Source organism: Microtus oregoni, unplaced genomic scaffold (genome assembly GCF_018167655.1).
Source record: "Microtus oregoni isolate MIOR12 unplaced genomic scaffold, Mior012 000006F_ref0000085, whole genome shotgun sequence".
Classification (NCBI taxonomy): Eukaryota; Metazoa; Chordata; class Mammalia; order Rodentia; family Cricetidae; genus Microtus; species Microtus oregoni.
Genome location: NW_024543065.1, coordinates 42,798,290 through 42,870,378, shown reverse-complemented (window position 1 = coordinate 42,870,378; position 72,089 = coordinate 42,798,290). Strand labels below are relative to the sequence as shown.

The 72,089-nt window shown below is 41.7% G+C and overlaps 1 protein-coding gene and 1 long non-coding RNA gene across 2 annotated transcripts; both read left to right on the top strand.

Annotated features, from left to right (window-relative positions):
• Positions 1–53,683: 53,683 nt before the first annotated feature.
• Positions 53,684–55,148, top strand: LOC121449057. The gene is made up of 3 exons (XR_005974475.1): positions 53,684–53,768; positions 54,012–54,047; positions 55,013–55,148. It is a non-coding gene; the product is annotated as an uncharacterized LOC121449057 (long non-coding RNA).
• Positions 55,149–55,179: 31 nt separating this feature from the next.
• Positions 55,180–66,319, top strand: LOC121449834 (immunoglobulin alpha Fc receptor-like). The gene is made up of 3 exons (XM_041654506.1): positions 55,180–55,297; positions 61,075–61,362; positions 66,154–66,319. The coding sequence occupies exons 1-3, from the start codon at positions 55,180–55,182 to the stop codon at positions 66,261–66,263; spliced, it is 516 nt and encodes a 171-aa protein (XP_041510440.1). The 3' UTR covers positions 66,264–66,319.
• Positions 66,320–72,089: the final 5,770 nt, after the last annotated feature.

Sequence of the window (72,089 nt, the reverse complement as noted above, 5' to 3'; positions counted from 1 at the left end):
AAGTGATATTAATGACCAGTGGTTGTTAACTCCAGTCAAGTCTTGTCGTAGAGTTTGTGTGTTTCCTTTCTTTGATTTGTGTTGGTGAAGGGTCTCTAGATGTCTGAGTCATTGTGGGCATTGTTGGACTACTTGGTTAGTGATTTTCCTTCTATTACTTTCTGCAATGGTAGATTTGTGGCTGTGTGTTGTTTAAATTTGTTTTTATCCTGGAAAATTTTATTTTCTCCATTTATAGTGAATGTAAGCTTGGCTGGGTATAGTAATCTGGGCTTGCATCCATGGTCCTTCAGTTTCTGCAGTACATCTATCCAGGACCTTCTGGCTTTCATGGTTTCTATGGAGAAGTCAGGTGTAAGTCTGATAGGTTTACCTTTATAAGTAATTTGGCCTTTTTCCTTTGCAGCTCTTAATATTCTTTCCTTATTATGTATGCTTTGTGTTTTGATAAGTATATGGCGAGGGGATGTTTTTTTTTTTTGATCCAGCCTATTCGGTGTTCTATATGCTTCTTGAACCTTCATAGGTATATCTTTCATTAGGTTGGGAAAGTTTTCTTCTATAATTTTATTAAATATATTTTCTGGACCATTGAGCTTCACTTCTCCATCTTCTACTCCTATTTTTCCTTAGGTTTGGTCTTTTTATTGTGTCCCAGATTTCTTGAATATTTTGTGATGAGAGTTTGTTGGACTTGCTGTTTTCTTTGATCAGTGTGTTTCTTTTCTCTATGGTATCTTCAAAATCTGAGATTCTTTCTTCTAATTCTTGTATTCTGTTGGTTATGCTTGTTTCTGTAGATTCTGTTTGTTTACTTAAATTTCCATGTCCAGCCTGCCCTCTGTTTGTGTTTTCTTCTTTGCCTCCATTTCAGTTTTCAAGCCTTGCACTGTTTCCATTATCTGTTTCATTGTTTTTCCTTGGTTTTCTAGGGTATCATTCACTGATTTATTCAATTCTTCATACTTTCTGATATATCTCTTCCATTTCTATAAGGGCGTTTTTTACATGTTGTTTAAGGGCCTCAATCACTTTCATGAAGTCAATCTTTTCTACTTCTTCTTGATTAAGGTGTTCATGTCCTTCTGTTGTGAGGTCGCTGGTTTCTGGTGGCTTCATGTTGCTTTTCACCTTTTCGGGCTAATTCTTGCCTTGGCGTCTGCCCATCTCTTCTTCCAAATGCTCCCTTATGTATTTCTTTACTTGATCAGGTCTCCTTGTCTACCCAACGCTGGCTCTCCCCAAAGGTGTCTCTCCTGGTGCCGAGAGATCAGGTCTCCGTGCTGGTGGGCAGCTTGCAAACAAAGCGCCTACCCTGCTTGGTGCAGGCAGGCCATAGAAACAAAGGAACTCCCGCCTGCTTGGGTGCCCCGAGGAATCGGACCCAGTGCCCAGACAGGCTGGGCTGGATGATGTTATGTGCCTAAAGAGGGCGGTGGGGCCGTAGTGGGGTGGGTTCTGGATGGAAGCTGGGTGGGTTAGGAAGAAAGAGGCGGTATGCAGGGAGTGTAAGCCCTGCAGAGAGCTCAAGAAGGATAGGGGTCCAAGGAACCTCTGAGCTCCCCTTCCCAGGCTGGTGCCACGGGGCCCAATACTCACCCCAATGCTGGGTCTCCTGGTGCCGAGAGATCAGGCCTCCATGCTGGTGGGCAGGTCGCAAACAATGCGCCTACCCTGCTTGGTGCAGGCAGGCCATAGAAACAAGGGGACTTCCGCCCGCTTGGGTGCCCCGAGGAATCGGACCCAGTGCCCAGACAGGCTGGGCTGGGTGATGTTATGTGCCAAAAGAGGGCAGTGGGGCCAAAGTGGGGAGGATTCTGGATGGAAGCTGGGTGGGCTAGGAAGAAAGAGGCGGTGTGCAGGGAGTGGAAGCCCTGCAGAGAGCTCAAGAAGCATAGGGGTCCAAGGAACCTCTGAGCTCCGTGTCCCAGGCTGGTGCCGGGCGGGGCCAGAAACTCACTCCAACGCTGGGTCTCCTGGCGCCGAGGGATCAGGCCACTGTGCTGGTGGGCAGGTCGCAAACAAAGAGCCTACCCTGCTTTGTGCAGGCAGGCCATAGAAACAAAAGCTCTGTATGCTTCTTGCACCTTCATAGGTATATCTTTCTTTATGTTGGGATAGTATTCTTCTGTAATTTTATTAAATATATTTTCTGGACCATTGAGCTGCACTTCTTCTCCTTCTTCTACTCCTATTATTCTTAGGTTTGGTCTTTTTATTGTGTCCCAGATTTCCTGAATGTTTTGTGATGAGAGTTTGTTGGACTTGCTGTTTTCTTTGATCAGTGTGTTTATTTTCTCTATGGTATCTTCAGAATCTGAGATTCTTTCTTCTCACTCTTGTATTCTGTTGGTTATGCTTGTTTCTGTAGATTCTGTTTGTTTACTTAAATTTTCCATGTCCAGCCGGCCCTCTGTTTGTGTTTTCTTCTTTGCCTCCATTTCAATTTTCAAGTCTTGAACTGTTTCCATTATCTGTTTGATTGTTTTTCCTTGGTTTTCTAGGGTATCATTCACTGATTTATTCAATTCTTCAAACTTTCTGTTATATTTCTCATCTATTTCTATAAGGGCGTTTTTTACATGCTGTTTAAGGGCGTCAATCACTTTCATGAAGTCAATCTTTTCTCCTTCCTCTTGATTAAGGGGTTCTTGTCCTCCCGTTGTGAGGTCGCTTGTTTCTGGTGGCTTCACGTTGCTTTTCAGCTTGTTGGGCGAATTCTTGCCTTGACGTCTGTCCATCTCTTCTTCCAAATGCTCCCTTATGGATCTTCTTTGTCTCCTTGCCTACCCAACGCTGGCTCTCCCCAATGTTGGCTCTCCCCAAGCTGGGTCTCCTGGCGCTGAGAGATCAGGCCTCCGTGCTGGTTGGGCAGCTCGCAAACAAAGCGCCTACCCTGCTTGGTGCAGGCAGTCCATAGAAACAAAGGAACTCCCGCCCGCTTGGGTGCCCTGAGCATTCGGACCCAGTGTCCAGACAGGCTGGGCTGGGTGATGTTATGTGCCAAAAGAGGGCGGTGGGGCCGAAGTGGGGAGTGCATGGATGGAAGCTGGGTGGGCTTGGAAGAAAGAGGTGGTATGCAGGGAGTAGAGGCCCTGCAGAGAGCCCAGCGGGATAGGGGGCCAAGGAACCTCTGAGCTCTCCGTCCCAGCCTGGCGCCGCGGGGCCAGATACTCACTATCCCTCATTTCTTATTTCTTTTCATATGATTGACTTCTTCTTCTTTGTTCCCTGCTATCCTGTGGACATGCTACTTTGGAACGTGAGTGAATTGCATTGTTGACATGAGTATATCCATGTCATGGATTCCAAACCCCCTCCCCTAGACACTTGGGAATGCCAAATCCTTCCCCTGGTCCTTATGTAGATGTTGATAGTGAGTGTAGTAAGTGCCATTTGCAGCTTTTTCATCCATGCTGACTGAAGCCTTAGACGTTCTCCTATGGAGAAGCCCTATGACGGGAGCTAACCTATCTCCCCATTCCTGACATATATAACATCAGCAGCTCAATGAGTCCCCAATTTGCTTGTGCATCTCCATAAGAGAGAGTACTTACTATCCACATGACCCCAGCCTTACTTCTTTTTTGATGTCTTTCCCCTCAAGCCAGATTCTCAAACTCAGCTGATTATGTTGCATCTCTACCCCAGCTCATGCTAGGAATTCCCCACTCTGTCTTGTTCTCTCACTATGCTCCTTCACCTCTGACCCTGTGAGCAGCATCCATCCTTCAGTGTGAGTTTTTTTTTTTTGTCAAGAACAGCACTTCTTTCTTTGATTTATCTTTTGAGCAGCAATTGTATTAATTGAGATATTTTATTACATTTGTGGCATTAGACTTTATACTCATCACTTTTCTAGTGCTTTCCTGTACTTTCTCGCTCCTCTATCTCTTTTTTTTCTACCCACACTGATGTCTTAGTTTTTACACTCTGTCATCATTTCTTTTTCTCCCTCTTCTAAGATCTTTGAGAATCATCCAGTGACTTTTGATTGCATATAATTCCTTCTAGAGGAGACTAACTCCAGTTACATACTTTTATATGGATATATATATCCATATATTTTATATGGATAAATATATCTATATATACATCTATATATACATGAACTATTTAGGAAACTTATCAATGTATGGATTTCCATATGGCTTTTTCAAACATCCTTTTTTTTTTAAGACAGGGTTTCTCTGTAGCTTTGGGGCCTTTTCTGGAGCTAGATCTTGGAGACCAGGTTGGCTTCGAATTCACAGAGATCTGCTGAGATTAAAAGCATGTACCACCACTGCCTGGCTCAAACATCATTTTTAAAGCTAAACATTCTGTACTCTCCTTCTGCCCAATGTTACCAATCCTCTTACTGATTAACTCTCCCTCCCCATCTTTTATATTTCCCTTCACCATCATCTGTGTTGTGCTATGCCGCCTCCCTTAGGATTGTCTTTCTTCACCCTACTGAAGGTCCCGAAAGACTTTTCTGGATACTTCAGCAGGTACGTCAAATTAAACACAGCAACACATGTAAATACACCACATTGAGATACACATATAAGTGAGAACATGAAACATTTGTCTTTTTAGGTCTGAATTAATTCACTCAGTATAATGATTTCCACCTCCGCCTGCATACGTGCAAATTGCAACTTTCTTTACAGCTGAGTAAAATCCCATTGTGTATAGACATCTGTCTTAGTCACTATTCTGTTGCTGTGAAGATACCCCATGTCCAAGGTAACTCTTTTGAAGGGAAATATTTACCTGGGGGCTTAATTAGAGTCTCAGAGGTTTAGTCCATTGTCATCATGGCATAGAAGTATGGTGGTACACAGGGAGACATTGGGACAGTAGCTGAGAACTACATCCTCATCCTTATTCAGAGAGGGAGATTCTTGACTTGCCATAGGCTTTTGAAATCTCAAAGCTTACCCCATAGTTCCTTATTCTTTCAGATAGTGTCCCTCCCTGGTGACCAATCTTACAAACCTATGAGCCTCTGAGGACCATCCTTATTCAAACCTGCATGCTTCATTCCCTTGACTTGGCATTTGTACACATGGCCATCACAGCTGCTTCTGTGCACCTGGCCATCACAGCTGCTTCTGTGCACCTGGCCATGACAGCTGCTTTTGTGCACATGGCCATGACAGCTGCTTTTGTGCACATGGCCATCACTGCTGCTTTTGTGCACCTGGCCATCACTGCTGCTTTTGTGCACATGGCCATCACAGCTGCTTTTGTGCACATGGCCATCTCAGCTGCTTCTGTACACCTGGCCATCACAGCTGCTTCTGTGCACATGGCCATCACTGCTACTTTTGTGCACATGGCCATCACTGCTGCTTTTGTGCACATGGCCATCACAGCTGCTTTTGTGCACCTGGTCATCACAGCTGCTTTTCACTGCCACAACTCAACACTGTGATCACCTCTCCCCAGCATCTTTCCCTTCACTGTCAGTGCTCCTCACTGTGTGCTAGGGAGTTCCTATGCCTTTGGAGAATTTTGTGCAGGCTTTGAAGGTTGAAAATGTCTGAAACTGCAGACTCTTCAAAACAATTATTAACTAATTTTATTAATTTATTTTACATCCCAACCAAAGTCTCCCCTTGCTCTCTCCTTATTGTATGGAGACTGCTTGTTTGTTCCCAACTGCCCAGAACCTAAATAACCACATAGAAACTATATTATTTAAATCACTGATTGGCCAATTATTTAAATGTACTATTAGCTAGCTCTTACCTTTAGAATTAACCCATTTTCATGATTTTATATTTTATCACAAGGCTTGTGGCCTACTGACAGAGTTCAAACTGGCACCTCGCATCTTTCCCCTCTTTTGGCTACATGGTGTCTCACTCGCTCTGCCTTCTTTCTCCCAGCACTGAGTTTAGTTTTCCCCACCTGACTGTACTCAACCCTTTCACAAACCAAGGCAGTTTCTTTATTAAGCAATGGTATTCATGGCACACAGAGGGGAATCTCATATCACTCTCCTCTAGTCCTCTCCACCTCCCACTACACCCCCATACACTCTGCTTCAGTCTCTATTCATAAGGAGGCAGGCCTCCCATGGGTGTCAGCAAAGCATGGCACATCGATTTGAGGGAGGATCAAGCTCTTCCCCCTGCATCAAACTGGGAAAGGCAGCTCAGCATGGGGAATAGAATCCTAAAAACCAGCTGAAGCTCCAGGGATATGTACTGGTCCCACAGGTAGGAGCCTCACGAATAGACTAATTTACACAACTGTCACACATATACAGAGGGCATAGGTTGGTCCCATGCTGGCTTCCTAGCTGTTGGTCTAGAGTTCCTGTACTCCCATGAGCTCAGATCAGCCATCTGTGTGGGTTACTCTGTCATGACCTTGAGACCACTAGCTGGTACAATCCTTCTCCCTCTTTTCAACAAAACACTAGGAGCTCTGCCCAATTCTTGGCAATAGATCTCTGCATCTGATTCCATCAGATATTTGATAAAAGCTTTCTGATGACAATTAGGGTAGTCACCAGTCTAACCAGAGGAGATGCCCAGTTCAGGCACCCTCTCCATTATTGCTAGGCATATTAGTTGGGGTTATCCTTGTGGATTCATGGGAATTCCCCTGGCATCATTCTCCCTAACCCTGAAATGCTCCTCCCACATCATGACATCTTTTTCATTACTCTCCCCCTCCGTCTCACCCCCAACTAGATCACCCCAATCCCTCATGTTCCCATCCTCCCCATATTCACTGCTCTCATTCCTCATCCCCCCAATTTACCCAGAAGATCTTTTCTTTTTCCCCTTCCCAGGGAAATCCATTTGCCCCTCCTTTTTTCCCTAGGTTCCCTGGGCTGTAGATTGCAGCCAACTTATCCTTTACTTTACACCTAATATTCATTTTTTTTTGAGACAGGATTTCTTTGTGTAGCCTTCCCTGTTCTGGAACTAAATTTTTAGACCAGGCTGGCCTCAAACTCAGAGATAAGCCTGCCTCTGCCTCCCAAGTGCTGGGATTAAAGGCGTGCACCACCACCGCCCAGCAATATCCACTTATAAGTGAGTACATACCATGCTTGTCTTTCTGAACTTGGGTTATGTAATGATCTGTTCTATCTCTTTAAGAGACAAGCCATGCCTACTCCCTCCCCCATCTGCTGAGGCCTGAGACCCTTCCTTTTCCATCTCCCTCATGAAGAGGCAATTTCTGTCTGTCCCTTCTCTCCCTTCTCTGTCTCTCTCTCTGCTCTTCTATCTTCTCCCCTTCCCTTCCACAACCTCCTAAATAAATATCCAACCTCACCCTGCATGGTGTGCCTATCTGTCTGTCTCTCACCCGCCTTGTGGTTCCCTGCCTAGGACCACCTTAGAAGACCTGTGGCATGGTCTTGTGCGCCATCCCTGTCTGGGACTGGCTGCTCTTAGGACCTAATGCCCAGTGCCGCTGGTTGGGGACCTGCAGCGTTTCTGCTGCTGCAGCCACTTGGGGAATCCATAGCATTTTATTTAACTCAGTACATTGGTTCAAGTACTCAGTTGGCTCTCCCACCCCTTTCTCAACTCCTGGAGTCGGGATCCAGAACTGGGTATTTTTCCACAAGAGCCATGTGTTCCATATGCCTGAGCATGATTTCTACAGTGTGATTTCTACGCACACCACCAGCTTCAGTTGGTGAGTTTCCCCCATTCTGGTCAATTTAACAATGTCTTCAAACCCGAGGAATTGACCAGTGAGCTTCCAGCAATATTCTGGTGTTTCTCGAAACGGGGAGGCAGCCCCCAACTAGGGACGGTTGAGCCCTTTACTGACATTCATCTCTGGATTGCTCTCCTTAGCTAAAATCGTGACCAGACTGACCCAGGATCAGTCCTTGCCCACTAGTACTGCATACACTGTGAAGTACATTCTACTGGGGGCCCAGGGTCCCTCAGATTTTTCTTTCTCTTTTTTCTTTTTCTTTTCTCTCCTTCTCTCCCCCTCCCCCACTGTGTATGGCTATTTGGAGTGGCTTCTGGCCTCTCTGCCTTCTGAGTCACCCTGACCAAATCCAGTCAGGATGTTATACCCCACCTGGGGGCAGAGGATGCTTTCCTATGGGTCCTGTGGTGTTCTTGCTGCTTTACACCCCAGCTATAGGGGAAGACGTCCCATTATAGGCCTTGTGGTGTTGCTGTTTTTTTTCCCCATGGTTTCAGCTATGGGTAGCAAGCCATCCATGTCAATTCCCCCTGAGATGGATGCATTTTAGAGGCCATATTAACACTCCAAGCCTTAATGGCCTACTTCTTCAGCTTCTACCCTCACTTCACTGATGTTCTGCCATCTCCATTTTTATGGGAGCTTTCTGACTACTGTCAGTGCAACAGGCAAATGGAAGGAGTTTCTTCAAACTGTCCCTGCCACCACTACTGCCAACAAGATTGGTCAGATCCACAAGGCAGCTGTTTTCAATTCCAGCCTTTTGCTCCCCTCTGCAGCTTGTGGCATAGTGGCTGAGCCACAGGGCATATCACCTCTCTAGGTCTCTCTTATTATTAAGCTTAAAATCCCTGCAGCTCAAAAATTGTGGCTTTTCTATGCAACATGTTTATGGGGTCATGACTTATTGTAGCAATGTAATATTCAGATTAACATTCCTGTAGTCCAAAAAACTCATGTTTCTTGGAAGGATATTAGCATTGCTTTAATTTTACCATAAGTTTGGATTTGATGTGTATTCTTTTTCATTGAATTCTAGAAAGACTTTATTTATTTCTGTCTTGAGCCATTTTTCCGTCAATAGATGGTTTTCCAGTTTTCATGAGTTTGTCAGCTTTCTGTTGTTTCTGTCATTTTTTTATATATTATTTTTTAATTGCGAAAAGGAGAAAAAAAACAAGTTTTCACCTCCTCCCAGCCTCCCATTTCCCTACCCCTCCTCCCACCCTTCTCCCCCTCCTCCCACCCTTCACCCCCTCCCCCACTCCTCTCCCCCTCCCTCTCCAGTCCAAAGAGCAGTCAGGGTTCCCTGTCCTGTGGTAAGTCCTAGGTCCTCCCCCCTTCGTCCATATCTAAGAAGGTGCACATCCAAACTGGCTAGGCTCCCACAAAGTCAGCACATTAAGTAGGATCAAAACCCCGTGCCATTGTCCTTGGCGTCTCATCAGCCCTCACTGTTTGCCATGTTCAGAGAGTCCAGTTTTATCCCATGCTTTTTCAGTCACAGTCCAGCTGGCCTTGGTGAGCTCCCAATAGATCAGCTCCACTGTCTCAGTGGGTGGGTGCACCCCTCGTGGTCCCGACTTCTTTGCTCATGTTCTCCCTTCTTCTGCTCCTCATTGGGACCTTGGGAGCTCAGTCCAGTGCTCCAGTGTGGGTCTCTGTCTCTATCTCCATCCATCACCAGATGAAGGTTCTATGATGATATGCAAGATATTCATCAGTATTGCTATAGGATAGGGTCATTTCAGGTTCCCTATCCTCAGCTGCCCAAGGAACTAACTGGGGACCTCAGCTTGGGCACCTGGGAGCCCCTCTAGGGTCAAGTCTCTTGCCCACCCTAAAGTGGCTCCCTTAACTAAGAATTGTGGTTCCATGCTCCCCTGTCCAACCTTCCTTTATCCCAATCCTCCTGTTTCCCCAAATCCCCCCTCCTTCCCTTCTACCTTTTCTCTCCCCCTCTCCTCTTACCCCCATCCCACCCCACCCCCAAGATCCCAATTTTCTTCCTGGCAATTTTGTCTACCCATCCCAGCTTGTGCCCAGGGGCCTCCTTCACTCTCCCTCCCTTCCGCAGGGCCACGAGATCACCCAATTTAGCCTCTTTGGGTGCTGGGTCGGGAGCTCAGGGCAGAGGGCAGCGGGAGTTTCTCTGTTTTGGTGGCTGGCCTGCAGAGAGATAGGCCTTTCATTGGTGAGGTCCCTGGCAAACGGGGAGCCTGGTCCTGTTCCTGAAGACCCTTCGAAGTGGTGGCAGGAACTAGGAAATGGAGAGAGGGAATTTTGTAAGCGAAGCCCCTGGCCAACAGGGAAACCTGATCCTGTTTTAAAAGACCCATTAAATAGCATCGATAGGAGGAGACGGGCAGGTGCCAAGGCAAGAATTCTCCCAACAATCTGAAAAACAGAATGAAAACACCAGAACCCTATGATCTTACAACAGAAGGACTTGAACACCCTAACACAGAAGAAGTGGAAAAAATTGACTTTATGAAAGCAATAGAGTCCCTTAAACAACATGTAAAAAATGCCCTTATAGAAATGGATGAGGTGTTTTGTTTTCTCAGGAAATTCGGGATCAACTTACCCCTGGACCCAGCAATACATGCCCTATCACATGACAAGAGCATTTGTTCAACTATGTTCATAGCAGTATTATTTGTAATAGCCAGAACCTGGAAACAACCTAGATGCCCTTCAATAAAAGAATGGATGAAGAAAGTGTGGAATATGTACACATTAGAGTACTAAGCTGCGTTAAAAAACAATGACTTCTCAAATTTTGCATACAAATGGATGGAAATAGAAAACACTATCCTGAGTGAGGTATCCCAGAGCCAAAAAGATGAACATGGGATGTACTCACTCATAATTGTTTTCTAGCCATAAACAAGGGTCACGGAGTCTACACTTGGTGATCCCAAAGAAGCTAAGTAAGAAGGTGAACCAAAGGAAAAGCATATAGTTGTCCTATTGGCTATGGGAAGTAGACAAAATTGCCAGGGAGAAAATTGAGAAGTCTAACAAAAAGTTTGAAGAAATGAGTAAATACGTACATGATATCCTGGAAAACTAAGAAAAAATGATCAAACAGGTAATGGAAAAAGTTCAAGAATTAAAAACTGAAATGGAAGCAAGGAACAAAACACAAACTGAGGACCAGCTGGATATGGAAAATCTAGGTCTATGAGCAGAGTCTACAGAAACAAGCATAATCAATAGAATACAAGAGATAGAAGAAAGAATCTCAGATTCTGAGGACACCAAAGAGAAAATAAACACGCTGATCAAAGAAAACAGCAAAGCCAAAAAATTCTCATCACAAAACGTTCAAGAAATATGGGACACAATAAAAAGACCAAACCTAAGAATAATAGGAATAGAAGAAGGAGAAGAGTCACAGCTCAAAGGCCCAGAAAATATTTTGAACAAAATTATGGAAGAAAACTTTCCCAACATAAAGAAAGTTATTCCTTTGAATATTCAAGAAGCATACAGAACATCAAATAGACTGGATCAAAAAAAATCCTCTCACCATATAATAATCAAAACACAAAATAAACAGGTTAAAGAAAGAATATTAAGAGCTGCAAAGGAAAAAGGGCAAGTAACTTATAAAGGTAAACCGATCAGACTTACACCTGACTTCTCTATGGAGACCAAGAAAGCCAGAAGGTCCTGGATATAGGTACTGCAGAAACTGAGAGAACATGGATGCAAACCCAAACTACTATACCCAGCCAAGCTATTGTTCACTATCAATTGAGAAAACAAGACATTCCAGGATAAGAACAAATTTAAACAATACGTAGCCACAAATCCAGCCCTACAGAAAGTAATAGAAGGAAAATCACAATCCAAGGAGTCCATCAATGCCCACAATAACTCAGGCATCTAGCGACCCTTCACCAGCACAACTCAAAGAAGGGAGACACACAGACTCTACTACCAAAAACAATAAGAATAACCGGAGTAAACAACCACTGGTCATTAATATCACTTAATATTAATGGTCTCAATTCACCTATAAAAAGGCACAGGCTAAGAGATTAGATACAAAAACAGGATCCAATATTCTGCTGTTTGCATGAAACACATCTCATCCTCAAAGACAGGCTTCTAGTAAGAGTAAAGGGTTGGGAAAAGGTTTTTCAAGCAAATGGTCCTAAGAAAAAAGCAGGTGTGGCCTTACTAATTTCAAACAAAACTGACATCAAACTAAAATCAATTGGAAGAGATCGAGATGGACACTTTATACTCACAACAGGAACAATTCATCAGGATGACGTCTCAATCCTGAATATCTATGCCCCTAACATAAAAGCACACACTTATGTAAAAGAAATATTACTAGAACTCAAGGCAGACATCAAACCACACACACTAGTAGTAGGAGACTTCAACACACCTCTCTCTCCAATGGACAGTTCAATCAGACAGAAACCTTATAGAGAATTAAGAGAATTATTGGAGGTAATGAAGCAAATGGACTTAATAGACATCTATAGAACACTCCACCAAATAGGAAAGAATATACCTTCTTCTCTGCAGCTCATGGAACTTTCTAGAAAATTGACCACATACTTGGAAACAAAGGAAACCTCCAAAGATACAAAAAAAACCCCATTGTCCAACTGTGTCTTATCAGATCACCAAGGATTAAAGTTAGAAGGCAACAACAATGCTACCCCCAGAAAGCCGAAAAACTCATGGAAACTGAACAGTCAACTACTGAACCACACCTGGGTCAAGGAAGAAATTAAGAAAGAAATTAAAGTCTTCCTTGAATTCAATGAAAATAAAGACACAACATACTCAAACCTATGGGACACGATGAAAGCAGTGCTAAGAGGAAAGTTCATAGCACTAAGTACCCACTTTAAGAAAATGGAGAATGCATACACTGGGGACTTAACAGCACACCTGAAAGCTCTAGAAAAAAAAAAGAATCAGTTGCGCCCAGGAGGAGTAGAAGACTGGAAATAATCAAACTGAAAGCTGAAATCAACAAAATAGAAACACAGAAAACAGTCCAAAGAATCCATGAAACAAAAAGTTGGTTCTTGGAGAAAATGAACAAGATCGACAAACCCCTATTCAAACTAATAAAACGACAGGGAGAGAACAGGCAAATTAATAAGATCAGAAATGAAAAGGGGGACATAACAACAGACACAGAGAAAATTCAGAGAATCATTAGATCTTACTACAAAATCATTAGATCTTACTACAAAAGCCTGTATGCTACAAAACTGGAAAATGCAAAAGAAATGGACATATTTTTAGATAAGTACCATATATCAAAGCTAAACCAAGACCAGGTGAATGATTAAATAGACCTGTTAGTCACGAAGAATTGAAAACTGTCATCAAAAATCTCCCTTCCAAAAAGAGCCCAGGACCAGATGGTTTCAATGCAGAATTCTACCAAAACTTCAAAGAAGATCTAATACCTATACTCTTTAATGTATTTCACAATATAGAAACAGAAGAGTCATTGCCAAATTCCTTTTATGAAGCTACAGGTACCCTGACACCAAAACCACACAAAGACCCAACCAAGAAAGATTTTTGCATTCCTATCTCACTCATGAATATCGATGCATAAATTTTATATTAAATACTGGCAAACTAAATCCAAGCACACAATAGAAAAAATTTTACATGCAAATGGATGGAAATAGAAAACACTATCCTGAGTGAGGTAAGCCAGACCCAAAAAGAGGAACATGGGATGTACTCACTCATATTTGGTTTCTAGCCATAAATAAAGGACATTGAGCTTATAATTCATGTTCCTAGAGAAGCTAAATAAGAAGGTGAATCCAAAGACAAACACATAGGCATCCTCATGAATATTAACCTTCATCAGACGATGAAAGGAGACAGAGACAGAGACCCACATGGGAGCACCGGACAGAAATCTCAAGGTCCAAATCAGGAGCAGAAAGAGACGGAGCACGAGCAAGGAACTCAGGACCACGAGGGGTGCACCCACACACTGAGACAATGGAGATGTTCTATCGGGAACTCACCAAGGCCAGCTGGCCTAGGTCTGAAAAAGCATGGGATAAATCCGGACTAGCTGAACATAGTGGACAATGAGGAATACTGAGAACTCAAGAACAATAGCAGTGGGTTTTTGATCCTAATGCACATACTGGCTTTGGGGGACCCTAGGTAGTTTGGATGCTCACCTTATGAGACCTGGTTAGAGGTGGGCGGTCCTTGGGCTTCCCACAGGTCAGGGAACCCTGATTGCTCTTCGAGCAGATGAGGGAGGGGGACTTGATCAGGGGAGGGGGAGGGAAATGGGAAGCGGTTGCGGGGAGGAGGTAGAAATCCTTAATAAATAAATAAATTAAAAAAATTCAACACCTTTTTATGAAAAATGTCTTGGAGAGATTAAGGATACAAGCTTCATACCTAAATATAATAAAAGCTATTTACAGTAAGCCGACAGCTAACATTAAATTAAAGGGAGAAAAATTCAAAGCCATCCCACTAAAATCAGGAACATAACAAGGATGTCCACTCTCTCCATACCTATTCAATATAGTGCTTGAAGTTCTAGCAATAGCAATAAGACAACTTAAGGGGATCAAGGGAATTCGTATTGGAAAGGAAAAAGTTAAGCTTTCGTTATTTGCAGATGATATGATAGTATACATAAGTGACCCCAAAAACTCTACCAAAGAACTCCTACAGCTGATAAACACCTTTAGTAATGTGGCAGGATACAAGATCCAACTCCAAGAAATCAGTTGCCTTCCTATACACTAAGGATAAGGAAGCAGAGAGGGAAATCAGAGAAGCATCACCTTTCACGATAGCCACAAATAGCACAAAATATCTTGGGGTAACTCTAACCAAGGAAGTGAAAGATCTATTTGACAAGAATTTTAAGGCATTGAAGAAAGAAATTGAAGAAGACACAAGAAAATGGAAGGATCTCCCTTGCTCTTGGATTGGGAGGATCAACATAGTAAAAATGGCAATTCTACCAAAGGCAATTTATAGATTCAATGCAATCCCCATCAAGGTCCCATCAAAATTCTTCACAGATCTTGAGAGGATAATAATCAACTTTATATGGAAAAACAAAAAACCCAGGATAGCCAAAACAATCCTATACAATAAAGGATCTTCTGGAGGCATTACCATCCCTGACTTCAAATTCTATTACAGAGCTACAGTATTGAAAACAGCTTGGTATTGGCCTAAAAACAGAGAAGTTGACCAATGGAATCGAATAGAAGACCCTGACTTTAACCCACAATCCTATGAACACCTCATTTTTGATAAAGGAGCTAAAAGTATACAATGGAAAAAAGAGAGCATCTTCAACAAATGGTGCTGGCAAAACTGGATGTCAATCTGTAGAAGAATGAAAATAGATCCATATCTATCACTATGCACAAAACTCAAGTCCAAATAGATTAAAGACCTCAATATAGGTCTGAACACACTGAACCTGATAGAAGAGAAAGTGGGAAGTACTCTATAACACATGGGCAAGGAGACCACTTCCTATGTATATCCCCAGCAGCACAGACATTAAAGGCATCATTGAATAAATGGGACCTATTGAAATTGAGAAGCTTCTGTAAAGCAAATGACACTGTCACTAAGACAAAAAGGCAACCCACTGACTGGGAGAAGATCTTCACCAACTCCGCAACTGACAAATGTCTGATCTCCAAAATATATAAAGAACTCAAGAAACTAGACCGTAAAAGGCTAATCAACCCAATTATAAAGTGGGGCACTGAACTGAACAGAGAATTCTCAACAGAAGAAGTTCAAATGGCCAAAAGACACTTAAGGTCATGCTCAACTTCCTTAGCGATCAGGGAAATGCAAATGAAGACAACTTTAAGATACCATCTTACACCTGTCAGAATGGCTAAAATAAAAAACACCAATGATAGCCTTTGCTGGAGACGTTGTGGAGAAAGGGTACACTCATCCATTGCTGGTGGGAATGCAAACTTGTTCAACCACTTTGGAAATCAGTGTGGTGGTTTCTCAGGAAATTCGGGATCAACCTACCCCTGGACCCAGCAATACCACTCTTGGGAATATAGCCAAGAGATGCCCTATCATACAACAAAAGTATATGCTCAACTATGTTCATAGCAGCATTGTTTGTAATAGCCAGAACCTGGAAACAAGCTAGATGCCCTTCAATGGAAGAATGGATGAAGAAAGTATGGAATATATATACACATATTAGAGTACTACTCAGCAGTAAAAAACAATAACTTCTTAAATTTTGCATGCAAATGGACGGAAACAGAAAACACTATCCTGAGTGAGGTAAGCCAGACCCCAAAAGAGGGACATAGATGTACTCACCCATATTTGGTTTCTAGCCATAAATAAAGGACATTAAACCTATAATTCATGATCCTAGAGAAGCTAAATAAGAAGGTGAACCCAAAGAAAAACATATAGGCATCATTCTGAATAATAACCTTCATCAGGCAATGAAAGGAGACAGAGACAGAGACCCACATTGGAGCACTGGACTGAAATCTCAAGGTCCAAATCAGGAGCAGAAGGAGAGAGAGCACGAGCAAGGAACTCAGGACCGCGAGGGGTGCACCCACACACTGATACAATGGGGATGTTCTATTGGGAACTCACCAAGGCCAGCTGGCCTGGGTCTGAAAAAGCATGGGATAAAACCGGACTCGCAGAACATAGCGGACAATGAGGACTACTGAGAACTTAAGAACAATGGCAATGGGTTTTTGTTCCTACTGCACGTACTGGCTTTGAGGGACCCTAGGCAGTTTGGATGCTCACCTTACTAGACCTGGATGGAGGTGGGTGGTCTTTGGACTTCCCACAGGGCAGGGAACACTGATTGTTCTTCGGGCTGATGAAAGAGGGGGACTTGATTATGGGAGTGGGAGGGAAATGGGAGGCGGTGGTGGGGAGGAGGCAGAAATCTTTAATAAATAAATAGAAAAATAAAAAAAATAAAATTCAGCAGCTTAAAAGTAAAAAAAAAAGAAATTTGTGTTGTGCCTGAATATGTACTTAATTTTTTGAGAATGTCCAATGAGGTACTGAGAAGTTATATTTTTTGGTGTCTTGTCACACTATTGATTAAAACCCAGAGACAGATATTGGGGCTCAACCTGAAGATTAAACAACAAAATCTTTCAAGACACTAGAGAGTTCTTATTTCTATGAAATTTTCAGACTGAAAGAGAGTGAGTTCCTATCTAATCCTACCTTATATTCCTCTTTGTGCTGAATGAAAAGTATGCACCACCAGCTTCTATTGCTAACTAGTGTGACTGGCACCCAATTTGGGGCTTGAACCCATGACCCTGGTTACCTCTATACATTATATATTTGTGTTTTCCTCACTTTTAATGGATTTTTCATTTCCTCTTTATAGACTTCTATCATCTTCATAAAGTTGTTTTCATAAAGATCTTTTCTTATGCTTCAGCCTTGTTGGAATATTCGGGGCCTACTGATCGATGGAATCTAGTGGGGGATATATTGCCCTGGCTGTTGTTTTTACACTGGTCTGTGGGCATCTGGGTTTGGGATGCTTCTAGATCTATGTGTTATTTTCTGGGTTTGTCTTTATTGGGTGTGTGTATTGTTTCTTGGTTTCTATTATACTTCTGTATTTTTTGGAGAGTGTGATGGGTATGTGTTGCCTCTTTTCCTAGTCTGCTTAGCTGGTATCTTCACAGGGAATACTTGAAGGCTGCAATAGTGGAATAAGTTGGGGAAAGGAAAGATGATGGACAAAGTCTTTGTGATCCCATAGGTCAGATAGGGAAGGGAGACTGGGCTTGGGTAAAACTTGGGTGGGGGTAGGATCTCAGTGGTAGTGGGAGAGGTGTGGGTCTGTCTCCAGACTACTTGTTGCACTTGGAGGAGATGCATTTGGGTTAGTAGGAGGTAGCATCTTTTAAGTTGGGGTCTGGGACAAAGCAATGAATGATAGGAGGATTGTTAAAAGGGGCAAGATCTGTGGGATCCATGAGAGATGTGAAGGGGGCTGCCAAGTGTGTTTTGTTGTAATGCTGGGGATGAGACTAAGAGACTGGAAATGGGGAATAGAGAGAGAATTGAATATGCACTGGCAGCCTACCTGATTTTCTGGCATGTATGGCCTGTGGGTTAGCTTGGCACTGTCTGCTAGAGTTGGGGGCTGTTACCTTGTTCTGTTATTCCCAATGTGTTTCCAGGGAATTGTTTTGTTTTCTCAATCAGTCATTATGACTAGAGTGAGATGAAATTCCAAAGTAATTTTAATTTTAATTTCTGTGATACCTAAAGTTGAACATATTTTTATCCTAAAATAGAATATTATTTTAATTTGTGTTACTTTTGTTTATGCTATAAACATTTGTTTAATGATGCAAGATGTTTTGCATTTTTTTATGCTGCATTTGTTTAACTAACTGAAATTGTCTTACTTTGCTTGTCTAAAACACTTGACGGGGCTAATAAAGAGCTAAATAGCCAATAGCAAGGCAGGGGAAAGGATACATGGGGCTGGAAGACAGAGAATAGATAGAAGGAGAATAAGAGAGAAAAGAAAATTGAAGAGTAAGAAAGAAGGGGCCAGACATCCAGCTATACATGGAAGAAGGAAAGACAAGGTATACCCAAATAGAGAAAGGTAAAAGCCCAGAGGCAAAAGACAGACAGGATAATGTAAGTTAAAAAAAGCTAGCTAAATAGCGTAGAGGGTGCCTTAACTGGCCATTTCCTGTAATTAGATAGGTAAACACCCTATACTGTCATCAGAGATACTCTATCCAGTAACTGATGGAAGCAGATGTAGAGATCTACAGTCAAGCATTGGATTGAGCTCAGGGAATCTTGCCAAAGAAAGAGAGGAGTGATTGTATGAACCAGCGGTGTCATGACAGGGGAACCCACAGAGACACTGGACCTGAGCTCATGGGAGCTCATGGACTCTGGATCCACAGTTAGGAAGCTTGCATGGGACTGATGTAAGCTCTCTGCATGTGTGTAACAGTTGTGTAGTTTGGTCTGTTTGTAAAGTTCTTAGGAGTGAGACCAGAACTTCTTCCTAGCACTTAGCTGGCTTTTGGGAACCCTTTATCCATGCTGGATTGTCTGGCCCCACCATGACATAAGGGGAGGATCTTGGTCCTGCCTCAACTTGACATTCCATGCTTTGTTCAAGCCCATGGGAGCCCTGTCTCTTTCTGAATGAAGACAGGGGAGGCTTGGAAGGGGAGGAGGTAGATAGGAAGTGGGAGACACTGGGAAGAAGGGCGGGAGGGGAAACTAGTTGGTATATAAAATAAATAAAAATTTATTTAAATGAAATAATCAAAAAGAAAAGCTGCCTCGTGGTCCCGACTTCTTTGCTCATGTTCTCCCTCCTTCTGCTCCTCATTGGGACCTTGGGAGCTCAGTCCAGTGCTCCAGTGTGGGTCTCTGTCTCTGTCTCCATCCATCACCAGATGAAGGTTCTATGATGATATGCAAGATATTCGTCAGTATTGCTCTCGGATAGGGTCATTTCAGGTTCCCAATCCTCAGCTACCCAAGGAACTAACTGGGAACCTCATGTTGGGCACTTGGGAGCCCCTCTAGGGTCAAATCTCTTGCTCACCCTAAAGTGGTTCCCTTAACTAAGAATTGTGGTTCCGTGCTCCCCTATCCACCTTTCCTTTATCCCAATTCTCCTGATTCCCCAAGTCCCCCCTCCTTCCCTTCTACCTTTTCTCTCCCCATCTCCCCTTACCCCCATCCCACCCCATCCCCAAGATCCTAATTTTCTCCCCGGCAATTGGGTCTACTTCCCTTAGCCAAGAGGATAACTATATGTTTTTCCTTGGGTTCACCTTCTTACTTAGCTTATTTAGGTTCACCTATTGTAGACTCCGTGGCCCTAATTTATGGCTAGAAACCAATTATGAGCGAGTACATCCCATGTTCATCTTTTTGGGTCTGGGACACCTCACTCAGGATAGTGTTTTCTATTTCCATCCATTTGCCTGCAAAATTCGAGAAGTCATTGTTTTTTACCGCAGCGTAGACAGTGGAGCTGATCTACGGGGAGCTCACCAAGGCCAGCTGGACTGTGACCGAAAAAGCATGGGATAAAACCGGACTCTCTGAACATGGCGAACAATGAGGGCTGATGAGACGCCAAGGACAATGGCACGGGGTTTTGATCCTATTCAATGTGCTGGCTTTCTGGGAGCCTAGCCAGTTTGGATGTTCACCTTCCTAGATATGGACGGAGGGGGGAGGACCTAGGACTTACCACAGGGCAGGGAACCTGGACTGCTCTGTGGACTGGAGAGGGAGGGGGAGAGGAGTTGGGGCAGGGGTAGAAGGGTGGGAGGAGGGGGAGAAGGGTGGGAGGAGGGGGAGGGAAATGGGAGGCTGGGAGGAGGTGGAAACTTGTTTTTTGTTTATGTTTTTTTTCTTCTTTTCTTAATAAAAAAATTATTAAAAAAAAAAAGAAAAGCTGGATAGAAACAAGCCAAGATAAGACTGGGTATTCATTCAAAAAAAGAATCAACCTCCTTGCGATGTATTTGGAAGCTGGGTGGTGAGCCCCCAAAGAGCAAAAGAATAAGAAAGCAACCAATAATGTTAGCCACTTGGATTTCTTCTTCTGAGAACTCTGTTTATTCTATAACCTGCTTTTAAATGATTTTTTTGTATTGTCGGTCATTTGTAGGTTTTTGGTTATGCAGTTTGATAATTAGGGGAATTTACTGAGAGCATCCACATACTACAGAAGCATTGGTCCCCAGCATCTTCACTGGCATCCCCTCCCATCTAGGTTGTCAGATTTAGTGTCCCATCAAGAAGAGTCTAACTGTTCTGTAGATTATGAATTTGTGCTTATTGATTTCTGGCTGCATCTCACCGTTTTCTGAAGCATTGGCCATAAGTCTCCTACATCACATATGGGGATACCAGAGAACAGCATTGCCCCTAGCCCTTTAAATTCTATCTTTGAGAATTTAAAGCCAGAATAGTAAGTGCATAGAGGAACAGTTTCCCAGCCTAGAGCTGTAGGTAGAAGGGTGCCAGGGACAGGTCTTGTGCAAGAACATCCTCTTCCTCTTTTGCATTGGATGTCATCATTCTGGCCTTTAGCCTGCTCTGTCCCATGGGTATGTCCCACAGTGTGAACTATGTCACTAGTTCTGTATTCTGTTTCTGTGAAGATCTGGTATGAGACACTGCCATGGTCCTTGGAGCTGCTCTTCTTGGACTTGGTAAGTTTGACAAGGATCATTCTTTTTAGCCAAAGTGGTAATGGGTACAGAATCCCAGATTTATAACCTGCTCCTCTCAGAGAACTTTCTCTATGAAGACTTGGCCTGGTGACTGCAGAGGAGTCTTCCCTGGCCTCAACCTGTCCATCTGGCCTTTGAGTTTTGAGCTGAGCTCTGGGGTTGGGATCATTGTATACCAGGATAAACTTGTCTTATCAGGTCTCTTGTTCTATTTGCAGTGTTTTTAATGGTTCAGAAGATCTGGGCACAACATGGTGAGTCTGTTCTCTATTTTAGCCATGGGAAACTGAGTTTGGCTCAGAGTAGCATGGGAGGATCTTGAAGCATCTTATGCAGATCCTGAGAAGGAATTTTCATTGGCAGCCACTGTTGGAGCCCACAAGACTATACAGTGAATGCACAGCTGACAGACCAATAGGCAGATCCACCGAAAGAGTATATATACACGTCCACATGGAATAACCCGTTTCGCAGAGCTGTGGGAACACTTGTCTTTTGGAAAAGTTGCTGGCATATCTGTGCAAACCTTGTAAACCCATGATTCTTCCCTTCGAAATGGGATTCATTCCTAGAACACATCAGCAGTGTAATCTCTGCATGGCCATTCCCCCGCACCAGGAGGCCTTGGAGGGGTGGCATTCACTCTTTGTTCTAGCAGTCAAATTTATATAGAGTGAATCCCACGAGGTTACCAGCTAACAGACCATGTAGAAATTTCCACAGAAGACAGGCACTGAGCAAGAAGGCGGCATGCCCCACCATTGCTAACCAACAAATCTGGGTGTCTCCAAAGCTAGTTATCACAAAAGAGATTAGATGAGGAGAACGGGTGAAGCCAGGATTCATGGTTGTTTAGTAACTTTATCTAATGGTTTGGGATATCAGGTACTACTTCCCCTTGAGTGCTGGCTTTTTCCTGGGTGGTGTCACCTGTTTTGGAGTACTGCTTTGTCTGGTTCTACATGCCTTTTTTTAAAAATGATTTTGATATGCATATTATCATTGTCCTTGCCTATGGAATTTTTCAACTATGTCTGTAAAAACTAGAAACCTAGTAGAGAACAGCTTTTATTCTTCTCTTTCTTCTTTTTTCTTCACTACTTCTTCCCCTTACTGTGCTTCTCCTCCTCCTTCTCTTCTATCTCCTCCTCCTCTTCTTCTTTCTCCTCCTCCTCCTCCTCCTCCTCCTCTTCCTCCTCTATCTTCTTTTTCTCTTCCTTCTTCTCCATGCCCTTTCACTTTACTTTCTCCCCTTGTATGACAAATAAAGAACATGTGGTGGTAATGTAGTTGAGTTAATTTTTTACCCTCAGATCCTTGTCTGCCATAGACATCAATTCTGAGCCCCAAGGGGGTACTGAGGCTGGTACTCAAGGCCTCTGATAAGCCATAGGCACAGTTACTTAATGATCAGTCCTTACTATTGGATCCATCTTTGGGGTGGGGATTCTCAACTGTGCTCCAGTAAAGCCTGCAAGATATGTGTCTCGGAAGGATATTGGAACAAATGGCACAGAGGAGAGGACACCTGCACACACATGTTTCCTCCTGAAGCTGCAGACATTTGATTTTGAATTTTTTCTTTTTCCTCCTCTCTCTGGGGCTGTGTCTGACTGTCATACTGAGTTTTGCCCTTGGGAAGATGCCTCATCCACAAGACAGAGTTGAAGTGAATGCTGTCTAATGTGTGTATGGCACAGATGGAATTCTGATGTGGGATTCCCCTCTGTATACTGTGAATATGTTTTATTGCCATTGGTTAATTGAGAAACTGCTTTGGCCTATGGCATGGTGTTGGGAAAGCTTGGTTAACCAATTATCTTTAAGATTTGGGACCAACTTAGGGTGTGGCTTGCTAAGACCATGAGAAAAAACGGTACAGGCCCAAGTGTGCTCTCTGTGTGGTTCCCTTGTGGTACAGCTTAGCTTGGACTTCTCGTTCCTGTTTTTGTGAGTTTTCCCCTTATAATGAATGAAAATATAATTGTTTTATCTTCTAGCTAGCCTGCTTATTTCCCAATACAGCAGGGCAGAATATAGAAATTTGGAAAATCCAAGCAGAGATAGAGGAGGAAAGAAGATGGAATCAGGCAGATACTATGTTGCTACAGAAGGAGAAAATGCTGGTACCTTACCAGTAAGCCACAGCCTCATGGTGATATATAGGTCAATATAAATGGGTTAATTTAAGATGTAAGCACTAGCTAGTAATATGCCTGAACCATTGGTCGAACAATATTGTAATTAATATAGTTTCTGGGCAGCCAGAAAATGAAAATGCAGTCTCAGTTTACAAATGGCACCCCAACTTTTGGCAAGAATATCCACACAGAGCCTAAGAAAGCTTGAATAATAAAAAAGGGCTTCTAGACACAAAAGTGGGAGTCAATTGGGGCTTCTTGGCTGCTGTATGTTTTTAGATAGGCTGTTTGTTGGTGGCAAGCAGAGGTGTGGCACCTTTAAGAGAAGGCTTCCTGACTCAACATTATCAGGAAAAGCTGCATGGTTCCTTTAAGAAAGAGCTTCCTGGTTCATGCTGGTGGCACAGATAACTCTGCCTCTTTCAGAAGGTCCTATTATGGAGTACTTGAATGGGGTTTGTGTGTCAACTGCTTCTGAGAATTGGGGTGGTAAACATGGATCCAAGGATTCATTTATTTTCAGAGGCTCCCAGGCTTCATGTGATATTGGAGTTCGGTGTAGAGGTTGGGTTTTCTGTGGAGGCAAGAGACAAAGTAAGACATAGGTCAGTGATTTAATGGGATTTTACCTTACCCAGGAAAGTGGGACGGTTTGGTGATTAGAATGACAACCCACAGGGTTCATTACTGAGCTTGTAGGAGACAAGGAGAGAAACCCCTGATAGCACTAAGGTATAAGATTTACTCTTCCATTGTTTGGGAAAAGAAAAGATAATTAGGCCTTTTGAAATATACCAGATGCTCATTTCTGAAAATAATGAGACTTCACTTTGGAGGTGTGCTGGTTAGTTTTCTTTCAACATGACGTAAGCTAGAGTCATCTGGAAAGAAGGAACATCAACTGAGGAACCGCTTCCACTATACTAGTGTGTAAGCATGTCTGTGGGGCATTTTCTTGATTAGTAGTTGTTGTTGTGGGAGCCATTCTATAGCTCCTTGGAAAGCTGGACCTCCTGACATCAGTTGACTGGTGCTTGTTCCTGTGTCTCTCCAGGGCCACCACCCCAGCCTTCCATCTGGGTCGTTCCAGGAGCTGTGGTTTCCACAGGCAGTGATGTGACCATCTTCTGCAGGACCCTTCCAGGAGTGACCACTGTGCGTCTAGCCCGTCTTGCACCCAGTACTGTGTGGTATGATGGTACCCCACAGGGAGCCCAGGAGGTGTTTGAACTCAGTCTGAAGAATATAACACAGAGTAATGCTGGGGTTTACTTCTGTGCATACTTTAATGGAAGTCAATGGTCACGAAATAGTAACAATCTGGAACTGGTGATAACAGGTGAGTAACTGCCCAAGGACACTTCTTCAGACTTAGTCCAGGAAGCCTACCTCACTGAACCACGTATGCCCCATCATGAGCACTGCCCTGAATCTCTGCTCCATATAATGATCTCTTCATTCCCTTCCTTTCCCCTCCCTTCCCTTCCCTTCCCTTCTCTTCCCTTCCCTTCCCTTCCCTTCCCTTCCCTTCCCTTCCCCTCCCTTCCCTCTCTTCTCTTTGCTACTCATCTCCTCTCTTTTCTCCTCTCCTCTTTCCATCCTTTCCTTTTCAATTTCCATTTTTCCTAATAATATTTTTTGGAACAGATTCTTACATATCTCAGACTGGCCTTAAACTTGCTTTGAGTTCAAACATCATTTTGATCTTCTGGTCCCTTTGCTGCTACTCACTTAGTACTGTCATTAGAGACATTGACAATAACACCATTCATGTGGTGATGGTCACAGAACACTGGGCACAGTGTATATATTAGGTAAGAACTCAACCAATCAAGATTCGACCCTAGACCCTCTGTTTTGGTTTGTGACCCTCCCTCTGTGCTGACCATTTTCTAGGCTTCCTTCAGAATGGTGACTATAGCCCCTAAAGGATGGAGTTCATGGGAACTGACAGCAGCCTTTTGTACATACATAGAGCCTCTCTATGGTCCTGGTTTATGGAAAATAATCCAAACACATTTTGTGATCCTTGTTGATTAACATTGAATGAGTTCCCTTTTGTCTTCATCTTTTCTTCCCTCTGGTCAGACTCTGAATTGTAGGCTTATATTTCATCATGTTTAAAACAACAGCATTGTACTGGCTAGTTTTGTATCAACTTTACAGAAGCTAAGTCATCAGAGAGGAAGGAGACTCACTGAGGTAATGCCTCCATAAGAACAAGTTCTAAGGCATTTTCTCAAGTAGTGATCAACAGGGGAGAGCCCAGCCCATGATGGGTTGTGCTATCACTGGGCTGGTAGCCCTGACTTTTGTAAGAAAGCAGGCTGAGCAAGACATGGAAACAAGTCAGTAAGAAGCACCCCTTCATGACCTCTGTGTCAACTCCTGCTCCTAGCCTCCTTCCTCTCATCACTTCTTTCAATGAAGAACAGCAATGCTGGAGTGTAGGCCAAATAAAACCTTCCCTCCCCAACTTACTTTTGGTCATGTTGTTTCATAGCAGCAATATAAGCCGTAACTAAGACAAGAGTCTTTTTATAAATTTTTTGACATAGGGTCTCATCCTGTAATTCTGGCTCTTCTTGAAACCTCAATATTGAGCAGATTGTTTTTATTTATTTATTTATTTACTGAGCCTGGTCCCTCATTCTTTTTTTAATTTTTTTTATTATCTAACAGTTTTTTTTGTTTCTTTTAAATACCAACCACAGTTTTCCCTCCTTCCTCTCATCCTTTCCCTTCCACAGGCTCCCCTTTACGCACACCTCCATCCACTTCCCCATCTCTATTCAGAAAGGGACAGGCCTCCCATGTTCTTGAACAAAGTATGCATGGCACATCAAGTTGAGGTAGGACCAAGCTCCTCCCTCTGCATTAAGGCTGGACTAGGTAATCCAGCATGGAACAGGTTCCAAAAGCCAGCTAAGTGCTAGGAACAGGTCCTGATCTCACTGCTAAGAGTCTTGCAATAGATCAAAGTACACACATGCAGAGGGCCTAGGTCAGTCCTACACAGGCTCCAGAGTCCATGAGCTCCCATGAGCTCAGTTCAATTGTCTCTATAGGTTCCCCCATCAGGACCCTGACTCCATGGCTCACACAATCACTCCTCCCTTTCTTCAGGAGGACTCCCAGGGCTCAGTTCAGAGCTTGGCTGTGGATCTCTGCTTGTGCCTCCATCTGTTACTGGGTGAAGGCTCTCTGATGACAATTAGGGTAGTCACCAATCTGATTACAGTAGATGGCCTGTTCAGGCACCCTTTCCACCATTACTAGGAGCCTTAGCTGGAGACAAGCAGGTTGTTTTTAAACTCAGAAAGATCTACCTGCCTCTGCCTCCTGAGTGTTAGGATTAAACGACCATGTCACAAAGACCAGCTAATATCATTTTTCCATTTCCAGGTGTTTACAATGAGAAACCATTCCTTATTGCTGATTCAGGACCTCAGGAAATCTCAGAAAGAAATATGACTCTCCTCTGTCACACGCATCCTTCCTTTGGCATCTTCATCCTCTGCAGAGGTGGAAGTGCCTCCTTTCCAGAGAGCTGCTCACGTCAGGACCACAGCACATTCCTCATCTCCCCTGTGAGCCCTGGGAACAAGAGGACTTACAGATGCTTTGGCTCTCACAAACAAACTTCCTACTTGTGGTCACTGCCTAGTGATTCACTTGAGTTTTCAATTCCACGTAAGTATGTCTGTTTTTGTTTCTTGTCTCTGTTCTTAGACAGGCGGTCTCAAGGGACTCCATGTGGGATGTATCAATTCCACTTTATGTCTCCTGTGTGCCACATGCTGCACACTGCCCTGCTCTTCTGACTGAAATCGCTCCATTTGTGTTATGGGCTCTGAGCATTATGTGTTGATTATATTATTTTGGGGACATATTCATCTGGGAAATAGATGTCCTCATCTGTTCATAATGAGAATCATCTTTCAGAATGTTCCTTTCTGAGTTATATGTGTGATAAGTACATCACTAGCCAATGGTGACAGAAAAATAGAAAGAGTATCTGCTAGTTTCTCCATGAGATTGATGGTAGTTTTTTTTTGTTTGTTTGTTTTTTTGATTTTCGAGATAGGGTTTCTCCGTACCTTTTTGTTCCTGTCCTGGAACTAGCTCTTCTAGACTAGGCTGGCCTTGAACTCACAGAGATTCGCCTGCCTCTGCCTCCCAAGTGCTGGGGTTAAAGGTGTGCGCCACCACCGCCCGTCCTGATGGTAATTTTTTTTAGATCTCAAGAGATCATGAATTTTTTTTTGCTTTTTTTTATTATAATACATCATTTTCTCCCCTCCTTTCCTTCTCCCTAAACTTTCCCATGGACCCTTCCTTGTTCTCTTTCAAATCCATGGCTTATTTTTACATTAATATATGTACATCAGTGTATATGCATGTACATGTATATATTTTTGCATAACCCGCTTAGTCTGTATAATGTTATTATATGTATGTTTATAAAGATGAGCATTTGATATTGAACAACCAATTAGTGTTCTCTTCCCTGGGAAAGTCCATTTCTCCACTCTCAGAATTCCAGGTTCTTTATAGTCATTTATGTAGACTGAGGCCTCATGGGCTTTCTCCCATCCACTATGGCATGTCTATCTTGTTGTCCTTGTCCAGCTCATGTTTACGTTGCCATGTTGGGGAAACTTTATGGGTATTGCTTCTGATATTAGTAGGAGACACAATCTCACAACAAACTCCCTGATCCATTGGCTCCTACAATCTTTCTTCCCCTTCTTTCACAATTCACTAGTTGTTTTGTAGATGTAGCCATTGTGACTGAGCGCCACAACTCTGCATCTTGGTTTGTTGTATTTGTAATATTATATGTAATGTAACTTTTTAATGGTCTTATCTTTTACATAAGGAAGTTTCCTTGCTGAGGAACTGGTGTGGGAAATTCTTCTGTATATGTGTCATTTTTATTGGTTAATGAATAAAGAAGCTGCTTTGTCCTGTGATAGTGCAGAGTAGAGCTAGGTGTGGGGAGGAGGGAACTAAACTGAATGCTGGGAGAAAAGAAGGTGGAGTCACAAAAAGCCATGTAGCCTCTGTCAGGGACAAACACCTGTGCTGCAGCACACTGAAACTTTGTCAGTTGGCCACAACTTTGTGGCGATACACAGATTAATAGAAATGGGTTAATTTAAGATATAAGAGTAAGCCAGAAATTCGCTTAAACTATTGGCCAAACTATATTGCAAATAATATAGTTTCTGTGTGATTATTTCATGGTCTTGGCAGCGGGGAACAAACAAGTATTCTCCTACTACAAGGAACGAGTACTACCCTTACCTGTCTCACCACCATTTGGACACCTTTGAACAGTCATCAGTCCAGTGGAAAATGTAGGAAACAATCTTTGTGTGTTAATTTTGCTTTTCCTTTTTTAAAATTAATTTAAAAAATCATTTTACATTCCAACCACAGTTCTCCCTCCCACACTGTATTCCACACAGTTATTGGCCATGTACCTTAATGTAGTGTATACACTTGCACACAGAGAAACACATATACCCCTTTCTAGTTAATAGTGATAAAGAATTTGAAAGGTTTTATGCTAGTTCCTTTATGCAGAAAGACTTGAATCTTTGTCTTATATCATACTTTGTGAGCACAGTGCTGCACATGAATAGCCATCACCCTAGAGGAGAAGGTATAAAGACATTTGCGGAAGAGAACAAAGGGAATTTGAATCAGGACTTTGTAAGGTTATGTAGGAAGAGGGCAGATCCAGCCTCCATGACAGATAAGATTCAGTTCTGTATCCTTAGCTCATCCAGTTATTTGGATATTTCAGAGTTTCAGTGGAGTTGACATCTTGTAGGTATGGAGACTAGGGGCACAGAGATATTTCCAAAGAACTATGGGTAAAGTATGAAAGGGTGGACACAAGGAGGCAGAAAAAAGAAATAACACATGAAAGATGGAATTGGATTTGTTGGATAAAGAAGGTGTTTGGTATAGCTGAGCATGGGATGAGAATGGGAAATGAAATATGAAAAGAACAAAAACAGATTGAAAAAAATATACATATAGAATTTCCAAGGATAAAATATTTAAGCCAAACTAAAACTGATAGCATGCTTCCTTTACTCAAGTACATAACTTTACTTGCACTAAGTCAGGCAGCTAAATACAGCAACCGAAACTGAATATGAATGTCCCAGAGAACCAAGAAAGGGAAAGTGTGTGGTGAGCTTGTGTGTAAACAGTCATCAGGGGGAGGAGTGCTGCTGTTTGCACTAGTTAGCAGGTGCAACTTGACATAGTCTTGAGTCATCTGAGAGGAAATACCTGAGTAAGGAATTGTCTAGATTAGATTGTTTTGTGTGGTAGTTTTTTTAAAAAACAATTAGCTGATGTGTGAGAGCCCAGCCTAATGCCCTAAGTGGTGTGGGAAGTCCTTCTGTATATGTGCTGCTTTTATTGGTTAATGAATAAAGAATCTGCCTTGGCCTGTAATAGTGTAGAGCAGAGCGGGGAGAACTAAAGTGAATGCTGCGAGAAAGGAGGCAGAGTAAGAAGAAGCCACGTAGCCCCACCAGAGACAGATGCCAGATGGAACCTTGCCAGTAAACCACAGCCACGTGGCGAAATACAGACTAAAAGAAATGGGTTAAACTAAGATGTTTAAGTGCTAGCTGATAAGAAGCTAGAGCCAATAGGCCAAGCACTGATTTAAATACTATAGTTTCTGCGTGGTTATTTTGGGTCTGGGAAGTTGGGAACAAACACCTCAGTCCATTTATTAGGAGGTGGCAGAATGTCCATGTATGTTAGAGGGACAATGGTAGAAAAGGAAATGAGGGAAGGCTCCCTGACATGGTTGCTTCTTATTCTCTAAAGGGAGAGAGAAGGTGGGAATGCATATGTGGGTAGGCAAACAGGATAGAAGGGCAAAGAGAGGACGCAGGGGCTCTATAAAATACTCAAGTCAGTGTCCATTTAAGGGACTTCCAGCATTAGACTTCTCTTATCCAGAATGTGTAAGCCTGTTAATTTCTTTTTCTCTGAGGCTTGATCTTCTGTCTTTCTCTGTCATTCAACATTTTTTTAGAGACATGACCTCACTGTGTTGTATTGGCTGTTCTTGAACTTTGTAAGTAGACTAGACTGGCCTCAAAGTTACAGAGATGCATGTGCCTCTGCTTCCTAAGTGCTAGGATTAAAGGTGTAGGCATTACTGTTCCTGGCTGTCATTCATTTTTTTGTTTGTGTCATTGAATGAGTTTAGCAGTCTCCTATATGACTGCCAGTACCTCTGTTAACACTAGCTGAGGAAGACCCCAGTGTTAGGGAGGCAGCAAACAGTATCCATACATGGTTTCAGCTTCAGGTTCCTGCTTGTGTTTCTGAGCAGTCTCCCTCAATGACAGAGTGTGACCTAGAAGTCTAAGATAAATCAAGCACTTTATTACAGCATCAAAAAGAAACAGCAATATACATAATTAGACATCTGCCCAAATAAGTTATTTTCTGAGGGCCATTAATTTTACTTGTACAGTCAAAAGCACCTTCATGAGCCTGGGTTGTGTAACTAATGGAGTATTTGACATCATTCAGCTTAGACGTCTGGTATCATCTCAACAGAGCTCCTAGTTGGCCAATATCCAAGCATCCTCTTGACCTCAGGTTCTGATTGCAGGAGATTTCATGTGTCCTCTTACATATATTATTTATTGGTTCTCTTTTGCATTGCTTCCACATGGTTCTTCACCACATTCCATATTTCCTTTTCTTAAAACACCCCTTGACCACTTCCCTTTTCCCCCATCCTGCCATCATCACCTTTCTCCAACTATCATGGTCACTAGTTATCTCTCCACTTTCTTCTTGCCTCTCGTGTCCATTTATCACACAACATGTTCAGGCAAAACTTATTCTTTTTCTGGATTATAATACAATTGTAACATTCTTTCTTACCTTTCTTCCCTCCAAACCCTCCTACATCTGCCCTTTTTCAAATTCATGGCCTCTATCTTCACCAATTTTTATTTTGTTTATATATATGCCTAAACATAAGCACTAACTCTGTATAATGTTACTTGTATGTGCTTTCACTGTTTATCTCTGACTCTGGACAATCAGCTCATCTGCTCTTCCCTCTGAAATACTACCTGTCTTGCTCTCTGTTTTATGTAGTTGTCCATAGTTCATTGTCTGCACATAAAACTTTTTATTAGTGTATATTCATTGTGCAAAGTGCTGCTTTTCTTTAAGCATATCCTGAAATTTGACTTGTATTTAACCCATGCTCTTATGTTCTTGTCATGTGTGATAAGGCTGTCAGGAAAAGAAAGTAAGCTAAAAGATGGTAAGAAGGGGTATATACTGCCCCTTGTGGACATGAGATACCCAATCCATTATGAACTCAGTGAAACTGTACTTGCCACTGAGGCTGCCTCATATTGAGCTCATCAACTAAAGAGAAAGACTAAAGAGTTGCTGACACCCTCCTGATGAACTCATCACACTGACAGCTTCTGGAAATTGAGGCATCACTGGCATGGCTGTGTAACCATTCGCAAGCCAACTAGACGTCCATGAAGAGTTGTGCACTCATGATCACACAGATGGCTCTGGTTAAACACATTGGATCAAAACTAAAGAACGTCAAACACAATAGAAAAGGGGCAAATGGAGGAAATAAGGGTGTGTAGAGACAGGATGGAGATAGGAAAGTTTAGGAAGCCAGCGTTATCAGACTATATTGTACAAGCATGAAGTACAAAGAGACATCTAGTATTGATCAAACCAACTAGATTATTGCTATTTGCATTGTGAAATTGAAGCTAAGAGACACATCAGCACAAGTATGAACTTTCACTTTGCAAATACAAACTGGATCCTAAGTAGTTAATGGCTTAAGTTGAACACAGACTCTAGTTCTAGTGAATATACTAGAACTAGAAATGCCAGATTGACATTATCATAGCACTGATTCAAATCTGGATAGTCTTTAATGATTTTGGTATGGCTTCAACATGTATTTCCTTTTGTTCTTTGTCATGAAGAGATATGATAACTTTTTGAGTCTGACATTGTAGAAAGTGCAGTGGCTAAATTTTGTAATCTAATTTGCCCCTGCTTCGTCCAACCAAAACACTTAGCTGTCCATACAGTTCTGTGTAGTTGGCAGAAGTGGTCTTTCTATAACTTACGTAGAGGCGTATTTCATTCTAAGACCAAATGTAGTGGTTATTAGAGAAAAAACAACCACAAATAAGTTGATATTGTTGAAATAACACTTTAAATTCTTTTTTCTCCACAGAATCTTCTACATCAGATTGCAGATTAGAGAATCACATTCGGCTCATCCTGGCTATCGTCATCCTGTTAGGTCTCGGGGTTCTACTGCTGGATGCTTGCAACAGCAGAGAGAGCCCATGATGCCTTCAGAGAGTCCTAACCTGAGAGCCCAGCTACCCCTTCCTACACCTCATCAATGTTGGGAGGAGGGAGCTGCTTTTTGGTTCCCAGCCGCTTAGTACCAAAATAATCACATAGAAACTGTATTAATTAAATCACTGCATGGCCCATTAGCTCTAGCTTCTTATTGTCTAACTCTTATATATTAATTTAACCCATTTCTATTAATCCGTGTATGGCCACGTGGCTGTGGCTTACCAGCTAAAGTTCTGACATCAGTCTCCGGTGGGGCTACATGGCATCTTTCAGACTCAACCCTTCTTTCTCCCAGCATTCTGTTTAGTTTTCCCCACCTACCTCTGTTCCCCTATAGCTCTGCTATAGGCACAGAGCAGTCCCTTTATTAACCAATGATATTCACAGCATAAAGAGGGGAATCCCATATCACATCAAAATGCTGACAATAAAGAGTCTAAAAGGAGTTGTAATTTCTCTGCTAAATATTCAGTGTCTGGAGATTTGGTACAATACCTGTGATATGACTGGAATTTCATAATTCTTTGTGTGGTGTTTGTAAGAGAGATCTTCCAAGCAACATATTCCCATATCTTGCTTTGGTCTTCTGTGGGACATCTTTGTGTGCTCATACCTCATTTCTCATTTCTCTGCATATAATTATCTTCCTCTTCATTCTCCGTTATCTTGTGGATATGCTACTTTGGAATGTGAGTGAATTGCATTGTTGACATGAGCATATCCATGCCATAAATGCCAAAATAAAACTATCTTTTTTTTAATCATACATATCAATCCAAGTTCCCACTCCCTCTGTCCTCCCATTCCCTTCACATAACCTCCTACCCCACCCCCATCCAATCCTTGGAGAGGGTAAGGCACATTGCTCTGGGGAAGGTTCAAGGCCCTACCTACTATATCTAGGCTGAGCAAAGTATCCACCCCAAAACAACAGGTTCCCTAAAAGCCAGTACATGCAGTAGGGATAAGTCCTGGTATCACTGCCATTGCCCCCTCAGTCTTCCCCAGCCATGCAACTATCAACCACAATCAGAGGGACTAGTTTGGTCCTATGCTTGTTACTTTTTAGTCTGGCTAGAGTTTGTGAGCTCCCATTAGCTCAGGTAGACTGTATCAGTGGGTGAACCCATCGTGGTCTTGACCTCTTTGCTCATATTCTCACTCCTTCCACTCTTCAACTGGACTTGGGCAGCTCAGTCCAGTGCTCTGTCTCTGTTCCTGTCAGTTGTTGGATGAAGGTTCAATAGTGATATTTAAGATAATCATCAGTCTGACTACAGGGCAAGGCCAGTTCAGGCACCCTCTCCTCTATAGCTTAGGGTCTTAGGCAGGGTCATCCTGTAGATTTCTGTGAATTTCTCTAGAGCCAAGTTTCTTGCTAACCATATAATAGCTCAATCAAGATATTGCTTTCCTTACTCTCATCGCTCTCATTTCTGTCCTTCCTCCTTCTCAACTATCCTATTCCCTCAAGTTCTCTTCACCCCTCCCCTTCTCCTGTTCTCTTCCCCTTTCACCCTCTATTCTTTTCTGACCCCAATACTCCCAATTTTGTCAGGTGATCTTGTCTGTTTTGACTTTCCAGGTGGATCTATATATATGTTTTTCTTAGGGTTCACCTTATTACTTTGCTTCTCTAGGATCAAGTACTATAGGCTCAGTATTTCTTGTTTATAGCTAGTGTCCACTTATGAGTTAGTACATACCATATTCATCTTTTGGGACTGGGTTACTTCACTCAGGACAGTGTTTTCTAATTCCATTCATTTGCATACAAAATTCAAGATGTCATTGTTCTTTTATAGCTGGCTAGTACTCTAATGTGTAAATGTGCCATACTTTCTTTATCCATTCTTCAGTTGAGGGTCATTTAGGTTGTTTCCAGGTTCTGGCTATTTACAAATAATGCTGGTATGAACATAGTTGAACAAACGGTTTTGTAGTATGATTGGGCATCTCTTGGGTATGTTTCCAAGAGTGGTATTGCCGGATCTTGAGGTAGGTTGACTCCCAATTTTCTGAGAAATCACCATACTCATTTCCAAAGTGGTTGTACAAGTTTGCATTCCCACCAGCAATGGATGAGTGTTTCCCTCACTCCACATCCTCTCTAGTGTAGGCTATCATTGGTGTTTTTGATCTTAGATATTCTGTCAGGGGAAAGAAGGTATCTCAGAGTTGTTTTGAATTGCATTTCCCTGATAGCTAAGGAAGTTGAACACGTCCTTAAGTATCTTTTGCCCATTTGAAATTCTTCTCTTGAGAATTCTCTGTTTAGTTCTGTATTTCATTTGTTAATTGGGTTATTTAGATTTTTGGTATCTTATTTCTTGAGTTCTTTAGTATTATTATTTTTTTTAAAAAATCAATAAAAATTCCCACTCCTTCCCACCCCAACCCCCTATAATCCTAAGAGAGGGTAAGGCACATTGCTTAGTGGACAGTCCAAGGGCCCCCCTTACTACATCTATGCTGAGCAAGGTATACATTAAAAGAGAATAGATTCCCAAGAAGACAGTGCATGTATTAGAGATAGAGCCCAGTACTGCCAGTGGCCCCTCAGTCTACCCCAGCCACACAACTGTCAGGCATATTCAGAGGGACTAGTTTTGTCTTATACTTATTCCTTCCCAGTCCAGCTGGAGTTGGTGAGCTCCTATTAGCTCAGGTAAACTGTTTCAGTGGATGAACCCTTCATAGTCTTGACCTCTTTGCTCATATTCTCATTCCTTCTACTCTTCAACTGGACCTTGGGATCTCAGTCCAGTGCTCTGATGTGGGACTCTGCCTCTGTTTCTATCTGTTGTAGGAAGAAGGTTTAATATTAATATTTAAGATAATCATCAGTCTGACTACAGGGCAAGGCCAGTTCAGGCACCCTATCCTCTATTGCTTAGGGTCTTATCTGGGGTCATCCTTGTAGATTCTTGAGTATTTTCTTAGAGCCAGACTTCTTGCTAACCCCATAATATCTCCCTCAATCATGATATCTCTTTCCTTGCTCTCATATCTTTCCTTCCTCCATCTTAACTATCCCATTCCCTCATGTTCTCCTCAACCCTCCCCTTCTCTTATTCTTTCTACCCCCACCCCATTATCCCAATTATTTATGTGATCTTGTCTGTTTCCAGTTTCAAGGTGGGTCTAGATATATTTTTTCTTTTGATTCACCTTATTACTTAGCTTTTCTAGGATCATAAACTATAGGCTCAATATCCTTTGTTTATGGCCAGTATCCACTTATGAGCGAGTACACACCACATTAATTTTTTTGGGGGTCTGAGTTATCTCACTCAGGATAGTGTTTTTTATTTTCATCCATTTGCATGCAAAATTCAAGATGTCCATTCTCTCATTGAGGGGCATCTAGGTTGTTTCCAGGTTGTGGCTATTTACAAATAATGCTGCTATGAACATAGTTGAACAAATGTTTTTGTAGTATGATTGAGCATCTCAATCCCAAGGGTGGTATTGCTAGATATTGTGGTAGGTTGACTCCAAATTTTCTGAGAAATTACCACACTGATTTCCAAAGTGGTTGCACAAGTTTGCATTTCCACCAGCAATGGATGAGTCTTCCCCTTACCCCATCTTCTCCAGGATGGGTTATCATTGGCAGTTTTTCAGAAAACTGGGAGTCAATCTACCTCAAGATCCAGCAATTCCATTCATGGGAATATGCCCAAGAGATGCCCAATCATATTACAAAAGCACTTGTTCAACTCTGTTCATAGCAGCATTATTTGTAATAACCAGAACCTGGAAACAATCTAGGTGCTCCTCAATGGAAGAATGGATAAAGAAAGTACAGCACATATACACATTAGAGTACTACTCAGCAGTAAAAAACAGCGACATCATGAATTTTGCATGCAAGTGGATGGAAATAGAAAACTATCCTGAGTGAGGTAACCCAGAGCCCAAAAGATGAATATGGTATATACTCACTCATAGTGGATTCTAGACATAAATAAAGGACATTGAGCCTATAGTTTGCAATCCTAGAAAAGCTAAGTAATAAGGTGAACCCAAAGAAAAACATATATTTATCTGCCTGGATATTGGAAGTAGACTAGATAACCGGGCGAAAGTTGGGAGCAGATGGGTGGGGGTTTGGTAGGAGTATGGGGAGATGGGGAGAGAGAAGGGAGAAGGGGAGGATTGGGGAGAGCTTGGGGGACTAGGATGGTTGAGATGGAGGAAGGGTAGATATGGGAGCAGGGAAAAAGATATCTTAACTAAGGGAGCCATTTTAGGGTTGGCAAGAGACTTGGCTCTAGAGGGATTCCCAGGTGTCCAAGAGAATGTCCTTGTGTGGTAGAGGAGAGGGTGCCTGAACTGGCCTTGTCCCATAGCCACAGTGATGAATATCTTGAATATCACCATAGAACCTTAATTCAGTAATGGATGGAGATAGATACAGAGACCCACATTGGAGCACTGGACTGAGATTCTAAGGTCCACATAAAGAGCAGAAGGAGGGAGAAGATGAGCAAAGAAGTCAGGGTTGCGAGGGGTTTGTTCACCCACTGAGACGGTGTGACTAATCTAATAGGAACTCACCAAAGCCAGCTGGACTGGGACTGAATGATCATGTGATTTAACTAGACTCTCTGGATGCGGCTGACAATGGGGGATGACTGGGAAGCCAAAGATAATGGCACTGCGATTTGATTCTCCTGCATGTACTGGCTTTTTGGGAGCCTAGTCTGTTTGGATGCACACCTTCCTAGGCCAGGTTGAAGGGAGGAGGGCCTTTGAAGGGAGGAGGGCCTTGGACTTCCCACAGGGCAGTGTACCCTGCCTTCTCTTAGGACTGGAAGGGGAGAGGGGAGGGTGAGTGGGGGAAGTGGGAGGGAAATGGGAGGAGGAGAGGAGGTAGAAATTTTGAAAGAAATTAAAAATAAAAGTAAAATAAAAATATAGAAAAAAGAATTACAGTTACAATATTTATATTTATTTTATCTTTTATCAAACTAGGAAAACTATAGCTATAACTATAAATTCTTCAACTCCAACAAAGACTCCAGAAGGATATGATATTAACCTAAATAAACAGGAAATACATTGTAAACAACTTTCAAAACTCTAGAATTGACATAGACATCTCACTGCCTGGACAGTCACCCAAAATTTTTCTGTACCATTGGGGCATCCATTTTTAGCCTACTGATCCATAGTATCCAGCAGACTTTTCCTTGAAGCAGGAAATTTCAAAGATAGTTCTGCCTATATTGGCAGTTTGTCAGTCATTTTCTTCTGTGTCCTGCAGAATGTGTGGTAGTCTTTTTCATGAAGCAGGAACCCTGAAGGACCAGTTCACCTTTAAGCAAGTTCAGCAGTCATTTTTCTGTGGGTACTGCATGTCCAGTTAAGCAGTCCAGGAAAGCGCAGTTTCTTTCCCAAATGGATAGCAAACTCCATATGGAGCCTCTTCCATGCCCATCTTCCTCTTGAAGTACCTTGGTGCAGCCAGGAGCAGATGTGTCTCATTGTCATGAAAAGTCCTACGTTTTTTAAAATATTTAAATGCCATATTCTGAAGGTCTCTGAAAGATTTGAAGAATAACTGTCTAGCTGAAATATATCTCTATACATCTAGTAAATCTAACTAACATGATTAGAAGCTTGACTATTATAGATAATTATTAACATATATTTCTTAATTATACAGTACATTTTAAAAATGAACTACACAATCACAACACCTTAATCAAGGGCAGAAATATACATAGACCATATAATAAAATTTACCTTAAATTTATATCAATAAGCCAAGATCTATACCAAAGCAAATTATTCATATCTATATCATACCCCCTTTATATGTAAAGAAACATTTAAAATTAATATTTGGGAATATTTGCATAATTTCTCCAAACTGCTTCCTGCTGTTTGTGGGCACTGTTAATCATGTCTCTCATGGTGTGTTAGGTTCATCTCAGTCAGCAGTTGGGCAAAATAATTTTTTGAGGGTGTTCATGGCGACCTTTTAGGGGGTCATGCACTATCAAACCACACCAGTCTGGAAGCAATCCACAGGTTCTCATCCTCTGTGGAAACAGGAGAAGAACTGCTTTTCAAAGCATCATATCCTTAGACCCAAATTTGGAATTTGTGATACCTTTATAATATACATGCTGGTTTAGCTTAGCAGCCCATACAATGGAATGTCTGTCTGTATTAGCTCCTACACAGACAAAAAATTAAAAGAAAGCACAATAATATACATAATCCAGACTCTCTGTGAATTTTCCATCTTTTGTGGTTTATTTTTCTTTACTTCTTTTAATCTATGACTGTCTGTACTCTGTCTTTAAAGACTTTACCCTTTTTTAATCCCAGCACTCAGGAGACAGAGGCAGGTGGATCTCTGCGAGTTCAAGGCCAGCCTAGTCTATAAGTGCTAGTTCCAGGACAGGCTCCAAAGCAACACATAGACAGAAGAACCTCCCACACCAGATGTTCAATCGTGTCATAAGGACATGGGCTCAACTATGCTCATAGAAGCATTGTTTGTTATAGCCAGAACTTGGAAATAATTTAAATGCCCATTGACCAAAGAATGGATAAGGAAAATGTGGTACATTTACACAATGGAGTACTACACAGCAGAAAAGATAATGACATATTGAAATTTGAAGGCAAATGGATGGAGCTAGAAAACATCATATTGAGTGAGGTAACCCAGACCCAGAAAGACAATTATCACATGTACACACTCATAAGTGTTTTTTTTGTTTTTTTTTCCTCCAGCTGTGACTGCTGGTATTTTAACTTTTGTTTCTTTTTTTTATATTTATTTATTTATTTATTAAGGATTTCTGCCTCCTCCCCGCAACCACTTCCCATTTCCCTCCCCATAAGTGTTTTTAAACATAAACAAGGAAACCAGCCTACAAATCACAATCCCAGAGAACCTAGACAACAATGAAGACCCTAAGAGTATATAATCTACATGCATATAATGTACATGGGAAGTAGAAAAGGACAAGATCTCCTGAGTAAATTTGGAGTATGGGGACCTTGGGAGAGGGTTGAAAGGGAGGGGAGAGGCAAGGAGGGGTTTAGAGGAAAATGTGTAGCTCAATAAAAGAAAATAAACTTAAATTAAATAATCAACAAGAGTAGAGGCTTTCGTAGTAAGACCTAATGATTCTCTGAATTTCCTCAGTGTCTGTTGTTATGTCTCCCTTCTCATTTTTGATTTTGTTAATTTGAATGTTCTCTCTCTGCTTTTTGGTTAGTTTGGAAAAGGGTTTGTCAATCTTGTTGATTTTCTCAAAGAACCAGCTCTTTGTTTCATTGACTCTTTGTATTGTTTTCTGTGTTTCTATTTTGCTTTAAGTTGCTAATGTGAGAAAAGTTAGTAGTACTAAGTGCCCACACAAAGAAAACAGAGAAAGCTCACATTAGCAACTTTACTGCACACCTGAAAGCTCTAGAAAAAAAAGAAACAGACTCACCAAGGAGGAGTAGAAGACAGGAAATAATCAAATTGAGGGCTGAAATCAAGATAATATAGTTGTCATCAAAAGCCTCCCAACCAAAATAAGCCAGGGCCGCATGGTTTTATTGCAGAATTCTACCAGAACTTTTAAGAAGAGCTAATACCTATACTCATCAAAGTGTTCCACATAATAGAAACAGAAGAGTCATTGCCAAACTTTGTTTATGAGGCTATAGTTACCCTGATACCAAAACCACATGAGACTCAACCAAGAAAGAGAATTACAAATCAATCCCACTCATGAACATGTATGCAAAAATCCTCAATAAAATACTGGCAAATAAAATCCAAGAAGACATCAAAAAAATTATCCATCATGATCACGTAGGCTTCATCCCAGAGATGTAGAGCTGGTACAACATATGAAAATCTATCAATGTAATACAACATATAAATAAACTGAAAGAAAAAACCTATATGATCATTTCATTAGATACTGAAAAGGCATTTGTCGAAATCCAACACCCCTTCATAAAAAAGGTCTTGGAGAGATTAGGGATACAAAGATCATATCTAAATATAATAAGAGCAATATGCAGCAAGCCGACAGCTTACATCAAATAAAATGGAGAGAAACTGAAAGAGATTCCACTAAAATCAGGAACAAGACAAGGCTGTCCACTCTCTTCATATCTCTTCAACATAGGTCTTGAAGTCTAGCAATAGCAATAAGACAGCATAAGGAGTTCAAGGGGATTCAAATAGGAAAGAAGAAGTTAAAATTTCATTATTTACAATGATATGATAGTTTATATAAGTGACCTCAAAAATTCTACCAGAGAACTCCTACAGTGATAAATACTTTCAGTGATGTGGCAGGATACAAGATCAACTCAAAAAAATCAGTCTCCCTCCTATACACAAAAGATAAAAGGGCTGAGAGGGAAATCAGAGAAACATTGTCTTTCACAATCACCACAAATAACAAAATAACACTGACCATGGAAGTAAAAGACCTATTTGAAAAGAACTTTAAGTTTTTGAAGAAAGAAATTGAAGAAGACACCAGAATATGGAAAGATCTCCCATTCTCTTGAATAGGTAGGATCAACATGGTAAAAATGGCAATTCTACCAAAGTCAATCTATAGATTCAATGCAATCTCCAACAAAATTCTTCACAGACCTTGAAAGAACAATAATCAACTTCATATGGAAAAACAAAAAACCCAGGATAGCCAAAAAAATCCTATACAATAAAGGAACTTGCAGAGTCATTACCATCCCTGACTTCAAACTCTATTACAGAGCTACATGAAAACAGCTTGGTATTGGCATAAAAACAGAGAAAGTTGGAAGTAGCCTTCAATTCATGGGCACAAGAGACTACTTCCTAAGTATAACCCTGATAACACAGACACTAAAAACAACAGTAAATAAATGGGACCTAATGAAACCGAGATGCCTCTGTAAAGCAAAGGACACATTCAATAAGACAAAAAGTCAGCCTACTGAATGGGAAAAGATCTTCACTAACCCCTCATCAGACAAAGGACTGATCTCCAACATATATAAAATAACTCAAGAAATTAGACATTAAAATTCTAAATAACCCAATTAAAAAACCGTGTACTGAACTAAACAGAGAATTCTCAACAGAAGAACTTCAAATGGCCAAGAGATACTTAAGGACGTGTTCAACTTCCTTAGCTATCAGGAAAATGCAATTCAAAACAACTCTGAGATACCTCTTTTCATCTGTCAGAATGTCTAAGATCAAAAACACCAATGATAGCTTAAGCTGGAGAGGATGTGGAGTAAGGGGAACAATCATCTATTGCTGGTGGGAATGTAAATTTGTACAACCACTTTGGCAATGAGTATGGTGATTTCTCAGAAAATTGGGACTCAACCTACCTCAGGATCCAGCAATACCACTCTTGGTATTGCTCAATCATACTACAAAAGCATTTGTTCAATATGTTCATAGCAGCATTATTTGTTTTTTTTTGAGGTCACAGACAACTTTATTTCCATAAGTTTGTATTGTCAAAGTGATGGTGAATTTCATGTGTTAACTGAGCTATGCCATGGTGCCTAGCTATTAGTCCAACAGTCCCCTGTAGGCTTTTGTACACTTTGCACTTAAACTGATAGACTTTGGGTTAAGTAGATTGTTTTCCTTAATGTAGATGAGTCTCACCCATTCAGTGGAAAGACTGGACAGATATAAAACATTCTCTGTCACCGAGCCAGAAAGAGTCCCATGGTGTTCCACCTTGGGATTTGTCTATACTATCAGGTCTGGTTCTGCAACAGACTGCCTTTCTACTCAGTCTGCAATTCTTTCCAGGTCTCTGGCCTGATTTTGTCTCACTAACCCCCTCCCCAGCCCTTATCATCTGAGCCATGACTCCTAATTTATCCCCCAATCTGTTTAAAGCCTAATAGATAATTATATTTTCCAAAATCCCCTTCACAATTTTGAGTTCACTGAAGAAATTGTTTTTCTTCTGATTAATAATCGTATCTAGCTTTTCACTCTCAATTATCCTCTGAAACACTTAAACTAATTAAAGAAAAATTGGAAGGGGAATCTCAACCAATCACCTTGTTTGGGGGGGTGTTTGCCCCGCGGCCCCAAATAGCTTATAAAACCATCCATGTGCGCTTGTTTGTACCTTTTGTTTCCTGCTCTTCGCTGGAACCTGGGCTTTGTAAGTTCTCCCCTTATTAAAGCTGAATATATTATATTGCGCTTGCCTGGCTAATTCTGTTCGCTGTTCGTTTACACCGTAACATTCTGGTGCCCAACGTGGGGCACGAACCCACGACACTGAGATTAAGAGTCTCATAATTGAAACGCTATTTCAAAACTCTAAAATGTGTATGTGGGTGTATGAGTGTATGCATAAACGTGTGTGTACATGTTTATGTGTGCCATGTACATGTTTCTGGGGGTATGTACACATATGTGTGCCAGTGTGTGGAGGGCAGAGGTTAACATTGGTCTGCTTCTTCAGTTATTTTATGCCTTACTTTCAAAGACAAAGTCTCTCTTGGAATCAGGAACTCATTGATTTAGCTAACTCGCATGACTAATCAGCTCCAGGATTCTATTTGCCTCTGCCCTGGAAAGAGAGGCACTTAGGCCCTCATGCCTCCATGGCAGACACTTTCAATTTAGCCATGTCCCCAGTCCTGCAGTATAGTTTTTAAAGACTCTCTGAAAATTGCCTAAATATGAAGAATTATGAGTAACATACTTGTAGCTATTAACTTGTCTGTCTTGCTATCTAGATAAGTAGCTATTTGCTACTGTATCAAAGAATTTGCTTGTTCTTCCTCAGTATATCAAGGATGCGACTATTACATCATTTTCAACTTCAATTTTTACTGCAGCATGTTTGAGTGATAGAGTTTCCTAGCTTGAGTTTTTTTTAATAAGGTACTTTTAGTAAAGTACCTTATAAACAACAGATATCTACTGATTGTATTCATGGAAACTAGATAGTGTTAAATCAAAACAAAAGAGGGTTTTTGTGGCTTATGAGTGCTCTTTCCACATGAATGAAAATTTCTCAGTGTGTCCTCACATGGTAGATAGAGGAGCAAAGAAGATAAACATTCTCTCTTAGGCTCTTTTATAAGGGCACTAATCCCATTCGTGAGGGTTTCCACTCTTATGTAGTAATAAGAGCAGCGGGGCTGCGTCCCCAGCACCCCAGCTGCCTGCTCGGCTAGCTTATGCCTGAAATAACAACACACAAACTGTATTCTTTTAATCACCGCTTGGCCCATTCTCTTCTAGGCTAATTCTCACATATTAATTTAGCCCATTTCTAATCATCTGTGTTGCGCCCCTAGGTGCGCTTACCGGGAAGATTCTAACCTATGTCCATCCTGGGTCGGAGCTTCTTAGTGTACATCTGCCCAGGAGCCAGGAGCATGGCGTCTCTCTCAGGCGTGTGCTCCCGAGAGGACAGCGGTCGAGTCTCTGAGCTCACTTCCTCTTCCTCCCAGCATTTTGTTCTGTTTACTCCTCCCACCTATCCTCTAACCAATAAAATGGGCCAGGGCAGTTCCTTTATTAGCCAATGACCTTCCTCCATCATTTCCCCTTTTTCGGTTTAAACAGAAAAAAAAAGGCTTTAACTTTAACATAGCAAAATTACATATAACAAAACAGTTATCAAGTAAAAGTTACAATAATCTTTATCATAAATAAGGAAAACTATAACTATAACTAACTATTCTTAACTCCATCAAAGACACCAGAAAGATATAATATTACCTAAGTAAACAAGAACTAAGAAACTTCAAACTCTAGAAATGACAAAGACATCTCGCTGCCTGGACAGTCACCCAAAGTTCTTTTGTACCGTTGGGGCATCCATCTTCAGCCTTCAGGCCCATAGTATCCAGCAGACATTTTCATCAAGCAGGAAATTCCAAAGGCAGTCACTATCTGCTTGTCCTAAAGAATGTCTCGCAGACTCTCTCATGAATCAGGAACCCCGAAAGATCATCTCACCTTAGGCAAGTTCAGTAGTCCTCTCTCTGCGGGTTCTCTGCGTCCAGTTTATGCAATAGTCCAGGCAAGAGCAGTTTCTTGCCCAAATGGCTATCAATCTCCATAAGGATCCTCTTCAATGCCCATCTTCCTATTGAAGTACATTGGTGCTGCCAGGAGCAGAGTGTCTCATTGTCATGAAAAGTCCTCAGTTATTAAAACATTAAATGTCCTATTCTGTAATCTTTGAAAGACATGAAGAATGTCTATCTAAAACATATCTCTATATATCTAGAAAATATTAACTAATATGACTACAAACTTGACTATTACGATTATCTATCAACAACCTATATTTCCTAATTATACATTACATTTTAATAATGAACTACACAATCACAATACCTTAATAAAGATCAGAAATACATATACATATAACAAAATTGACCGTAAATCTCTATCAATAAAGCAAAATCTATATTAATGCAAATTATTCGTACCTATATCATATCCCCCTTTAAATGTAAAAGAACATTTATAAACATTTTTTGGGAATATGGGCACAGTTTTTTCTGTCCAAACTGCTTCCTGCTGAATAGGGGCGTCGTTAATTAGGTCTTTCATGGTATAACCTGTGTGCTAGTTTCTTCTCAGTAGGCAGTTGAGCGAAGCAATTTTCTTTTTTTCTTTTTTTTTCCTTATTTTTTTTTATTGCGAAAAGAAGAAAAAAAACATAAACAAAAAACAAGTTTCCACCTCCTCCCAGCCTCCCATTTCCCTTCCCCTCCTCCCACCCTTCTCCCCCTCCTCCCACCCTTCTCCCCCTCCTCCCACCCTTCTACCCCTCCCCCCACTCCTCTCTCCCTCCCTCTCCAGTCCACAGAGCAGTCCTGGTTCCCTGCCCTGTGTTAAGTCCTAGGTCCTCCCCACTCCGTCCATATCTAGGAAGGTGAACATCCAAACTGGCTAGGCTCCCACAAAGCCAGCACATTAAGTAGGATCAAAACCCCCTGCCATTGTCCTTGGTGTCTCATCAGCCCTCATTGTTCGCCATGTTCAGAGAGTCCGGTTTTATCCCATGCTTTTTCGGTCACAGTCCAGCTGGCCTTGGTGAGCTCCCCGTAGATCAGCTCCACTGTCTCAGTGGGTGGATGCACGCCTCGGGGTCCCGAATTCTTTGCTCATGTTCTCCCTCCTTCTGCTCCTCCTTGGGACCTTGGGAGCTCAGTCCAGTGCTCCTGTGTGGGTCTCTGTCTCTATCTCTATCCATCACCAGATGAAGATTCTATGATGATATGCAAGATATTCGTCAGTATTGCTCTAGGATAGGGTCATTTCAGGTTCCCAATCCTCAGCTGCCCAAGGAACTAACTGGGAACCTCATCTTGGGCACTAGGGAGCCCCTCTAGGGTCAAGTCTCTTGCCCACCCTAAAGTGGCTCCCTTAACTAAGAATTGTGGTTCCGTGCTCTCCTATCCACCTTTCCTTTATCCCAATTCTCCTGTTTCCCCAGGTCCCCCCTCCTTCCCTTCTAACTTTTCTCTCCCCATTTCCCCTTACCCCCATCCCACCCCTCCCCCAAGATCCCATTTTCTACCCGGAAATTTGGTCTACTTCCCTTAGCCAAGAGGACAACTATATGTTTTTCCTTGGATTCACCTTCTTACTTAGCTTCTTTAGGTTCACCTATTGTAGCCTCCGTGGTCCTTATTTATGGCTAGAAACCAATTATGAGTGAGTACATCCCATATTCATCTTTTTGGGTCTGGGACACCTCACTCAGGGTAGTGTTTTCTATTTCCATCCATTTGCATGCAAAATTCGAGAAGTCATTGTTTTTAACTGCAGCATAGTACTCTAGCGTGTATATATTCCATACTTTCTTCATCCATTCTTCCATTGAAGGGCATCTAGGTTGTTTCCAGGTTCTGGCTATTACAAATAATACTGCTATGAACATAGTTGAACAAATGCTTTTGTCATTTGATAGAGCATCTCTTGGGTATATTCCCAAGAGTGGTATTGCTGGGTCCAGGGGTAAGTTGATCCCGAATTTCCTGAGAAACCGAAACACTGACTTCCACAGTGGTTGCACAAGATTGCATTCCCACCAGCAATGGATGAGGGTACCCGTTCCTCCACAGCCACTCCAGCAAAGGTTATCCTTGGTGTTTTTGACTTTAGCCATTCTTACAGGTGTAAGATGATATCTCAAAGTTGTTTTGATTTGCATTTCCCTGATTGCTAAGGAAGTTGAGCACGACCTTAAGTGTGTTTTGGCCATTTGAACTTCTTCTGTTGAGAATTCTCTGTTCAGTTCAGTGCCCCATTTTTTAATTGGGTTAATTAGCATTTTAAAGTCTAGTTTCTTGAGTTCTCTATATATTTTGGAGATCAGACCTTTGTCTGTTGCGGGGTTGGTGAAGATCTTCTCCCAGTCAGTTGGTTGCCTTTGTGTCTTAGTGACCATGTCCTTTGCTTTACAGAAGCTTCTCAGTTTAAGTAGGTCCCATTTATTCAATGTTGCCCGTAATGTCTGTGCTTCTGGGGTTATACATAGGAAGCGATCTCCTGAGCCCATCTGTTGTAGGGTACTTCCCACATTCTCTTCTATGAGGTTCAGAGTGTTCGGGCTGATATTGAGGTCTTTCATCCATTTGGACTTGAGTTTTGTGCACGGTGAGAGATATGGGTCTATGTTCATTCTTCTACAGGTTGACATCCAGTTGAGCCAGCACCATTTGTTGAAGATGCTTTCTTTCTTCCATTGTATACTTTTAGCTCCTTTATCGAAAATGAGGTGTTCATAGGTTTGTGGGATAAAATCTGGGTCTTCTATCCGATTCCGTTGGTCGACTTCTCTGTTTTTATGCCAGTACCACACTGTTTTCATTACTGTAGCTCTGTAATAGAGTTTGAAGTCAGGGATGGTAATGCCTCCAGACAATCCTTTATTGTATAGGATTGTTTTGGCTATCCTGGGTTTTTTGTTTTTCCATATAAAGTTGGTTATTGTCTTCTCCAGATCTGTGAAGAATTTTGATGGGATCTTGATGGGGATTGCATTGAATCTATAAATTGCCTTTGGTAGAATTGCCATTTTTACTATGTTGATCCTCCCAATCCAAGAGCAAGGGAGGTCCATCCATTTTTTTGGTATCCTCTTTAATTTCTTTCTTCAATGCCTTCAAGTTCTTGTCAAATAGATCTTTCACATCCTTGGTTAGATTTACCCCAAGATATTTTATGCTGTTTGTGGCTATCGTGAATGGTGAAGCTTCTCTGTTTTCCCTCTCTGCTTCCATATCCTTTGTGTGTAAGAGGGCGACTGATTTTTTGGAGTTGATCTTGTATCCTGCCACATTACTAAAGCTGTTTATCAGCTGTATAAGTTCTTTGGTGGAGTTTTGGGGGTCGCTTATATACACTATCATATCATCTGCAAATAACGAAAGTTTAACTTCTTCCTTTCCAATCGAATCCCCTTGATCCCATTATGTTGTCTTATTGCTATTGCTAGAATTTCAAGCACTATATTGAAGAGGTATGGTGAGAGTGGACAGCCTTGCCGTGTTCCTGAGTTAAGCGGGATGGCTTTGAGTTTCTCTCCGTTTAATTTGATGTTAGCTGTCGGCTTGCTGTATATAGCTTTTATTATATTTAGGTATGACCCTTGTATCCCTAATCTCTCCAAGACTTTTAACATAAATGGATGTTGAATTTTGTCAAATGCTTTTTCATCATCTAATGAAATGATCATAAGGTTTTTTTCTTTCAGTTTATTTATATGCTGGATTACATTGATAGATTTTCGTATGTTGAACCAGCCCTGCATCTGAGGAATGAAGCCTACTTGATCATAATGGATAATTTTTCGGATGTGTTCTTGGATTCGATTTGCCAGTATTTTGTTGAGGATTTTTGCGTCGATATTCATGAGTGAGGTAGTCCTGTAGTTCTCTTTCCTGGTTGAGTCTTTGAGTGGCTTTGGTATCAGAGTAATTGTGGCTTCATAAAAGGAATTTGGTAATGACCCTTCTGTTTCTATGTTGTGGAATACATTAAGGAGTATAGGTATTAGGTCTTCTTGGAAGTTCTGGTAGAATTCTGCATTGAAACCATCTGGTCCTGGGCTTTTTTTGGTAGGGAGGTTTTTGATGACAGCTTCTAATTCTTCGCGACTTACAGGTCTGTTTAGATTGTTCACCTGGTCCTGGTTTAGTTTTGGTAAATGGTATTTATCTAAAAAAGTGTCCATTTCTTTTACATTTTCCAGTTTTGTGGCATACAGGCTTTTGTAGTAAGATCTAACGACTCTCTGAATTTCCTCTGTGTCTGTGGTTATGTCCCCCTTTTCATTTCTGATTTTATTAATTTGCGTGTTCTCTCTCTGTCGTTTGATTAGTTTGGATAGGGGTTTATCAATCTTGTTGATTTTCTCCAGGAACCAGCTTTTTGTTTCATTGATTCTTTGTATTGTTTTCTGTGTTTCTATTTTGTTGATTTCAGCCCTCAATTTGATTATTTCCAATCTTCTACTCCTCCTAGGTGAGTCTGCTTCTTTTTTTTCTAGAGCTTTCAAGTGGGCTGTTAAGTCTCCAATATGTGCTTTCTCTGTTTTCTTTAGGTGGGCACTTAGTGCTATGAACTTTCCTCTCAGGACTGCTTTCATAGTGTCCCATAAGTTCGAGTATGTTGTTTCTTTATTTTCATTGAATTCAAGGAAGACTTTAATTTCTTTTATTATTTCTTCCTTAATCCAGGTATGGTTCAGTAGTTGACTGTTCAGTTTCCATGAGTTTGTAGGCTTTCTGGGGGTAGCATTGTTGTTGAATTCTAACTTTAATCCATGGTGATCTGATAAGACACAGGTGGTTACTAATACTTTTTTGTAACTGTGTAAGTTAGCTTTATTACCAAGTATGTGGTCAATTTTCGAGAAGGTTCCATGAGCTGCAGAGAAGAAGGTATATTCTTTCCTCTTTGGGTGGAATAATCTATAGATGTCTGTTAAGTCCATTTGCTTCATTACCTCCATTAATTCTCTAATTTCTCTGTTAGGTTTCTGTTTGATTGACCTGTCCATTGGTGAGAGAGGAGTGTTGAAGTCTCCTACTATTAGTGTGTGCTGTTTGATGGCTGCCTTGAGTTTTAGTAATGTTTCTTTTACGTACGTGGGTGCTTTTATATTAGGGGCATAGATATTCAGGATTGAGACTTCTTCCTGATGAATTGTTCCTGTTATGAGTATAAAATGTCCCTCTCCATCTCTTCTGATTGATTTAAGTTTGAAGTCAACTTTGTTAGAAATTAGTATGGCCACACCTGCTTGTTTCTTAGGTCCATTTGCTTGATAAGCCTTTTCCCAGCCCTTTACTCTGAGTAGGTGCCTGTCTTTGTGGTTGAGGTGTGTTTCTTGTAGACAGCAGAATGTTGGATCCTGTTTTCTTATCCAATCCCTTAGCCTGTGCCTTTTTATAGGTGAGTTGAGCCCATTGATATTAAGTGATATTAATGACCAGTGGTTGTTAACTCCGGTCACTTTTTTAGTAGTAGGGTTTGTGTGTTTTCCTTCTTTGATTTGCGCTGGTGAAGAGTCTCTAGATGTCTGAGTTATTGTGGTCATTGTTGGACTCCTTGGTTAGTGATTTTCCTTCTATTATTTTCTGTAAGGCTGGATTTGTGGCTACATATTGATTAAATTTGTTTTTATCCTGGAAAATTTCGTTTTCTCCATTTATAGTGAATGAAAGTTTGGCTGGATATATAGTCTGGGCTTGCATCCGTGGTCTCTTAGTTTTTGGAGAACATCTATCCAGGACCTTCTGGCTTTCATGGTTTCCATAGAGAAGTCAGGTGTAAGTCTGATAGGTTTACCTTTATAAGTAACTTGGCCTTTTTCCTTTGAGGCTCTTAATATTCTTTCTTTATTCTGTATATTTTGTGTTTTGATTATTATATGGCGAGGGGATGTTTTCTTTTGATCCAGCCTATTTGGTGTTCTGTATGCTTCTTGAACCTTCATAGGTACATCTGTCTTCAGGTTGGGAAAGTTTTCTTCTATAATTTTATTAAGTATATTTTCTGTACCGTTGAGCTGTACTTCTTCTCCTTCTTCTACTCCAATTATTCTTAGGTTTGGTCTTTTTATTGTGTCCCATATTTCCTGAATGTTTTGTGATGAGAGTTTGTTGGACTTGCTGTTTTCTTTGATCAGAGCGTTTATTTTCTCTATGTTATCCTCAGAATCTGAGATTCTTTCTTCTATCTCTTGTATTCTGCTGGTTATGCTTGATTCTGTAGTCTCTATTCGTTTACCTAGATTTTCCATGTCCAGCCGGCCCTCTGTTTGTGTTTTCTTCTTTGCCTCCATTTCAGTTTTCAAGTCATGGACTGTTTCCTTTATCTGCTTGATTGTTTTTTTTTTTTGGTTTCCTAGGGTATCATTCACTGATTTACTCAATTCCTCGAACTTTCTATTATACTTCTCATCCATTTCTATAAGGGCGTTTTTTATATGCTGTTTAAGGGTGTCAATCACTTTCATGAAGTCAGTTTTTTCTACTTCTTCTTGATTAAGGTGTTCATGTCCTCCTGTTGTGGGGTCACTGCCTTCTGGTGGTTTCGTGTTGTTTTTCAGATTGTTGGGAGAATTCCTGCATTGGCCTCTGCCCATCTCTTCCTCCCAATACTCCCCTTTGGATCTTCTTTTACAGGATCAGGTCTTCTTGCCCACTGATGTACCTTCCCAGTGATGTCACTCCCCAGAGATGTTTCTCCACAATGATGTTTCACTCGGTGCCCAGATCGAAACTCCGTGCTGCTTGGTTAGCTCGCGAACAAAGGGCCCACCCTGCTCGCTGCCGGCAGGGTATGGGAACAAAGGAGCTACAGGCCACCCCTTTGACCTCCCGGTTCGGATTCGGTCCCAGCGTCCTAGCAGGCTGGGCAGGGAGGCGCTATGCCCCAAAGGAGGGAGGGAGGGAGGGAGACAGGGGGTGTGAAGATCTGGATGTAAGCTGAATGGGATAGGAAGAGAGAGGCGGTTTGGGCAGTATAGCCCCTGTAGGATAGCCAGGAAGTGTGGGCGGGCTGAGGTATTTTCCCAGCTGTGGCAGCACTCACTCACCACAATGATGTTTCACTCAGTGCCCAGATCGAAACTCTGCTGCTTGGTTAGCTCGCGAACAAAGGGCCCACCCCGCTCTCTGCGGGCAGGGTATGGGAACAAAGGAGCTACTGGCCACCCCTTTGACCTCCCGGTTCGGATTCGGTCCCAGCGTCCTAGCAGGCTGGGCAGGGAGGTGCTATGCCCCAAAGGAGGGAGGGAGGGAGGGAGACAGGGGTTGTGGGGATCTGGATGTAAGCTGAATGGGATAGGAAGAGAGAGGTGGTTTGGGCAGTATAGCCCCTGTAGGATGGCCAGGAAGTGTGGGCGGGCTGAGGTATGTTCCCAGCTGCCGCAGCACTCACTCACCACAATGATGTTTCACTCAGTGCCCAGATCGAAACTCCATGCTGCTTGGTTAGCTCGCGAACAAAGGGCCCACCCCGCTCGCTGCAGGCAGACTATGGGAACAAAGGAGCTACCGGCCACCCCTTTGTCCTCCAGGTTCGTATTGGGTCCCAGGTCCCAGCATCCTAGCAGGCTGGGCAGGGAGGCCCTATGCCCCAAAGGAGGGAGGGAAGGAGGGAGAGAGGGGTTGTGGGGATCTGGATGTAAGCTGAATGGGATAGGAAGAGAGAGGTGGTTTGGGCAGTATAGCCCCTGTTGGATGGCCAGGAAGTGTGGGCGGGCTGAGGTATGTTCCCAGCTGCCGCAGCACTCACTCACCACAATGATCTATTTGTAATAGCCAGAACCTGGAAACAAGCTAGATGCTCCTCAACTGAAGAATGGATAAAGAAAGTATGACACATTTACACATTAGAGTACTACTTAGTGGTAAAAAAAAGTACATCTTGAATTTTGCAAGCAAATGGATGGAAATAGAAAACCCTATCCTGAGTGAGGTAACCCAGACCTCAAAAATGAATATAGTATGTACTTACTCATAAGTGGATACTAGCCATAAACAAAGGATATTTAGCCAGTAATTCATGATCCTAGTGAAGCTAAGTAATGAGTTGAACCCATAGAAAATCATATATAGACAGTCCTTGGAATTGGAAACCGACAAGATCGCATGACAAAATTGGGAGCTTAGGGATGGGGGGAGGTAGAAGGAAGGGAAAAAGAGGAGGGGTGAGGAGAACATGAGGGAATGGGATAGTCGAGATTCAGGAAGGACAGACAGGAGAGCAAGGAAAGAGATGTCTTGATTGAGGGAGCCATTATGGGGTTAGCACGAAACCTGACCCTAGTAAAATGCTCAGGAATCTACAAGGATGACCCCAGCTAAAACCCTAAGCAATAGAAAAGAGGCAGCCTGAACTGGCCTTATGCTCTAGTCATACTGATGATTATCTTAAATATCACTATAGAACTTTCGTCCAACAACAGATGGAAACAGAGGCAGTGACACACATCAGAGAACTGGTCTGAGCTTCCAAGGTTCAGTTGAAGAGTGGAAGGAGTGAGAATATGAACAATGAGGTCATGGCCATGAGGGGTTCACCTACTGAGTCAGTTTGCCTGAGCTACTGGGAGTTCACTAACTCCAACTGGACTGGGAGTGAATGAGCATGGGACAAACTAGTCCCTCTGAATGTGGTTGCCTGTTTGTCCAGACTGAAGGGGCTACTGACAGTGGCACTGGGATTTGTCTCTTCTGCATGTACTAGCTTTTTTGGGATCCTATTCTCTTTGGATGTATGCCTGGCTCAGCCTAGATGTAGTAGGGAGGGCCTTAGACTTGTCACAGAGCAGGGTGCCTTGTTCTCCCTTAGGATTGGATGGGAGGGGGGAATGGTGTGGGGAGGGAGTGGGAATTTGGATTGGTATTTTTTTTAAGTAAAAAAATAAATAAAAAGCTGAAAAAAACAACAAAAAATAAAAATGCACCAAAGATTAAAAAAAAAGGTACAGGAAGTATATAGAGGAACTGTTGCTTAGCCCTGGGCTTTGGTGTCGAATTGAGTCAGCGTCAAGTCTTGAGAAAGAGCATATCCACTTTCTGTTTTGTACTGGGTGTCCTCATCCTGACAGCATTCCGGGCTACAGTTTCTTCTATCACGTAGCTGTGTTCCACTGTGCAGACTGTATCACCAGTTCTGTGTGCTGTTTCTGTGGAGATCTGGCATGAGACACTGCCATGGTCCTTGGAGCTGCTCTTCCTGGACTTGGTAAGTGTGACAGAGGTCATCATTTTTAGCTATCGTGGTAGTGAATACAGAGTCCCAGTTTTATAACCTGGGCTCCTCTCATAGAACTCTTCCTCTATGAAGACCTGGTCTGGTGGCTGCAGAGCAGTCTTCCTTGACTTTTAGTCTGTCCATTGCTACCTGGTCTTTTGTTCTGAGCTCTGGGATCTGGGTCAGTTTATAACAGGTCAGATTTCCCTCATCAGTCTTTTGCTCTCCTTTCAGTGTTTTTAATGTTGCAGAGGACCTGGGCACAGTATGGTGAGTCTGTTCTCTGTTTCATCCCTGGGGAACTAAGTTGGCTGGGAGTAGCATGAGAGGAGCTTGAAGCATCTTTTGCAGATCCTGAGAAGGGATTTTTCACTGGCAGCCACTGGCACACTTACTTAATGATCCGTACTTACTACTGTAGCCATCTCTGGGGTGGGGATTCTAGACTGTGCTCCAGCAAAGTCTGCATGATATGTATCTCAGAAGGATATTGAATAAATGGCACAGAGGAAGGGCACCTGCACACGTGTCCTCCTGAGGATATAGATATTTGATTTTGAATTTGTTTTCCCTTTTCCTCCTGTCTCTTCCCTCCTTGGCTTTGCCTTGTACTCTTGCAGATTCTGCCCTTGTTAAGGCTTGTCATCCATGAGACAGAGTTGAATAAAATATTGTTTAGTGTGTGTGTTGCATAGATGGGATTCATTTGTTTTCAGAGGCTCCGAGGCTTTGTGTAATTTTGGAGGTGGGAATAGTGTTTGGGTTTTTCATGGACACAAGAGACAAAGTCAGACATAGGTCATTGATTTGAATGGATTTCCTGTTGAATAACCCAGAGAAATGGGACGATTTGGTGATAAGAATGGCAGCCCACAGGGTTCATTCCTGGGCTGATAGGACACAAGTAGAGAAGCCACTGATAGAAATAAGGTATGAGGGTTATTCTGGCATTGTTTGGGAACAGTAAAGATGATTAGTCCTTTGGAACTAGGCCAGAGCACAATTCTGAAAATGACGACACTTCTCCCTGTTTAGTTTTCTTTCAACAGGACACAAGCTAGAGTTCTCTGGCAAGAAGGGACATCAACTGAGGAATTGTCCCCACCATACTGGCCTGTGGGCTTCTCTGTGGGGCATTTTGTTGATTACAATTGTTGTGGGAGTTACTCTGTAGTCCTTGAGAATGTGGCTCTCTTGATATCGGTTTATTTGCACTTTTTCCTGTGTCTCTCCAGGGCCACCACCCCAGCCTTCCATCTGGGCAGTTCCAGGAGCTGTGGTTTTCAAAGGTAGTGATGTGACCATCTTCTGCAGGATCCCTCCAGGAGTGACCATTGTGCGTCTATCCTGTCTTGTACCCAATACTGCGTTTTATGATGGGACCCCACAGGGAGCCCAGGAGATGATTGAATTCACTCTGAAGAATATAACACACAGTAATGCTGGGGTTTACTACTGTGAATACTTTAGGGGAGATGAATCGTCACGAAGTAGTGACAGTCTGGAGCTGGTGGTGACAGGTGAGTAATTGCCCAAGGACACGGTCCTTCAGGCTCAGTCTCTGATCCAACCTAACTAACCACATATGCCCCATCCCAGGCTCACTCTGCATCTCTGCTCCAATATAGTGATCTCTTCCCTCTCCTCTTCTCTCCTCTCCTCATTTCCTTTTTAATTTCCATTTTTCTTGACAACTTGATTTTCCTGAAAACTTGATTTTCACTTTTTTTTGAGACAAGTTCTCACATATTTCAGACTGTCCTCGAACTTACTGTGTAACCAAGCATAATCTTGAATTTATGATCTCTCTGCTTCTATTCTCCATTTCTTAATTGGGTTATTCAGAAGTTTAATGTCTAGTTTCTTGAGTTCTCTATATATTTTGGAGATCAGACCTTTGTTTGATGCGGGGTTGGTGAAGATCTTCTCCCATTCAGTAGGTTGCCTTTTTGTCTTAATGACAGTGTTCTTTGCTTACAGAAGCTCCACAGTTTCAGGAGGCCCCATTTATTTATGGTTGCTCTTATTGTCTGTGCTACTGGGGTTATACGTAGGAAGTGGTCTCCTGTGCCCATGCATTGAAGAATGTTTCCCTCTTTCTCTTCTATTAGGTTCAGAGTGGTAGGATTTATATTGAGGTCTTTAATCCATTTGGACTTGAGTTTTGTGCATGGTGTTAGATATGGATCTATTTTCATTCTTCTACAGGTTGACATCCAGTTATGCCAGAGCCATTTGTTAAAGATGCTTTCTTTCTTCCGTTGTATAATTTTAGCTCCTTTGTCAAGAATCAGGAGTTCATAGGTTTTTGGATTAATATCCGGGTCTTCAATTCTATTCCACTTGTCAACATCTCTATTTTTATGCCAATACCAAGCTGTTTTCATTATTGTGGCTCTGTAATAGAGTTTAATGTCAGGGATGGTAACGCCTCCGGAAGTTCCTTTATTGTGTAGGATCGTTTTGGTTATCCTGGATTTTTTGTTTTTCCACATAAAGTTGATTATTGTTTTCTCAAGGTCTGTGAAGAATTTTGTTGGGATTTAGATGGGGATTTCATTGAATCTATAGATTGCCTTTGGTAGGATTGCCATTTTCACTATGTTGATCCTTTCAATTCAAGAGCATGAGAGATCCTTCCATTTTTTGGTATTCTCTTCAATTTCTTTCTTTGAAGCCTTAAAGTTCTTTTCAAATATATCTTTCACTTCCTTGGTTAGTGATACCCCAAGATACTTATGCTATATGTGGCTATTGTGAAAGGTGATGTTTCTCTGATTTCCTTCTCTGCTGCTTTATCCTTTGTGTATAGAAGAGCTACGGATTTTTTTGAGTTGATCTTGTATCCTGCCACATCACTGAAGGTATCTATTAGCTGTAGATGTTCTCTGGTAGAGTTTTTGGGGTCACTTAAGGTACACTATCATATAATCTGCAAATAACAAAAATTTGACTTCTTCCTTTCCAATTCGAATTCCCTTGATCTCCTTATGTTGTCTTATTGCTATTGCCAGAGCTTCAAGTACTATTTTGAAGAGATATGGAGAGAGTGGACAGCCTTGTCTTGTTCCTGATTTTAGTGGAATGGCTTTGAGATTCTCTCCATTGAATTTGATATTTGCTCTCGGATTGTTGTATATTGCTTTTATTATATTTAGATATGATCATTGTATCCCTAATATCTTCAAGACCTTTATCATAAAGGTTTGTTGAATTTTGTCAAATGCCTTTTCAGTATCTAATGAAATGATCAGATAGGTTTTTTTCTTTCAGTTTATTTATCTGATGGATTCATTGATAGATTTTCATATGTTGAACCAGCCCTGCGTCTCTGGGATAAAGCTTACTTGATCATAATGGATGATTCTTTGATGTGTTCTTGGGTTTGGTTTGCCAATATTTTATTGAGAATTTTTGCCTCGATGTTCATGAGTGAGATTGGTCTGTAATTCTCTTTCTTGGTTGAGTCTTTATGTGGTTTTGGTATCAGAGTAACTGTAGCTTTATTAAAAGAGGTTGGCAATGATTCTTCTGTTTCTATTATGTGGAACACATTAAGGAGTATAGGTATCAGCTCTTCTTGGAAGTTCTGGTGAATTCTGCACTAAAACCATCTGGTCCTGGGCTCTTTTTCATTGGGAGGTTTCTGATGACAGCTTCTGTGTTCTCGCAACTTATATGTGTATTTAAGTTGTTCACCTAGTCTTGATTTAATTTTGGTATCTGGTATTTATCTAAAAAAGTGTCCATTTCTTTCACATTTTCCATTTTTTTGGCCTACAGGCTTTTGTAGTAAGATCTAATGATTCTCTGAATTTCCTCTGTGTCTGTGGTTATGTCCCCCTTTTCATTTCTGATCTTGTTAATTTGAGTGTTTTCTCTCTGCCTTTTGATTAGTTTGGATAAGGGATTGTCAATCTTGTTAATTATCTCAAAGAACCAGCTCTTTGTTTCATTGATTCTTTGGGTTGTTTTCTGTGTTTCTATTTAGTTGATTTCAGCCCTCAGTTTGATTATTTCCAGTCTTCTACTCCTCCTAGGTGAGTCTGCTTTTTTTTTTCTAGAGCTTTTAGGTGTGCTGTTAAGTCTCTAATGTGAGCTTTTTCCATTTTCTTAGTGCTATGAACTTTCCTCTTAGCACTGCTTTCATAGTGTCCCAAAGGTTTGGGTATGTTGTGTCTTCATTTTCGCTGAATTCAAGGAAGACTTTAATTTCTTTTTCTATTTCTTCCTTGGTCCAGTAGTGGATTGGTAGTTGACTGTTTAGTTTCCATGAGTTTGTGGGCTTTCTGGGGTTGGAATTGTTGTCAAATTCTAATTTTACTCCATGGTAATCCAATAAGACATAGGTGGTTACTCCAATTATTTTGTATCTCTGGATGCTTGCTTTGTTGCTGAGTATGTGATCAATTTTCAAGAAGGTTCCATGAGATGCTGAGAAGAAGTTATATTCTTTCCTATTTGGGTGGAATGTTCTATAGGTGTCTGTTAAGTCCATTTGATTCCTTACATCTGTTAGTTCTCTTATTTCTCTGTTAAGTTTCTGTCTGTTTGATCTGTCCATTGGTGAGAGAAGAGTGTTGAAATCTCCTACTATTAATGTGTGGGGCTTGATGTGTGATTTTAGTTCTAGTAATGTTTCTTTTACATATTTGGGTGCTTTTACATTAGGGGCATAGATATTCAGGATTGAGACTTCATCAATCCTGATGAACTGTTCCTGTTACAAGTATAAAATGTCTTCTCCATCTCTTCAGATTGATTTTAATTAAAATCAAATTTGTTAAGTTTTTGGATAGTCACACCTGCCTGTTTCTTAGGTCCGTTTGCTTGGAAAACCTTTTTCCAACCCTTAACTCTGAGGTAGTGTCTGTCTTTGAGGTTGAGGTGTGTTTCTTCTAAACAGCAGAATGTTGGATCCTGTTTTCGTATCCATTCTCTTAACCTCTGCCTTTTTATAGGTGAATTGAGTCCATTGACATTAAGCGGTATTAATGACCATTGGCTGTTAACTTCGGTTATTTTTTTTTGGTGGTAGTGTTTGTGTGTTTCTCTTCTTTGAGTTGTGTTGGTGGAGGGTTGTCAGATGTCTGTGTTATTATGGGTATTTTTGACTTCCTTTGGTTGTGGTTTTTCTTCTAGTACATTCTGAAAGGCTATGTCTTGTTTAAATCTGTTTTTGTCCTGGAATATCTTATTTTCTCCATCAAGGGTGAATGCAAGCTTTGCTGGGTATAGTAGTCTGGGTTTGCATCCATGGTCTTTTAGTGTCTGCAGCACATCTATCCAAGACCTTCTGGCTTTCATGGTTTCCATTGAGAAGTCAGGTTTAATTCTGATAGGTTTACCTTATATGTTACTTGTCCTTTTTCCTTTGAATCTCTTAACATTCTTTCTTTATTCTGTATGTTTTGTGTTTTGATTATTACTGGTGAGGGGATTTTTTTTTGATCCAGTATATTGGGCATTCTGTAAGCTTCTTGAACCTTCATATAAATATTCTTCTTTAAGTTGGGAAAGTTTTCTTCTATAATTTTGTTGAATATATTTTCTGTGCCTTTGTGCTGGCTTTCTTCCCTTTCTTCTACTCTTACTATTGTTAGGTTTGGTCTTTTCATGGTGTCCCAGATTTCCTGGATGTTTTGTGTTAAGAATTTGTTGGATTTCCTGTTTTCTTTGATCAATGAGTCTATTTCCTTTATTGTATCCTCAGCGCCTGAGATTCTCTCTTCTATCCCTTGTATTCTGTTGGTTATACTTGTCTCATAGTACCTGTTTGTTTACTCAAATTTTCCATATCCAGCCAATCCTTGGTTTGTATTTTCTTTATTACCTCCATTTTGCTCTTCAAGTCTTGAACTGTTTCCTTCACCTGTTTTTTTTTGTTTTTGTTTTTTGGGTATCTTTGAGGGATTTATTAATTTTTTTCTAGCTGTTTGTTTGCCTTTTCTTCTATTTTTTAAGGGAGTTTTTCACTTCCTGTTTAAAGGTCTCCATCATTTTCATAAGGTTACATTTAACGTAGATTTCTTCTCCTTTTGCGTTAGGATGTTCAAATCTTGTTGTGTGTTCGCTGGATTCTGGTGTTATCATGTTGCTTTTCAGGATTTCGAAGGAATTCTTGTATTGGCACCTGTTCATCTCTTCCTCTATGGATCTGCTCAGCATTGGTGCAGGGACTTTTGCTGGGCTCCAAGGACCTTGCAGACAAAAAGGCAGGCTTGGGAGGCAGGATGGGAAGATATAAAGAAGCCCCAGTGGCAGGAGCACTCCCTGCTGGCTCCCTGGACCCCTCAGCCCTATGGCAGGCTGAGTTGGGGGATCCAAGGACCTTGCAGATGAAAAGGAGTGCTTGGGGGCAGGGTGAAATGTGATAAAGAAAGCCAGCAGCCTGGAACACACCCTGCTGAATGACCAGAAAAGCCCAGGTAATTGGAAGGTGCCTGGGCTTTTCCATGGACCTTGCAGATAAAAAGGCAGGCTTGGGAGTCAGGATGGGAGGATAAGAATAAGCTCCAGTGGCAGTAGCACTCCCTACGGGATCCTCAGACCTCTCAGCCCCCCTTTATTTTTCAAACGTATTTTATTTAATTAATAGTTCATGCCCTTAATCTCCCCAACTCCCGTCTACCCCTATTGCCATCCACCTTTCCCCTGTCTCCATTCAGAAAGGGGCAGACCTCCCATGGGCTTGAACAAAGTCTGGCACATCAAATTGAGGTAGGACTGAGCTCCTCCCCTATATCAAGCCTGGGCAAAGTAATCCAGCATGGGAACAGGTTCCCAAAAGTCAGCTAAGTGCCAGGGACAGTTCCTGATCTCACTGCTAGGAGCATTACAAACAGACCAAACTACACAACTACACAACATGCAGAGTGCCTAGGCTGCTCCCATGCAGGCTCCCTAACTGTTGGTCCATGGTCCATGGTCTCACATGAACTCAGGTAAGCTATCTCTGTGGGCTCCCCCATCATGACCCTGACCCTCTGGATCATACAATACTTCCCCTATTTCTTCAAGGGACTTCCAGAGCTGGGAACAGTGCTAGGCTATGGATCTCTGCATCTGCTTCCATCAGTTACTAGGTGAAGGCTCTCTGATGACAGTTAGGGTAGTCACCAATCTGATTATAGTATATGGCCAGTGCAGGTACCCTTTTCACTATTGCTAGGAGCCTTAGCTGGGGACAAGCAGGTTGTTTTTAAACTCAAAAATATCTACCTGCTTCTGCCTCCTGAGTGCTAGGATTAAAGGCCTATGTTACAAAGACCAGCTAATAGAATCTTTTTACTTCCAGGCATTTACAATGAGAAGCCATTCCTTTCTGCTGATGCAGGACCTCAGGAAATCTCAAAAAGAAATGTGACTCTCCTCTGTCACACGCATACTTCCTTTGACACCTTCATCCTCTGCAGAGGTGGAAATGCCTCCTTTCCCCAGAGCTGCTCACGTCAGGACCACAACACATTTCTCATCTCCCCTGTGAGGCCAGGGCACAGGAGGACCTACAGATGCTTCGCCTCTCTCAAACACAGTTCCTACTTGTGGTCAGTGCCTAGTGATCTGCTTGAGTTTTCAATCCCAGGTAAGTATGTCTGGTTCTTGTTTCTTATCTTGGACAGGAGGTCTCAAGGGATTCCTGTGGGATATATCAGTTCCACTTTATGTCCCCTGTGTGCCACATGCTCTTCTGACTGAAATTGCTCTATTTGTGTTATGGGCTCTGAGCATTATGTGTTGATTATATTATTTTGGGGACATATTCATCTGGGAAATAGTTTTCTTCATCTGTTCATAATGAGAATCATCTTTCAGAATGTTCCTTTCTGAGCTACATGTGTGACAAGTACATCACTAGCCGATGGTGACAGAAAAATTGAAAGAGTATCTGCTAATTTTTCCATTAATGACAGTTTTTTAGATCTCAAGAGATCATCTTGTTTTTTTTCCTTAACCTTTTTGGTTATAATATTTCATTTTCTCCCCTTCTTTCTTTTTCCGTAAACCCTCCCATGTACCCCTCCTTGTTCTCTTTCAAATCCATGGCTTATTTTTACATTAATTATATATACATCAGTGTATATGGATGAATATATTTTTGGCATAATCTGCTTATTCTGTGTAATGTGATTATATGTATGTTTGTAGAGCTGAGCATTGGTATTGAATAATTAATTCATGTTTTCTTCCTTGGGGAAGACTATTCCCCCACTCTCAGAATCCCTAGTTCCTTATAGTCATTTATGTCGAGTTGAGGCCTCCTGGGCTTTCTCCCATCCACTATGGCATGTCTATCTTGTTGTAATTGTCCAGCTCAAGTTTAGGTTGCTGTCTTGGTGAAACTTCATATATATTGCTTCTGACATTAGTAGGAGACACAATCTCAAAACAAACTCCCTGATCCATTGGCTCCAACAATCTTTCTTCCCCTCTTTCACAATGCACGACTTGTTTTGTAGATGTATCTATTGTGACTGAGCTCCACAACTCTGCATTTTGGTTTGTTGTATTTGTAATTGTATATGTAATGTAACTTTTTAATGGTCTTCATCTCTTGCATAAGGAAATTTTCTTGATGAGGGACTGGTGTAGGAAATATTTCTGTATATGTGTTGCTTTTATTGGTTAATGAATAAAGAAGCTGCCTTGGCCTGTGGTAGGTCAGAGTAGAGCTAGGCAGGGGAAGGAGGGAACTAAACTGAATGCTGGGAGAAAAGAAGGTGTAGTTGCAAAAAGCCATGTAGCCTCTATCGGGGACAAACATCTGTGCTGGAGCACACTGAAACTTTGTCAGTAGGCCACGATCTCATGGTAATATACATATTAATAGAAATTGATCAATTTAAGATATAATAGTAATCCAGAAATATGCTTAGGCTATTGGCTGAACAGTATTGCAAATTATATAGTTTCTGTGTGACTATTTCATGGTCTGGCAGCTGGGAACAAACAAGTGTCCCCCACTATAAGGAACATGTACTACACTTACTGTCCCACCACCCTTTGGTTATCATGGTACCACCTCTGAACAGTCATCAGTCCAGTGGAGAATGGAGGAAACATTTTTTTGAGTGTTAATTTTGCTTTTTTTATTTTAAAATAATTTTAAAAAATTTTTATTTACATTCCAATTACAGTTCTCCCTTCCACCCCTCCTCCTACCCGTCCTCATTTTCCTCCTATCCCACCCCATCTAATCCTTCCAAATGGTAAGGGCTCCCATGGGGAGTCAACAAAGTCTGGCAGAATGTAGGAAACATTAACAGAAGAAAACTTACATTTCTCGATAGAGGGGACTTATTTCTTTATATCTTAGAACTCCTGGTCCTTTGGGATGTCTTGGGGTTTTAAGAGACTGAACATGTTTCAGGTATGGGGAATAAAGTGGGCAGGGCCATGGAAGTTCAACTTGGGAACATACTTGAGATAGAATCTTGGGATAGAAAATATCAAGTGAGAAATTCCATGTGGGATATAGAAGGGAATGATGCATGATGAGTTTCTGTGTGAGCAGGTGGTGTACAGCGGTCTTGTTGGGGTCTGCACATTTTTAGACATCTACTTTCATGTAGTATTTTTTGATGAAGCTTAATTTTACTGGTGCATCCAAAAAATCCTCTTTGATATTTAGAATTATATATACAATGGGATTTTTGAGATTTATATTTTGTAGACACTTAGCATACATCTCAACAGAGCTACAAATTGGAAAGCATCCATTCATCCCCCTCACATCTATCCTTATGAGACAGAGAGCCCATCTGTTTCTTTTGAGCAGTAATTCTTCAGGGATCTTCTTTGCTGTCAGTTCTCACATGGTTCATCATTCAACCATCTTTTGTGTTTCTCTTCTTCTTTTTTTTAATGTGAGTGGTATATGGTGTATGTACATGAGGCTGTGGGTGTTATTCAGTTTGTTTATATGGTGGATCACATTGACAGATTTTTATATGTTGAACCATCCCTACATCTCTGGGATAAAGTCGACTTTATCATGGTAGATGATGGTTCTTTGGATTTGATAATTCTCTGGATTTCCTCCATGTCTCTTGTTATGTCCCCCCTTTTATTTCTGATTTTGTTAATTTGGATATTCTGTCTCTGTCTTTTGGTTAGTTTGGATAAAGGTTTGTCTATTTTTTTTGATTTTCTTGAAGAACCAACTCTGTCTCATTGATCCTTTGTATTGTTTTCTATGTTTCTATTTTGTTGATTTCCGCTTTCAATTTGTTTATTTCCTGCTGTATAGTTCTCTTGGGTGAGTTTTCTTTTGTTCTAAAATTTTCAAATGTTCTGTTAATTTACTAGTGTGGGATTTTTCCAGCTTCTTTATGTAAGTGTTTAGTACTATGAAGTTTCCTTTAACACTGCTTTCATTGTGCCCCATAAATTTCGGTATGTTGTGTGGTCATTTTCATTGAATTTCAGGAAGTCTTTAATTTCTCCCTTTATTTCTTCCTTGAGTCATTGCTGATTCAGGTGAGAATTGTTTAATTTTCATATGTTTGTGGGTTTTCTGGAATTAGTGTTGCTGTTGAATTCTAGTTTTAAGCCATGGTGTTATTCCATTTTTTTTTGTATCTGTTGAGGTTTGTTTCGTTACCAAGTATGTGGTTGTTTTTTGATAAGGAGCTGAGAAGAAGGTATATTCTTTTCTGTTTGGATGGAATATTCTATAGATATCTGTTAAGTCCATTTGAATCATAATATCTGTTAGTTCCCTTATTTCTCTGTTCATTTTTTTGTCTGACTGACCTGTCCATTGGTGAGAGTGGAGTGTTGAAGTATCCCACTATTAGTGTGTGGGGTTTAATGTATGATTTAAGCTTTAGAAGTGTTTCCTTTTATATAATGGTGCCCTTGTATTTGGGACATAGATGTTCAGTATTGAGATTTCCTCCTGAAGAATTTTTCATGTGACTAATATGAAATGTCCTTCTTTGTCTCTTCTGATTGGCTTTAGGTTGAAGTCTATTTTGTTAGATATTAGGATCACTACCCCAGCTTATTTCTTGTATTTTCACAGACATATCTTTCTTTAGATTGGGAAAGTTTTCTTCTATGATTTTATTAAATATATTTTCTGTGCTTTTGAGTTGAACTCCTTCTCCTTCTTCTATACCTATTAGTCTTAGGTTTGGTCTTTTCTTGGTGTCCCATATTTCCTGGATATTTTGGGTTAAGCTTTTGTTAGATTTAATGTTTCCTTTGACTGAAGAGTCTATTTCTTCTATTGTATCTTCAGCGCTTGAGATTCTCATGCCATACAGTAACCTTTTATATCTGCACTCAGAGAGTTCTCAAGATATGTCAGTCAAGTGGGATGCAGCAATTCCACTGTGTTTCAGTGTGTTGAATGTTGCAGAGTGCACCACTCTCCTGTCTGGAATCATGTCATCTGTATTCTGGAATCTGAAGGTTATCTGTTAATTATGTGAAATTAGGGCATATGCAGGTATGTCCTTTTGTAGAAGAGACATCATTACACATCATGATGTGTAGTATTCTACCCAGTTCCTGACTGTGTCACCTACTGTAGTGTGTGTACACTTGAACACACAGAAACACACACACCTCTTGCTAGCTAATAGTGATAGAGAATTTGAGAGTGCCTATGTTATTTACTCATTCTAGAAGATTTGAATCTTTGTCTTATATCTCATTTTATGAGCTCAGTGTTACATATGAATAGCCATCACAGTAGCGGAGAAGGTATAAAGATATTTGCTGAAGAGAACAAGAGGAATTTTAATCAGGAATTGTAGGGTTATATAGGGAGAGAAGAGATCCAGACTCCATGATGGATAAGATTCAGATCTCTATCCTTAGCTTATCCAGTGAGTTGGTATGTTTCAGAGTTTCAGTGGAGGGGACATTTGGGTATGGAGACTAGGGGCACAGATGTGTTCTCTAAGAACTGTAGTGCAAGTATGAGTTTTAACTTTGTAAATACAATCTGTGTCCTAAGTAGTTAATGAGAAGAGCGGTATCACAGATTCTAGTGAATATACCAGAACCAAAAAGCCATGGCAACTGTATCCTAGCAATCAGCACCAATCCTCTTTAGATAGACTGTAATGATTTTGGTACAGGTTCAACATGCATGTCTTTTATTGCTTTGCTGCGAAGAAATATGATCCTTGCCTGATTCTGACATTGTAGAAATTGCAGTCGCTGAGTTTTGTAATCTATCTGCCTCAAGATCATCCAACCAAAAAGCCCCTCCTTAGTTGTCTGTGTGTTTGGCAGAAGGGGTCTTTCTAACTCATGTAGAGATGTATTCTAAGACCAAATGTAGTTTTCATTAGAGAAAAAACATGAACAAATAAATTGATACAATTGACATAAAATTTTTAAATATTTTTTTTCTCCACAGTGTCAAATTACAGATTAGAGAATTATATCCGGCTCATCCTGGCTATCATCATCCTGTTAGGTCTTGGGTCTCTATTGCTGGATGCTTGGAGCAGCAGAGAGAGCCCATGAGGTCTTCAGAGTCCTAACCTGAAAGCCTAGCTACACCTTCCTACACCTCATCAAAATGCTGGCAATAAAGAGTCTAAGAGGAGTTGGATCTCTCTGCTGTGTATTCAATGTCTGGAGATGTGGCACAAATCTTGTGATGTGACTGGAATTTCAGAATTTTTTTGTGTGGTTTTTGAAGGTGAGCTGGCCCAAGTGTCAGATGACTGTTTTTCTCTTCTATTTCCTGTGGGGCATATCTGTGTAGTTCCCATCCCTCATTTCTTATTTCTCTTCATATGATTGACTTCTTCTTCTTTGTTCCCTGCTATCCTGTGGACATGCTACTTTGGAACGTGAGTGAATTGCATTGTTGACATGAGCATATCCATGTCATGGATTCCAACCCCCCGCCCCTAGACACTTGGGAATGCCAAATCCTTCCCCTGGTCCTTATGTAGATATTGATAGTGAGTGTAGTAAGTGCCATTTGCAGCTTCTTCATCCATGCTGACTGAAGCCTTAGACGTTCTCCTATGGAGAAGCCCTATGATGGGAGCTAACCTATCTCCCCATTCCTGACATATATAACATCAGCAGCTCAATGAGTTCCCAATTTGCTTGTGCATCTCCATAAGAGAGAGTACTTACTGTCCACATGACCCCAGCCTTACTTCTTTCACTTGAGTCTTCTTTCTTGATGTCTTTCCCCTCAAGCCAGATTCTTAAAATTAACTGCTTATGTTGCATCTCTACCCCAGCTCATGCTAGGAGTTCCCCACTCTGTCTTGTTCTCTCACTACGCTCCTTCACCTTTGACCCTGTGAGCAGCATCCATCCTTCAGTGTGAGTTTTCTTGTCAAGAACAGCACTTCTTTCTTAGATTTATCTTTTGAGCAGCAATTGTATTAATTGAGATATTTTATTACATTTGTGGCATTAGACTTTATACTCATCACTTTTCTAGTGCTTTCCTGTACTTTCTCGCTCCTCTAGCTCTTTTTCTTTCTACCCACACTGATATCTTAGTTTTTACACTTTGTCATCATTTCTTTTTCTCCCTCTTCTAAGATCTTTGAGAATCATACAGTGACTTTTGATTTCATATAATTCCTACTAGAGGAGACTAATTCCCTTAACCCCAGTTACATACTTTTATATGGATATATGTATATGTGTATACACATACATCTATATATACATGAAATATTTAGGAAGCTTATCAATTTTATGGATTTCTAATGGCTTTTTCAAACATTCTTTTTTTTTAAGACAGAGTTTCTCTGTAGCTTTGGGGTCTTTTCTGGATCTAGATCTTGGAGACCAGGTTGGCTTTGAACTCACAGAGATCTGCTGGGATTAAAGGCATGTGCCACCACTGCCTGGCTCAAACATCTTTTTAAAAGCTAAACATTCTGTACTTTCCTTCTGCCCTATGTTCTCAATCCTCTTACTGATCAACTCCCCCTCCCCATTTTCTGTATTTCCCTTCACCATCATCTGTGTTGTGCTCTGCCACCTCCTTTAGTATTGTTTTTTTCACCATACTGACGGTCCCGTTCTATTTCTCTGGATACTTCAGCAGGTACGTCAAATTAAATACAGCAGCACATGTAAATACACCACATTGAGATACACAAATAAGTGAGAACATGCAACATTTGTCATTTTAGGTCTGGATTAATTCACTTAGTATAATGATTTCCACCTCCGCCTGCATACGTGCAAATTGCCATTTTCTTTACAGCTGAGTAAAATCCCATAGTGTATAGAGATCTGTCTTAGTCACTATTTATTGCTGTGAAGTTTCCCCATGACCAAAGGAACTCTTTTGAAGGAAAAATTTAATTGGGGCTTAATTAGAGTATCAGAGGTTTAGTCCATTGTCATCATGGCATAGAAGTATGGCGGTACACAGGGAGACATTGGAGCAGTAGCTGAGAACTACAGCCTCATCCATGTGCAGAGCGGGAGATTTTTGACTTGCATAGGCTTTTGAAATCTCAAAGCTTACCCCATAGTTCCTTATCCTTTCAGATAGTGTCCCGTCCTGGGGACCAAGCTTTCAAACCTATGAGCCTATGGGGACCATCCTTATTCAAACCTGCATGCTTCATTCCCTTGACTTGGCATTTGTACACATGGCCATCACAGCTGCTTCTGTGCACCTGGCCATCACAGCTGCTTCTGTGCACCTGGCCATCACAGCTGCTTCTGTGCTCCTGGCCATCACAGCTGCTTCTGTGCACCTGGCCATCACAGCTGCTTCTGTGCACCTGGCCATCACAGCTGCTTCTGTGCACCTGGCCATCACAGCTGCTTTTGTGCACATGGCCATCACAGCTGCTTTTGTGCACATGGCCATCACAGCTGCTTCTGTGCACATGGCCATCACAGCTGCTTTTGTGCACATGGCCATCACTGCTGCTTTTGTGCACATGGCCATCACTGCTTCTTCTGTGCACATGGCCATCACAGCTGCTTCTGTGCACATGGCCATCACTGCTGCTTTTGTGCACATGGCCATCACAGCTGCTTCTGTGCACATGGCCATCACAGCTGCTTTTGTGCACATGGCCATCACTGCTGCTTTTGTGCACATGGCCATCACTGCTTCTTCTGTGCACATGGCCATCACAGCTGCTTCTGTGCACATGGCCATCACTGCTGCTTTTGTGCACATGGCCATCACAGCTGCTTCTGTGCACATGGCCATCACAGCTGCTTTTGTGCACATGGCCATCACTGCTGCTTCTGTGCACATGGCCATCACTGCTGCTTCTGTGCACATGACCATCACAGCTGCTTTTGTGCACATGGCCATCACTGCTGCTTTTGTGCACCTGGCCATCACAGCTGCTTCTGTGCACATGGCCATCACAGCTGCTTTTGTGCACATGGCCATCACAGCTGCTTCTGTGCACATGGCCATCACAGCTGCTTTTGTGCACATGGCCATCACTGCTGCTTTTGTGTACATGGCCATCACAGCTGCTTTTGTGCACATGGCCATCACAGCTGCTTTTGTGGACATGGCCATCACAGCTGCTTTTGTGCACCTGGTCATCACAGCTGCTTTTCACTGCCACAACTCAACACTGTGATCACCTCTCCCCAGCATCTTTCCCTTCACTGTCAGTGCTCCTCACTGTGTGCTAGGGAGTTCCTATGCCTTTGGAGAATTTTGTGCAGGCTTTGAAGGTTGAAAATGTCTAAAACTTCAGACTCTTTAAAACAATTATTAACTAATTTTATTAATTTATTTTACATCCCAACCAAAGTCTCCCCTTGCTCTCTCCTTATTGTATGGAGACTGCTTATTTGTTCCCAACTTCCCAGATCCTAAATAATCACACAGAAACTATATTACTTAAATCACTGATTGGCCAATTATTTAAATGTACTATTAGCTAGCTCTTACCTTTAGAATTAATCCATTTTCATGATTTTATATTTTACCACGAGGCTTGTGGCCTATTGACAAGGTTACATCTGGCACCTCACATTTTTCCTCTCTGTGGGCTTCATGGTGTCTCACTGGCTCTGCCTTCTTTCTCCCAGCATTGAGTTTAGTTTTCCCCACCTGATTGTACTTAACCCTATCACAAGCCAAGGTGGTTTCTTTATTAAGCAATAGTATTCATGGCACACAGAGGGGAATACCACATCACTCTCCCCTTGTCCTCTCCACCTCCCCCTATACCCCCATACACTCTGCTTCAGTCTCTATTCATAAAGAGGCAGGCCTCCTATGGGTGTCAGCAAAGCATGGCACATCGATTTGAGGGAGGATCAAGCTCTTCCCCCTGCATCAAGAGTGGGAAAGGCAGCTCAGCATGGGGAATAGGATCCTAAAAACCAGCTGAATCTCCAGGGATATGTCCTGGTCCCACTGGTGGGATCCTCACAAATAGACTAATCTACACAACTGTCACACATACACAGAGGGCATAGACTGCTCCCACGCTGGTTTCCTAGCTGTTGGTCTAGAGTTCCTGTACTCCCATAAGCTCAGATCAGCCATCTGTGTGGGTTACTCTGTCATGACCTTGAGCCCACTAGCTGGTACAACCCTTCTCCCCCTCTTCAACAAAACACTAGAAGCTGTGCCAAATTCTTGGCAATGGATCTCTGCCATCAGTTCTTCCATCAGTTACTAGATAAAAACTTTCTGATGACAATTTGGGTAGTCACCATTCTAACTAGAGGAGATGCCCAGTTCAGGCACCCTCTCCATTATTGTTAGCCATATTATTTGGGGTTATCCTTGTGGATTCCTAGGAATTCCCCTGGCATCATTCTCCCTAACCCTGAAATTCCCCTTCCACATCAAGACATCTCTTTCATGACTCTCCCCCTCCGTCTCACCCCCAACTAGATCACCCCAATTCCTCATGTTCCCATCCTCCCCATACCCACTGCTCTCATTCCTCTTCCCCCCAATTTACCCAGAAGATCTTTTCTATTTCCCCTTCCCAGGGAAACCCATTTGTCCCTCTTTTTTCCCTAGTTTCCCTGAGGCTGAAGATTGTAACCAGCTTATCCTTTACACCTAATATTCATTTTTTTTGAGACAGGATATCTTTGTATAGCCTTCCCTGTCCTGGAACTAACTTTTTAGACCAGGCTGGCCTCAAACTCAGAGATAAGCCTGCCTCTGCCTCCCAAGTGCTGGGATTAAAAGCGTGCACAACCATCACCGTGCATTATCCACTTAAAAGTGAGTACATACCATGCTTTTCTTTCTGAGCTTGGGTTATGTAATGATCTGTTCTGTCTCTTTAAGAGACAAGCCATGCCTACTCCCTCCCCCATCTGCTGAGGCCTGAGTCCCTTCCTTTTCCATTTCCCTCTGGAAGAGGCAATTTCCATCTCTCCCTTCTCTCCCTTCTCTGTCTCTCTCTCTCTGCTCTTCTCTCTCCTCCCCTTCCCTACCACAATCTCCTAAATAAATATCCAACCTCACCCTGCATGGTGTGCCTATCCGTCTGTCTCTCACCTGCCTTGTGGTTCCTTGCCCAGGACCACCTTCAAAGACCTGTGGCATAGTTTTGTGTGCTGTCCCTGCCTGGGACTGGCTGCTCTTGGACCCAATGCCCAGTGCTGCCATTTGGGGACCTGCAGCATTTCTGCTCCTGCAGCCACTTGGGGATCCATAGCATTTTATTTAACTCAGTACATTGGTTGCAGGACTCAGATGGCTCTCCCACCCCTTTCCCCACTCCTGGAGTTGGGATCCAGAACTCGGTATTTTTCCACAACAGCCACGTGTTCCATATACCTGAGCACAATTTCTACACGTGATTTCTATGCACACCACCAGCTTCAGTTGGTGAGTTTCCTCGATTCTGGTCAGCTTAACAATATCTTCAAACCCGAGGAATTGACCAGTGAGCTTCCAGCAATATTCTGGTGTTCCTAGAAACAGGGAGGCAGCCCCCAACTACGGACGGTTGATCCCTTTGCTGACATTCATCTCTGGATTGCTCTCCTTAGTTAAAATCATGACCAGACTGACCCAGGGTCAGTCCTTCCATGCTAGCACTGCATACACGGTGCAGTACATTCAACTGGGGGCCCAGGGTCCCTCAGATTTTTCTTTCTCCCCCACCCCACTGTGTATGGCCATTTGGAGTGGCTTCTGGCCTCTCTGCCTTCTGAGTCACCCTGACCAAATCCAGTCAGGATGTTGTACCCCACCTGGGGGCAGAGGATGCTTTCCTATGGGTGCTGTGGTGTTCGTGCTGCTTTACACCCCACCTATAGTGGAAGACGTCCCATTATAGGCCTTGTGGTGTTGCTGTTTTTTTTTCCCCATGGTTTCAGCTATGGGTAGCAAGCCATCCATGT

Excerpts from the sequence above, each read along its gene's own strand:
- LOC121449834 (XM_041654506.1), top strand. The coding sequence starts at position 55,180 with ATGATTGAATTCACTCTGAAGAATATAACACACAGTAATGCTGGGGTT. Across the intron at positions 55,298-61,074 it reads TCTGGAGCTGGTGGTGACAG|GCATTTACAATGAGAAGCCA; the intron begins GTGAGTAATTGC and ends TTTTACTTCCAG. Across the intron at positions 61,363-66,153 it reads GCTTGAGTTTTCAATCCCAG|TGTCAAATTACAGATTAGAG; the intron begins GTAAGTATGTCT and ends TTTTCTCCACAG.